Source organism: Benincasa hispida, chromosome 3 (genome assembly GCF_009727055.1).
Source record: "Benincasa hispida cultivar B227 chromosome 3, ASM972705v1, whole genome shotgun sequence".
Taxonomy (NCBI): domain Eukaryota; kingdom Viridiplantae; phylum Streptophyta; class Magnoliopsida; order Cucurbitales; family Cucurbitaceae; genus Benincasa; species Benincasa hispida.
In genome coordinates this window covers 10046019-10118107 of record NC_052351.1, presented here as the reverse complement: position 1 = coordinate 10118107, position 72089 = coordinate 10046019, and the positions used below count along the sequence as shown (strand labels likewise).

Genomic DNA, 72089 nt, shown 5'->3' with positions numbered 1-72089 from the left:
AAACCATAATTCGAAAAAGTAAATATAACCTATGATACTGAATATATAGAGGAAAAAGAATAAATCAAGGCCTCTCCTCGGCCTCCATGAAGAGTTTCAGCATTTTAAGGCCTTTTTCAATACAATTTAGCACACTTTTGACCTAACAAAAGGAAACATTTATAGAAAAATTCAGGGTAGCATAGCAACGTTATGGTCGAGCGTTGCAACGCTCACTCGCACCCGTGATTCTCCTCCGTCCGTCAAATGTCGTAACATCGCGATGCTCTAAAGGAGCGTTGCAACGCTACGCTACTGCCTTACAGCATTGGGCTTGAGCGTTGCACAACATTGTGACATTGATGCTGGGGGTATTTTGATTATTTAACGTCCCTTGAAGCTTGGATACTTCAAATCTACTCCAAGTCACTTCAAATTAGCCCCGATTAACTTCAAATCCCTAATTTTACCTCTTGGTTGCTCGTTACTTACAAAATAGAGAAATAAACATATAAAATCCATTAACGAGTTCGAATTAAGCTAGGAATAATAGCTTTTTTTTAGAGCTATCAGATGGATTTAATTATATATGATATAATTAAGTTATTTTAATTATATGTGATATAATTATTATAATTTTGATACATTATAGTTTTAATGAGAGGAAATAAATATTTAAATATGATTTAAATATTAATTATATGAGGGATGGAGTTACAAGTCCATCCCCCTCTTTTCTCTCCACCCACGTAAGTGGGTGGTTGCTGTATTTTTGGCTTTAGAAAGAGAGGAGAGAGTCTCCTTCTTTGTGAAAACACATTGTGAGAAAGACAAAGAGTTCTGTGAGTTTTGAGTTGTTGGTGAACGTTCTCAACTCTTCCTCCTCTCTGTTGAAATTGAATTCCCTTATTCCAAAATAGTTAGAGTCCACCACTCTTGGTTCTCTACCTGAAATACCAGGAAACTATCGTGGTAGTGTTCGTATTCTGTTCGAGGGATGCTTGAAGAAAGTCTTCAAATGTATGGATTTCTGAAACCCTAAGTTTTTCTTTTCTTAAAGCATGTTGTAATTTATGTAAATACATATCTTGTTCTTTATTTACTGTAAAAACTTACATTCAATGCAAAATGGGAATTTGGACGATCTTGCTTCCGCTCAAGGTTATCTTTTTTTTTAGTTCCTTCAAAAATTGACCTTGGAAAAAAAGTAAAACGGGATTTTGGTTTTTAGTTGTAATTTGAATAAAATGCAAGAAAGATAAATTTTCAAGGATAAATGAAACGGTAATTGGTTCATCTAGTTCTTGGATCAAGTAACAATTCAATGTAATTTAAATCATTGTTTTCCACCAAAGGATATGTCTTCGAATTATGCATGCATAGGTACCCAATTGATACGAATTAACTAATCTTTACAAAGACTGACAATCAATTAATTCGAAAACAATCAAGTGTCTTAATTCATAATTAAGGCTAGAAAGACAGTGCCCTAAATAACCTACATGCTCCTAGATATAATTGGGTCCTTAGCAACCATAAAGAACTTGAAACACATGCATTAAGATTTAGGATTCAACTGTGTAGATTAAGTGTTAGGAAAAGTCTTTCTCAAATAATCAATTTATTCTTTAAATCTGGATAAAACATGCAATGCAAAGATTCAAGGCCAATCTATACACCTAAGCATGTTCATTTAATCGATGCTACAAAGGTAAACTAAAAGCATGGACGATTACAAGATATGTGCGAGCTTGAATTTAACTAGCAGAGATATGCAATTATGATAGGGGCATCAATCTAACACACACAAACAAATCGAAATTAAGCAAGATTCAAAGAAAACACAATTCTAAATTAAAACACAAAGCTGGACAAAAAAACTCATTGAATTACAAAAATTGTTCAATCCAAGAACTAGATAAAGAATTACCTTATCGATTTATAGACAAACCAACGAAACACGTCCAAATACACGTTCATAATCTGAAATAAAAATGAAAAACTATCCTAATGATACTGAACACATAAAGGAAAAGGAAGAAGTTTCAGCCTCTCCTCGGCCTCCATTAAGATTCAATATAATTTTAAGCATAAATTGATCTAAAATCGAAGGAGATGATTCATAAAAAATGGGATAGCGTCCAATGCTAGAACTAGCATTGCAACGCTGAGACAACTGATCAAGAGTGTCAAGGTGAAGAAGTCCAACGCTGCCTTGACGCTTACTTGAGTGCGCGCAAGGCTTCTTATCCCTCTAAGCTCGTATCGTTGCAACACTGATGGGTAGCGTTGCAATGCTACGCATTCTATCTTACAGCGTTGGGTGAGCATCAGGCTAAGCCAAACCACGAGCGTTGTGATACTGAAGCAAGGGCATGTCAATCTTTTTTACTTCTTTGAAGCCCGGATGCTCAAATTGTAAGAGTGTATCAACATGCAGTGGAAGCAACAAGGATTAATAAGCATTCAAATTCATTAATTTTGGCAAAAACTAAAGCATGCTCATCTAATATAAGAGGGTTTATAGTCATACCTTTGTAGAACTCTTCAAGATCTTGATCAACAGCAGTTGTCTTCTTCAAAACTCACCGTGAACCACCTCAAGATCTTCCCCACTATCCTCTTGGAGCTTTAGAACAAGTTGTGGGACTCAAGAACAGCTTGAAGCAACGGAAAACAAGGGAGAAGCTCACTGCACAGTTTGTTTGAAGAACACTTTCTTCAACTCGGAATTTTCTTTAAAATTTTTTTGAATGCATGCCTCAAATTCACTCTAATCTTCTTTATTTATTGTAGGTGAACATGCAAAGAAGAACACTGCATGAGTTACAGCTTATGCTTGGAGTAATTGAAGCCAAGGTGAGTGATGTTTGTGTGAGCAAGTTGAAGATGGTAATGGAAAAAGCCATTTTTCCATTTTGTGCATTTTTTGTAGTTTTTCAATTTTTCCAAAAATCAAATGATTTCAATAAATCAAAGTTGATTTAAAAAAAGAGAACCCCATATATGGATGTTGAATGAGAAATTTTGAACCAATCACAAGTTGCCACATCATTTACTAAATTAATGATGAAATTCCAAATCATTAAATTTGGGCTCAATTAGGAGTTGACATTTGTCCTAAATTGAAGTTGAAGACAAATTTCGATGACGCCACGTGGTTTTATCATGACCGTTGAATCAGATAAGATTAATTTGGCCCAATTTGATATTATTATTTGGGTCAAAGTCTAACTAAGCCCAAAAATAGGTTGAATTTGACCCAAATGTCAAATCAGGCCTAAATCCGATTAATTGGGCCCAAAGGCTAAACCCATGGACCAACCAAGCCCAAGTCCAACTAATTGGGCCCAAAGGCCAGACCCATGGATCAACCAAGCCCAAGCCCACCTGCGAACTCTATAAATAGAAGCTCTCCTCATTTGGAGAGATCAGCATTTTCTACATTCAGAGATCTTAAAGAGAATTCATCAACAAGCAGAAGACTCCCAAGACTCCTGAAGTTGCACTCCTAGAAGACAGAAGACCCTTAAAGACACAAAGGCTCTTCCAAGACTTCTACTTTAAGAACGTTCAATGTTTTTCTTCTTCAAGTCAAGCACATTCACCCAACTGAGAGAGAATCAGAGGATCAAGTATTAGAGATCGAACCACATCGCATGAAATTAACTTCGATATCAACACCAGTTCAAGTTCAACTCCATGAAACACGTTTCTACGAAAACTCGTGCGAACAAATTGGCACTCTCGGTGGGACATCTCTATCTCTCATCTCTCTCTCAAGATCCAAACAAGGCAAATGGCACCTAAGAAGATGGCATCCAAAGCTTCCTCCACAAAGGCTCATACATGGGACCTGTCACCTGTAGCTGCTCAAGAGAAGTCACACAGGAGCAGAAGTAGAGCTCCCTCATCGCCTACAACATCTTAAGGCAAATGATGGAATCCCCAAAAGGCGAGGTTGTCATCAAGGAAAACCCCCATTTGACAACTCTACTTCCGCCTCCAGCAAGCCAAAAGGAGATTCACTGCCAGATGTGATTTCTGTCATGATGGCAGACGTGAAGGCGAAAGCGACCATGGCAGAAATGGAAAGGAAGATTAACTTTCTGATGAAAGCTGTCGAGGAGCGAGACCATGGGATTGCTGCCCTGAGAGAATAAATGTAGTCTCGAGAGGCTACTGAATCAAGCCAAGCACCCACGATCAAAGCAACGGACAAAGGGAAGACCGTACTGCAAGAAAACCAACTACAACAGTTAGCCTCAGTGGCCTCTCTGTCAGTCTAACAACTGTAAGACATGATCATGACCTCCATAAGAGCTCAATATGGAGGGTCGGCTCAAACTTCCTTCATGTATTCCAAGCCATACACCTAGAGGATTGACAATCTGAGAATGCTTGCAGGGTATCAACCCTCGAAGTTTCAGCAATTTGACAGAAAGGGCAACCCAAAGCAATACATCGCCCAATTCGTGGAAACATGCGAGAATGCGGGAATAAGGGGAGATCTACTAGTCAAGCAGTTCATTGAAAACACTCAAAGGAAATGCTTTTGACTGGTACACGGACTTAGAGCCTGAAGTGATTGACAGTTGGGAGCAGCTTGAAAGAGAATTCTTGAATCACTTCTATAGCACTAGATGCACCGTCAGCATGATGCTGACGAACACCAAACAATGGAAAAGGGAGTCGGTCACCGACTATATCAACCGATGGAGAGCTCTGAGTCTGGACTGCAAAGATCGACTCATCGAATTATCCGCTGTAGAAATGTGCATGCAAGGTATGCACTGGGAACTCCTTTATATCCTGCAGGGAATAAAGCCCTGTACCTTTGAAGAATTGGCGACTCACGCCCACGACATGGAGCTAATTATCGCCAACAAGAGAACAAGAGACTTTTTGAGCCACGAACCGAAGAAAGACAAGAAGAAGGTGAAGGGCACTGAGAAAATTGTGAAAGGTGCCACAAAGGAATCAATGGTCGTTAATACGGCTCCGTTGAAGTTCTCCTCAAAAGGGAAGGAGGTTGAAGATAGAAAAGAAAGACAAAGGAGGCGAAAGGCATCGCCTAACCCTAAAGGAGTGACAGGAAAAAGTCTACCCGTTCCCTGACTCCGACGTTGCGGATATGCTTGAGCAACTACTAGAGAACTACCTTATCCAGCTACCAGAATGTAAACGACCGGAACAGGCCGACAAAGTGGACGATCCCAACTACTGCAAGTATCATAAGGTCGTTAGCCACCCAGTCGAAAAATGTTTTGTATTGAAGGAATTGATCCTCAAATTAACCCGTGAGAGGAAAATAGAGCTGGATCTAGACGAGGTGGTCCAAACGAATCATGCTACGGCAACAGTAATAGCACCAATCATATATTATGAAGAAAGGGAGAGCTCGGTCCAGTTTAGGACCTTCAAACCTATGGTAGTGCGGTTTCAGTAAGAGGTCCAAGCCACAGATCCTCAAAACAGAGGAGAACGCACTGACGATGACAATAACGAAGGCTGGATCCTTGGGGCACGCCGTAAGAAGAAAAGACTGAACTCTATCCAAAAAGAGTTACGCCCCCATAGAAGCTACAAGAGAGGGAGCAAAACACAAAAAAGGAAGGGTAAAAAGAAGGCCTGGAGGCCCAAGACTGTTGACAAAAGAGATGAGGTTCCTCGTCCCAAACGACTGACGCTAGCAAATTTTCTCCCGAAGAACTTCTGCAATTGGGGTTCAGAGGAGATGCCATAGGCTACTACATGTCATGCTGTCAGTACCATGGAAGAAGAAGATACCATTCCAGGCCTATTAAAATCGATAGGAGAACCAAAGGATTCGTCACCATTCAACATAGATGACCTACGCTTGCTCCTGCGAGAAGTTAAGACCATCCTTATTGAGGCACTGTTAGAATCCAACACATCTGGTGCATCGACCTCCGTAGCACGTGCTTAGGCCTCGTGTTGCACATCCATAGGCTTCTCAGACGAAGATCTGTTATTGGGATCCAAATTGCATAATAGGCCTTTATACGTCTCTGGATACATTCGAGAACAGAGAGTGGGGTCGAATCCTCAATGACAATGAATCCGCCGACAATATAATGCTTAAGACGACTATGAAATAGTTGGGCATACTCATTGAAGAGCTATCAAACAGCATATTAGTAATTCAGGGTTTCAATCAAGGCAGCCAAAGGGCGATAGGCATGATACACTTGGAGCTTCTCATTGGCGATCTGAAGGCTGATGCATTGTTTCATTTGATAGACTAAAAGACCACCTACAAGCTACTACTGGGACGCCCTTGGATTCATGGGAATGGTGTGATTACATCGACACTACATTAGTGTTTCAAATTTTACCAAGATGGGATTAAGAAGGTTGAAGCAGATTCTAATCTGTTTTTCGAGGCTGAGTCTCACTTTGCAGATGCAAAGTTTTACCTAAAGTGCAAGAATTCCTGTGAGACTATGTCAGTAGAGAACTTACTGGCAAAGAAAGTAGATGGATCCCGATCGAGGTCGCCAATAGACACAGAGAAAGGGGCGGGTAGCAAGGTACAAGCCTCCAGCCTAAAAGAAAGTAGGACATCCCTCGGTGTTGGAGAAACACCCGTGGTGATGGGCGAAAAAGCCTCAAAACCTCTGAAATGCTATGTCCATTTGTCGAGACGAAAAAAGGGTGAGTCACCTTTTACGGAATGCTCAAAAGGTTTGCAGGTCGGCGACATAGAAATTCTAAAGGAGAGTTTCGTCACACCCCCCATGCCTATAACGAAGCAGAAAGTCCACAAGCCGGAGGCGGAAGTGACGGGGTTAAAACTGCCTGAGAGGCAAACTAAAGACGGATTCGATCCCAAGGCTTACAAGCTATTGGCGAAGGTGGGCTATGACTTCACAACTCATACCGAGTTCAAGAGTTTGAATATTTATAAGCAACCCCGACTCTCGCTAACCCAAAAGAAGCTTTTGCAAGAGGGACATGTTATATCCACGTCGAGGGCAGGACTCGGATATGAGCCGTCAGATCCAGTCTGCATAGTCAGAAAGGCGAAGGGGAAAGTGGCCAACAACAATCATATGACTATAGAAGAAGTCGATGATACAGGAGAAAAGGAGGGCAAAGATAAAAGAGCCTCAACCTTCAACCATATTAGATCGTCTGCCACATGCGCTTTGGTCTTCAAGAGGTTAAGCATGACAAAAGCTGAAAGGGGAAGCCCACATACTATTCTTAGAGCTACTCGACGCTTAGTCTTTCGAAGGTTAACTCTGTTGAATGAAGGAAATGAGGAAATCATCTATTAATCGCCGGTGGTGGTGCGATCTTCAGCCTTTGAGAGACTAGGTGCAGTTCCAAAAGAGAGCGAAGGAAAACCTTGCGCTCCCATTTTTTATCGCCTAAAGCACGAGAGGGTTGAAAATCCCCTCGACCAATATGTCCCTAGTAAGACAAAGGGGAAGGGAAAAGCCTATGCTGACGCCCCCGAAATGACTATAAGAAAGAGGGGGCCAATACCCCGAGTGTCCATCTGGCGACGAATAGACCTTAAAAACGCTGAAGGCTCATCAGACTAGAAGCCATCAGGAGAGGCAAGAAGTGATGGAGACATCCGTAGTAACGTCCCCTCACGCATGAAGAGGAAGACCTTTGTTACTCTAAACACAAGTGAAGGCTCGCTCAAAGTAAAAAGGCGCGACGTCATTTTCACCAATCCTTAAAATGGAAATTTAGAGTAGGAAGAAGGCAAAACTTCGTGCCACCACATCACCATCACAGAAGAATCCAAAGAAGGTATGACCGAAGAGAAAGTGGAGGACGCACCGCAAGGTCTAGAGGACAATGGTCAATCCACGGTGGACGAGCTAAAAGAGGTGAATCTGGGCACAGTAGAAGAACCGCGTTTGACTTTCATCAGTGCGTCCCTCTCGGAAGGGGAAGAGGACGAATACATGAGTTTGCTCACCGAATACAGGGATGTTTTCGCCTAGTCATACAAAGAGATATCGGGACTAGATCCAAAAGTAGCAATCCACCATCTTGTGATCAAACAGGGGTGTCGACCCGTTAAGCAGGCTCAGCGACGCTTTTGACCAGAACTTATCCCCCAGATTGAGGTTGAGGTCAATAAGCTGATTGAAGTCGGGTTCATTCGTGAAGTTAAATATCCAACATGGATAGCCAACATTGTTCCGGTTAGAAAAAAGAATGGACAGCTTCGTGTCTGCGTAGACTTTCGCGACCTAAACAGCGCATGCCTGAAAGACGATTTTCCATTGCCTATCACAGAGATCATGGTCGTTGCGACAATGGGAAATGAGGCCTTATCCTTCATGGATGGATCTTTCGGGTATAACCGATACGAACGGCCCCCGCAGAAGAGGAAATGACAGCATTTCGAACCCAAAAAGGGATATATTGCTATAAGGTAATGCCCTTCGGGTTAAAGAACGCTAGTATTACTTATCAACGTGCCATGCAGAATGTGTTTGACGATATGTTACACAAACACGTGGAGTGCTATGTGGATGACCTTGTGGTCAAGACCAAGCGACGACAGGACCATTTGAAAGATCTAAGAGCCGTGTTTGATCGCTTGCGAAAGTACCAGTTAAAGATGAACCTCCTCAATTGCGCGTTCGGCGTAATTTCAAGAAAGTTTCTGAGCTTCGTTGTGAGACATCGAAGGATAGAGATAGACCAATCCTAGATCGATGCCATCCAGAAGATGGCAAGACCAAAGAATCTAAATGAGTTAAGAAGTTTGCAAGGACGTCTGGCCTACATCTGGAGGTTTATTTCTAACCTGGCAAGGCGGTGTCAACCCTTTCAAAGACTGATGAGAAAGGGAGAAAAGTTTAAATGGGATGAGGCCTGCCAGAATGTTTTTGATAGCATAAAGAGGTACCTGATTAGCCCTCCTGTCTTAGGAGCCCCAGTAGCGGGTAAGTTGTTGATATTATACATCGCAATGTAAGAGAGATCATTGGGGGCACTGTTGGCACAAGAAGGAGAAAAGGGAAAAGAACGCACTCTCTATTACCTAAGTAAGACCCTAAACAGAGCCGAGATCAATTATTCCCCTATCGAGAAGACGTGTCTTACGCTCTTCTTCGCCATAGATAAGTTGAGGCACTACATGCAAACCTTCATAGCCCACTTAATTGTGAAAGTCGATCCCATCAAGTACGTCCTGTCCAGGCCGATCATCTCGGGACATTTAGCCAAGTGGGCAATCATGCTTCAATAGTACGACATTGTTTATGTACCACAAAGGGCAGTTAAAGGGCAGACATTGGCCGACTTCCTGGTAGATCACCCAGTTACATCGGATTGGGAGTTAAGTGAAGACTTGCCCGATGATGAAGTTCTCTTCACAGAAACCTCAAGACTGTGGGTCGTGTTCTTTGACGGTGCGGCACGGAGAAGTGGTGCAGGGGCAGGCATCGTCCTCATTTCACCAGAAAAGCAATGCTGCCTTATAACTTCGCACTTGCCGAGTTATGCTCAAACAACGTCGCTGAATACCAAGCCTTGATAATTGGTCTCCAAATGGCCTTAGAGATTGGAGTAGCTTGTATAGAGATCTTCGGTGATTCAAAGTTGATAATCAATAAACCTTATGCTAGTACGAGGTGAACCATGATGACTTGAAACCCTTCTTCACTTACGCTCACCAGTTGATGGAAAAGTTTGAAAGTATGACGTTGTAGCATATCCCGAGTATTGAGAACAAGAAAGCGAATGCCTTGGCAAACCTAGCCACTACCTTAACAGTCCTGGATAATGTGCCCTTAGAGATGGGTTATACCTTCGGTCGGGACTACATGTGGGGAAACGAATGCGATATCAATCTACCTAACCGATGAGGAAGACTGGCGGCAACCCATCATAGATTACCTTGAGCATGGAAGGCTCCCGAATGACCCTCGCCATAAAACCAAGGTTTGAAGGAGGGCCACGCATTTCATTTACTATAAAGAGGTCCTATACCGTCGATCCCTTGAAAGACTTTTCCTTCTCAGTAAAGAAGAGTCAGCAAAGGCTTTAGAGGAAGCACACTCAGGCATATGCGACGTGCATCAAGCTGGACCAAAGCTACGATTCCAACTGAAAAGAATGGGTTACTATTGGTCGGGATGATCTAGGACTCGATGGATTATGCAAAGAAGTGCAAAGCTTGTCAATATCACGCGAATTTCATTCATCAACCGCCCGAACCTCTGCATTTGACCATAGCCTCGTGGCCTTTCAAAGCATGGGGGTTTGATCTGGTCGGTCCTATAACACTTAAGTCGTCAGCAGGGCACTCCTATATCCTCGCAGCCACTGACTACTTTTCAAGATAGGCTGAGGTTTTCGCTCTAAGGGAAGCTAAGAAAGAAAATGTGGTGGATTTTATCCGCACTCATATCATTTATCGGTACGGTATTCCCCATCGGATCGTGATGGATAATGGGAGACAATTCTCTAATAATTTGATGGACAAGTTGTGTGATAAATTCAAATTCAAGAAGTACAAGTCATCCACGTATAACACCGCCGCAAACGGGTTGGCAGAGACATTTAACAAGACATTGTGCAACTTGCTGAAGAAAATTGTTTCCAAGTCGAAGAGAGATTGGCAGGAGAAGATCAGTGAAGCGTTGTGGGCTTATCGCACCACACATCGTACCCCTACAAGAGTCACCCCGTACTCTTTCGTTTATAGGGTAGTGCTTATATGATTCTCTGATACCAATTGTAAGAGTATATCAACATGCAATGGAAACAACAAGGATCAATAAGCATTCAAATTCATTAATTTTGGCAGAAACTAAAGCATACTCATCTAATATAAGAAGGTTTGTAGTCATACCTTTGTAGAACTCTTCAAGAATTTGATCAACAACGGTTGTCTTCTTTAAAACTCATTTTGAACCACCTCAAGATCTTCCCCACTATCCTCTTGGAGCTTTAGAACGAGTTTTGGGACTCAAGAACATCTTGAAGCAACAGAAAACAAGGGAGAAACTCACTGCACAGTCTGTTTGAAGAACATTTTCTTCAACCCGAAATTTTCTCTAAAATTTCTTTGAATGCATGCCTCAAATTCACTCCAATCTTCTTTATTTATTGCAGGTGAACATGCAAAGAAGAACAATGCATGAGTTGTAGCTCATACTTGGAGTAATTGAAGCCAAGGTGAGTGATGTTTGTGTGAGCAAGTTGAAGATGGTAATGCAAAAGCCATTTTTCCATTTTGTGCATTTTTTGTAGTGTTTCAATTTTTCCAAAAATCAAATGATTTCAATAAATCAAATTTGATTTCAAAACTGAAAATCTTATTAATTTCATAAATTAATTTTATAAAATTAGTAAATAATTATTTAAATAATCATTTAAATAATTCTAATTAATTTAATATCAAATACTAAATTAATTTTTACACAAATCCATCTTCATATATTTAAATCATATTTAAATATAAATTATCCTATTCCGTTTAATTCTAATTTGAATATTTCAAATTAACTTAGCAAGCTACTCTAAAGTTTATCCGTTTACGAGCTAGTATGAGGACCTCGCGGACCTACAGATCATGAGCTTCAACGATCCGAGATTAATTGGCTAAACTCATTAGACCAAATTAATCCTTATTCGCTAACTAATGGGTCACTCCACTATAGCCTATAGTTGAACTCCCCTCACTATAGATATATTATGTCCACTTAATATAATCATAATCAGTAAGTTGATCCTTCACAGATTGTTCATAATCACAGTTGGGTCAAGATAACCGTTTTATCCCTGTGAATACATCTTGTTTCTTAAGTTCCCACTGACACTTTAATGAACAATTTTGATTCATAATCCTTATGAATCAAATTCTTTCTCTATCATGAGAAGGGGGGACCCCGATTGTTCAAGACCTAGAATCAGTACTTAAGAGAACAATCTATCTGCTAACCCTAAATCGAGTAGGAGTAAATTTCATCTTGTAGGGCTATGTCCCCAGCTATTCATCTAGTCTTATCCTCAAAATGGGAGTCTTATTGAACAGTGATGTTGGACTACTCTCACCGTTTGTAGATTAAAGGATAATCTCGAACAAACAGGAGTTCATAGCTAACTCAGGATTAAGATCGAGTTAACCTAGGTTACTTAATAAATCAAATAGTCAGTTTTAACAGTAAACGGTCGTTATAAAGAAAAGTGACTATTTTCATGGTCCAGTCTATATGCAAACTTATTGCATAGGATATCCCCACTTACATGTCTCAACGTGAACGATCTGTGGATCACATCGTTTGTAGCACTTTATAACTTCTTGTAACAACTAAAGAGTGGGCCACATCCAATAGTGTTACCAAGATGAGATATCCAATTTCATCCATATACTTATTAGACCATTTAGGCTATATACTATTAACTTGATTCTGTTTATATCACTACATAAAGTTACAGTATTCAGACTATAGCCATGGATATGTTTATTGGATTTTCATAATAGAATGCAAAATCAACAATTTATTATTATTGATAAATAGAATGTTTAATACGAACTGCAAGTTCTAGGATATTCCCAACACAAATCACCTACGAATTGCTTTAAATTAACCCCGATAAACTCCAAATTTCCAATTCTACCTCTTTGTTGCTCAGTACCTACAAAATAGGGAATAAACATGTAAAATCCGATAACGAGCCCGAATTAAGCTAGGAATAATAGCTCTTTTTTAAAGCTATCATACCTCTTTATTGTTTACTCAGGAATCTAGTAATGAAAGTAAGATTAATCCTGAAAGAGTTTTTCCATCAATTAATCTTATGTCACATAACTCATAAAAGGATGGGGAACAGTCCATAAAAACAAATACTTCTCATCAATCTGGTCCCAATAGTCAAAGAGGCTATGAAGGTGGTCGAAACAGAGGGGGCGCTCCAATTAGAATGGTAGAAAAAATCCTCAAAGCCAAATTTGTACTAAATTTGGGCATACTGCAGACAGATACTTTATTCGATACCTTTCTCCAAGGGCAACCTCGTCATCATCAGGTTATTCTAATAATAATGTCCATCCGGCTTTTGTTAATAGTTTCTCTCCTATATCATTTATACTTGCCTCTCTTTTGATTTGAATGTGGATAGCAACTGGTATCCTGACTCTGGTGCTACGAATCATCAACAAACAACCTCAATAACCTATCCACTGGATCTAAGTATGGAGGCGAAAGTTAGATCTATGCAAAAAATGGATCAAGTTTGTCGGTTCTTCATTATGTTTCTGTTTCTTGTCTTTCCTCAAATTCATCCAATCGATCCTTACATTTAAATAATCTACTTCATGTTCCTTCAATTACAAAAGATTTAATTAATGTTTCTCAATCTGCGAAAGATAACAACATTTATTTTGAGTTTCATCCTACTTTTTTTTGTGAAGGATCATCTTACTGGCCAAATTATTCTCCAAGGGCTATTCTATGATGGTCTATATTGTTTTAATTTATCTCTATCTCCTTCTACCTCTCTGAAGTCTGCCTCACCATTTCTCCCTTCTCAAGTGTCAAGCGCGGTCTCCACTTTACATTCTGTTGATGTTTATTCTAATATTGTTGATATTTGGCATAGGCGGTTAGACCATCCTCATTTCTCTATTATTCAATCTATTCTTAAAAATTTCAAGCATTCAAATGGAAGTATGAATAAAATAAGCTTTTGTGATGCTTGTGCTTTAGGTAAACATCATGCTCTTCCTTTTACATCTTCTATTACTACATATATTCAACCATTGCAACTTGTTGTCTGTGATGTATAGAGCCCTGCTCATACTTTATCTCGCAATGGGTTTCAATATTATAGACATATGGATTTACTTTCTTCAGTTCAAATCTAATGCTTTTTCTGCATTCATGAAGTTTAAAATTCTAGTTGAAAATTTGTTGGGCCACTCTCTATTAAGACTTCAAACTGATGGGGGTGAGGAGTTTAAGCCTTTCATTCCTTTTTTAACACAAGATGGCATAGAACGCATTACCTGTCCTCAGACATCAACAAAATGGCATCATTGAAAGAAAACACGAAAATATAATGGACATGGGACTCCTTTTATCTCAAGCTTCTTTGCCTCTTAAGTTTTGGGATGAAGTTTTTTCTATATCTATTTATCTCATAATCACCTTCCTACGCCTGCTCTTAATCATGTTAGTCCCTTAAAAAAGCTTTGTGGTCTTAGACTATATTATCCTTCCCTTTGAAATTTTGGTTGTTAATGTTTTCCATATTTGCACCCTTATCAAACTTACAAACTATCTCTTTGCTCCATTCCTTGTACATTCATTGATTATAGTAACTTCCACAAGGATTATACATGTTTATCTCATAATGTTCGTCTTTATATTCTTCATCATGTCTTATTCGATGAATTGTCTTTTTCGTATGCATCATCATCGACTTCCCACACTTCAACCTCACATATCTCCGACATAATATATGTTTCTCCTATATCGTCTGTTTTTTATTCACGCTCACAGAACCATAATAATGATCGGTCTAACTGATGGAGTAAACAAGCATAAAGTGGAAGCTAACAGAATCATTAAGCACTCTAATTACACTTAATTTGAGTATAAAGCATGCTAATAAAAACCAATAGAAAAGGGTTTCAACAAGTATACCTTTGAAGAATTCCACTTAATCCTTGCAAGGTCCACGAAATTGACCTTCAATTTCTTGATTAGACCACCAAGAGAATCTTCTCTACTACTCTCAGTCTTGGATTTAAGTGGTGGAACTCTGAATTGAAAGGGATTGAGAGTGGATTGGAGTTGATTTTTTGAGAGAATATTTTGAAAAAAATTTCTCTTCAAAAATTCAAAATTGCATGCATCAAAATCTGATAAATCAAGTATATATTCAGATTACTCATGCAAGCACTAACTAATTCAGCAATTTGACACTTCAAATTGCACTTAGGAAGTAGGCTAGGTGTTGAATTGTGGAAAAATCTACTAAAATCTTATTTTGGGATAAATCCACTAAAAATATCAAAATTTCAAATTTAATTTAAAATTAAGTTAAATATAACTTAAATTCAATTTCAAAAATTGAATTTTCTTTTTAAATTTGAAATTAATTTGAAATTAATTAAATAATAATTTAATATCAAATATTAAATTAATAAAACAACTAATTTACACATGGATCCTTATTCATGTAATCAATATTTAAATCATTATTTAATTATTTTGAATTCTCCAATTACGTTTAATTACGACAAAATTAAATGTTTATTATTTCGAATATAATTATCCAAACCCTAAATTGAAATTTAAACATTTCAAATTCCAAACCCTAATTTTGAATTGGAACATTTCAAATTCGCTCAATATTCTAATCCAAGGTTTAATCTTTTATGAGCTAGTAGAGAGACCTTATGGACCTACAGATCATAAGCTTCAATGATTTGAGATTAATCAATTAAACTCTTTAATCCGAATTAATCAATATTCGTTAACCACCGAGACACACCACTATAGCTTGATGGTTGCACTCTTTTCACTAGATATATTTTTGTCCGTTTGATTCAACCATAATTAGTAAGTCGACTCTTCACTGGTTGTTCATAATAACGATTGGGTCTAATACTGTTTTACCTCCGAAATTATATCTTGCTCCTTAAGTCCCACTAATCCTCTAATGAACAATAGGGTGGGGCCCCTTGTTCAAGACATGGAATCAGTACTTAAAAACAACCTCTCTACTACCCAAGAGATGGGTAGGAATGAATTCCATCTTGCAGTCTATGTCCCCAGCTATCTACCCAGTCTTACCCTTGAAATGAGAGGCTTACTGAGTCGACGCTGTTGAGCCAAATCTCACCTATGTAAATATAAGGATAATCTCGAATAAACAAGAGTTCCTAGTTTCCTCAGGATTAAGGTCGAGTTACCTAGGTCATCGATTTGAAACAGTCAATCTTAAACAGTAAACAATGTTATAAAGTAAAAGTGAATTATTTCTTGGTCCTGGTCTTATACAAACTCTTTGCATAGGACCCCTCCACTCGCATGTCTCCACATGAACGATTCAGGATCACATCGTTTGTACTAGATACAAAGTGGGTTGTATCCAATAGTGTTACCAGAATAAGGTACCCAACCTTATTCATATACTATAGACCATTTTGGTTATTTACTCGAATTCGATCCATCTTTATGTCTCCACATAAAGTCCAAGTTTTCATGTAATAATCATGGATCTTAGTTTATTGGATTTTGTCATTACAAGTGCAATTTATAGATTCAACACAGATTTTATTGAATAAATATTAATAACATCTTTATTGATAATAGAATATGTTTGACATTACAAACTACGAGTTTTAAGATATACAACCCAACACTAACTCTGTTCCAATTTTTGCAAACTCTGAGAATCTAACTCCTACTAATGTGTATCCTTTAAACGTGTTCTAATGACAACTTACAGGGTGCTGCTGCTGCTAATTTTTCCCTTTCTAACAATGAGGTATCCCTTATATTTTCTACGAACGATGCACCATCTCCTTTCCATGTTGAGCATAATGTGAATTTTGTTCCTATGACTTCTGCTCCTCCTACTGCTACTACCCTTGGTATCCACGCATCCTACGATGACTAGAAGTTAATGTGGTATTTTTAAACCTAAAGTTTACCTGATTGATTATATCCAACATGTACCTTGTGATGTTAAGGAAACTCTCAAACACCCTCATTGAAAGAAAGCCATAGAGGATGAGTATAATGCTTTGTTGAAAAATAGGACTTGGATGTTAGTTCTTAAGCCTGTTGATAAAGGTATTTTCGGTTGTAAATGGGTGTTTAAAATTAAACAAAGCTTGAATGGCTCTATATCTATATACAAGGCTCGGTTGATAACCAAGGGATTTTTTCAAACTCCTAATATTGATTATACTGAGACATTTAGTCCTATTGTTAAACTTGTCACTATTCAAATTCTCTTAATCCTTAGTCTTATGAAATGATGGGTTATTCATCAGTTTGATGTTAATAACATTTTTCTTCATGGTTATCTCCAAGAGTCTATTTACATGGAACAACCTCCAGGTTTTTCAATCTCTGGTTCTCAACCATTGGTTTGTCATCAAAAGAAAGCTCTTTATGGCTTGAAATAGGCCCCTTATGCCTTGTATGAGCGATTGAGTTCATGCTTACATCGTCTTCGGTTTTGAACTTCTTATGCTTTGTGTTAATTTGACTAGTTGTTGTTATGTTTTAATTATGTTTTAATATAGGTTGATGATATTATTGTTATAAGCTGCTTCTCTCATGAGTTGGATGGTTTAGTTCATCTCTGCATTCCACTTTTGCCTTGAAAGACCTTGGCCAACTTAGCTATTTTCTTGGGATTGAGGTCTCTTATCCTACAGTTGGAGATATGTTTCTTTCTCAATATAAGTATATTTTGGACCTATTACATCGTATTCAGATGGCTAAGGCTAAATTGATCGCCACTTTTATGGTAAGCGGTCCTATACCATTTGCTCATCAAGGTGAGAAATTTGATGATCCTTATACGTATAGAAGTGTCGTTGGGCAATATGTTACTCTTGCACATCTGAAATCATTCACCAACTATTTCCCACTGGCAATTGGTTAAACATATCTTGTGTTATTTAAAGGGTGCTTTTATCTCATGGCTTATTGCTTAAAGGCACAACTCATTTAGCACTCTATGGTTTTGTTGATGCTGATTGGGCATTAGATCCTGATGATTGAAAATCAACTTCTGAGTTTTGTGTTTTCTTTGGTGGGAACTTGGTTACTTGGGTTCCAAGAAGCAGTCAATTATATCTCGTTCCAACATGGAGGCAGATTACCAGTGACTTTCCCTTGTGGCTACTCAAATGGTATGGATTCGTTCTCTTTTGATGTAATTTTGTATTGATTTATCTCACCCTCCTATTTTGTGGTGTGACAATCTCAATGCAGTGCATTTGAGTATGATCGTGTCTTACACTCTAAGAAAAAACATGTTGAACTTGATATATATCATGTTCATGATCTGGGTTTCAAGCAGAAGATTTAGTCGATGAAAACGAACTCTTGAGATTCCATGGCACAATGGTTGCTTTGTCATTAGTAGTCGCAGATGGCTCTTAGATCCTATACAATTTGGCCAACTGTGGAGTTTGCCAAATTTTAAGAAATGGGTTTAATGGTGCGTTAACTTATGCAACAAGTGGAAAATCCTTCGAATCTATTGCGATGAATGAAGAAGATGTGGGGTTAAGAAGAGCTTTATGGTGTACAGAGTGATTGCATGAGGGATGGAGGAAGATGAAGAAAAGGTTGATTCTGGATTCAATTCGCTGGGTGGGAAAATGGGTCAAAATTCAAAATTGGAAAAACTTATTGTTAGACATATTTAAATAATAATATATTTAATTAAAGTATGGGCTATGTATGTGGATAATTAATTTATCACAATTATTTTTTTAGATTGGGCCCTATTCTATGATCTAATTAATTAAGTTCCTAGATTCCTAATTGAGTATGGAGGTAATGGGTAGAAGCATATTCCTAGTATATTAGGGTTTAATGAGAACCCTAATTGAACTAGTATATAAGGAGACCTTAGGGCTATGGTTCCCAATATACCAAAACAATAAGCACTCAGTCTTTCTTGAATCCCATCATCTAGAGAGAGATTCCATTAAGGGAAATCGGAGTTTTGATTGAGGAAGACCATAGTCATCCATCATCATCTTGAAGCTATCATCAATTTTGGAATGGAATCCGGTATGTTATTCTTGACAATTTGGCATGAATGATCCTAGGGTTTATCTATTCAATATAAATATTAAGAATTTATGCTAACAAGTGGTATCAGAGCATGAATTTTATGTTGGATTGTTGGTTTAGGTTTGTTTTCCATTGGGATTTTGATTTTTGGTTCAAGAATTTAAAGATTATTTAAAAGAAAAAGAAAAAAAAAGGTTGAACACAATTTTACTGAATGTTCAGATTTTTTCATACGGATTTGTGTTCTTTTGTAATGTGATTTGTGTTCTTTAACATTTTAATGTGATCGAAAATTGGCATGAACACAATTTTTATTTCAATTTTTTTTTTTTTTGTTTTTCGCAATTTATGCAAGTTCTTGGATAGTCAATTTGTGTTCTTGTACAATTTTTTTCTTCTTTTAATCGATGAGTTCGGTAAATCCAAGTCCAAAGAACTGATTAATCAATATTGTTAATAATTAATCGATCCAATTTTTCCAATCTAACATCTATTGGGAATAAGACAATCTATTTGATTTTACCGGCAGTTTTTCTTTGATCTTGCCGATGATTATTGATTTTAATTATTGATAATTTAGTGAATTTAAAATCAAGATTTTTAATTGATAATTTTGTGAATTCAGTTTTAATTTGAATGAAAATATTGTCAATTTAAGTTAAGTTTGATTTATCATGTTGTGGATTTAATTTAAATTTGATTAATCACGTTGTGGATTCAAGATTTATTGATCATGTTGTGGACTAAATTTAAATTTGATTGATATTTTGGTGAATTTAAATTTAAATTTGATTGATGATATTTGGCGATATTCACATGTTTATGCCGCTTTAATTGTATTATGTGTATGCAATTATTAAGTGAACATTGGTTAAGGCTATTTGGTGTTCTTCCTCTTTTATTTTTATATAATAATATTATTCTATTATTATATCTTATATTTTCGATTGAATTGGTCAAAATAATATGTTATCAAAGTAGCCTCTGTTATCTAGATTAATTTAATTCTAAAATATAAGATGTGCATATTCATGAATTTATATGGATAATTATCAGTCCAAAAGAAGATAATTATTTGGCCAAATTGTGAGTATGCATATGGTAATGAGTATGTGGCAATTATAAGGATTGCTCATATAAAAAATAGTTGATCCAAAGAAAGACTATTTTTTGACAGAGTTAATTGTTAGTACTTTGATTACTACGTTGAGAGTACCATTTACAATTGTTGTTTTTGCCCAAAGGCTGGACATCAATGTTGTGTTAGGTATCTTGTTAAAGGGGCCCACCACATATGTGAAATTATTTTGTTATATTTTAGTTGTGAGCATATGTTTTGTTGTTTATTGTTTCAGTTGGTCTTACTCAAATATCTGGAAATCTAAGTTCAATCCCTAAGTTGAATGGATCAAACTTCAAGATTTGGAAGGAAAGCCTAGAGATACTTCTCAGGTATATGGATTTGGACCTTGCATTAAGGATCGATAAACCTATTTCTACTAAAGAACAGTCAAATACGGCTAATATAGAGAAGTGGAAATGGTCAAATCGCATGTGTCTAATGATCATTAGGCACTCTATTCCAGAGTTTTTTCAGGGCTCTATCACGGAAAGTGAAAATGCCAATAAGTTCCTTGCTCAAATTGAGAAATATTTTGCTAAAAATGAGAAAGGGTAGGTAAGTAGTCTTTTGACTTCTTTAACTTCTATGGGGTATAAGGGCAATGGAAACATAAGGGAGTACATTATGGAAATGTCCAATCTCGCAGGTAAATTAAAGACACTTCATATCGAGATAAATGAAAAATTACTCGTGCAGCTGGTACTTATCTTTCTTCCTGCACAATTCACTCAGTTTAAGATAAGTTATAATACTCATAAGGATAAATGGAGTATCAATGAGTTATCTCACAATGTGTGCAAGAAGAAGATAGGATTAAGAGAGAGGACAGAAAGTGCTCATTTGGCAACAGGCTCTCGTGATAAGAAGAAAAGGAAATTTGTGGATGCTACAAAAAGGACATCTCAGCAAAATAAAAACAAGAAACAAGCTACTGAAAATCCATGTTTTTTCTGCAAAAGGAAATATCACTTCAAGAAAGATTGTCCCAAATACGCCAAGTGGCGTGTAAAGAAGGGTAAACTTCTTACTTTGGTTTGTTCTGAAGTTAATTTAGCTTCTGTACCTACAGATACTTGGTGGATAGATTTTGGTGCTATTATTCACATAAGTATATCAATACAGGGTTTCCTGTGGAATCGGTCGCCAAGTGATGCTGAAAGATTCATCTATGTGGGCGATGAAAAAGCAGTTCCAGTTGAAGCTATTGGAAATTTTAGATTACTTTTAAAAACTAGATGTTATTTGGATCTGAATGAGACTTTTGTTGTACCATCATTTAGACGAAATTTAGTTTCTATTTCCAGTTTGGACAAATTTGGTTTTTCTTGTTCTTTTGAAAATAATAAAGTTATTTTTTTTCAAGATTCTAAGCTTATTGGTACCGATTCTTTAATTGATAGTCTATATATGCTTCATTTAAAAAGATCTTGTTATCTAATTCATGTGATACAAAGTGTAAATTAAATGAGAATTCTACTATGTTATGGCACAAGCGTTTAGGTCACATTTCTAAACAGAGAATTCAGAGACTTGTGTCATATGGAATTCTTGATTTCCTTGATTTAAGTAACTTCAATGTTTGTGTGGAATGTATTAAGGAAAAACAGACAAACACAAGAAAATTAAGTGCCAAAAAATACTCAGACATCTTAGAACTAATACATACAGACATTTGTGCTTCATTCCCTACGGCCTCTTGGATTGGGCAACAATATTTTATTACATTCATAGACGACTATTCAAGATATGGGTACCTGTATTTAATTCATGAGAAGTCTCAATCCTTGGATGTTTTCAAGTCTTTCAAAGCTGAAGTAGAACTTCAACTTGGAAAGAAAATTAAGGCTGTCAAATCTGATCGTGGTGGTGAATATTACGGTAGATATGATGGATCAGGTGAACAACGTCCAAGGCCCTTTGCCAAATACCTAGAGGAATGTGTAATCCTCCTACAATATACTATGTCGGGCAAACCCAGCATGAATGGTGTAACGGAAAGGCAAAATAGAACACTTAAGGATATGGTAAGAAGTATGATTAGTCATTCTCCTCTACCAGAATCCCTCTGGGGTGAGGCACTAAAGACTGCAGCATATATCCTTAATAGGGTACCTTGTAAAGCAGTAGCCAAAACCCCTTATGAGTTGTGGACAGGAAAGAAGCCTAGTATTAGGCATCTTCACATCTGTGGTTGTCCAGCTGAAGCTAGGCCTTATAGGCCCAATGAAAGAAAATTGGACTCAAGAACTATTAGTTGCTATTTTATTGGGTATTCTGAGCTCTCTCGGGGTTTCAATTTTATGATCCCACTTCTAGATCATTGTTTGAGACAGGAAATGCTAGATTCCTTGAGGATATTGAGTTTGGGGGGAAGATAACATAAGGAAAGTTGTCTTTGAAGAGAAATTGGTTTCTTTTCCTCATGTGATTATAAATGATGTTCAGGCTCCAATTCCTGACTTCATTATTGAACCAATTATAGAACAAGATAAAATTGAAGTCCCCGTTGTTGAACCTGAAGTTCAAACTCAACAACCTCAAGAAGTGCCACTTAGAAGATCTACTAGAGAGAGAAGAAGTGCAATTCTAGATGATTACATTGTGTTTCTTCAAGAACATCAGGATGATGTGGGCATAATGGAAGATGATAATCAACTTCCAACAAGCTTTACAAAGTTCTAACTCTCAAAAGTGGATAAGTGCTATAGAAGAGAAAATAAAATCCATGAAAGACAATGACGTTTGGGAACTTGTCGAACTGCCATCAAGAGTGATACTCATAGGTTGTAAATGGATATTTAAAACCAAAAGGGATTCACATGGCATTATTGAAAGATATAAGGCTTGTCTTGTTGCAAAGGGTTTTACTCAAAAGGAAGGCATTGATTACAAAGAGACTTTCTCTCTGGTTTCATCAAAAGACTCTTTTAGGGTAATCATGACACTGGTAGCTCACTTTGATTTAGAGCTACACCAGATGGATGTAAAAACTGCGTTTCTCAATGGGAATATTGATGAGACGATTTATATGGTGCAACCAGAAAAAATTGTGTCTGGTAATTCAAAGTCTATGGTATGCAAATTGAAGAAATCCATCTACGGTCTCAAGCAAGCCTCTTGTCAATGGTATCACAAATTCCATGAAGTGATAACATCCTTTGGTTTTAAGGTAAACATAGTGGAAGATTGTGTAGATCACAAGTTCAGTGGTTTTAAATCAATCTTTCTGGTGTTATATGTCGATGGCATACTCATAGCTAGTAATGATGTAGGTTTATTGCATGACACTAAGAGATTTCTCAAAAGGAATTTTGAGATGAAGAATCTTGGTGATGCTTATTTTATATTAGGAATTGAAATACTGTGAGATCGTTCTCAAGGTATTTTGAGATTGTCACAAAATAATTACATTGAAAAGATCTTGAGTAGATTTGACATGAAAGATTGTGCACTGGGAGATACCCCGATCGCTAAAGGTGATAAATTTCATTTAGGTCAATGCCCCAAGACCATACTCGAGACTAAGGAGATGTAGAAGGTTCTCTATACATCGGCCATTGGAAGTCTAATGTATGCTCAAGTATGTACGCGTCCATATATTGCGTTCATAATTGGAGTGTTAGGCAGATATTTGAGTAAGCCGAGGATGGATCATTGGAAAGTAGCCAAACGGGTTATGAGGTATTTACAAAGAACAAAAGATTATATGCTCACTTATCGAAGATCAGAAGTTTTTGGAGAACATTGGGTATTCTGATTCTGATTATGCTGGATGTCAAGACACTTTACAATCCACTTCAGACTATATCTTCATATTGGCTAGAGGAGTTGTATCCTGGAAAAGTGTTAAACAAACACTTATGGCTTCTTCTACCATGGTTGCAGAGTTTATAGCATGTTATGAGGCATCCAATCATGGAATATGATTGTGAAATTTTGTCACTGGGTTGCGGATAGTGGTTGGCATAGAAAGACCACTAAAATTATTTTGTGACAATAAGTCGGTAGTGATGTTTCCAACAACAACAGAAGCAATACGAAGTCAAAGCATGTAGATGTGAAGTTTCTGGTTGTTAAGAAAGAGTTCATAATGATCAAATTTTGATAGAACACATAGGAACAAACTCTATGGTGGCAGATTCATTGACTAAATGTTTACCACCTAAAGTTTTTCATGAGCATGTTGCTCACATGGGTGTTAGTCACTTTTATGATTTCATGGTTTAGTAGGAGTTTGTTATTGAGGATGTTCTTTGACCTTATTTTGTTTATTTTCTATATAGAATAAAGTTGATGGTTTATGTTTTATTATCTAAACTCGTTTATCATGCATGCAGTTTAGCATAAAGTTTTTGAGAATGATCTCATTAAGGAATTTAGACTAGTTGGAAACAGGCATGTTCTAGATCACTTTGCATGTAGTTTCCATGCTATCCATCTATACTTGATCTATGTCATTGAATGTATTCGAATTGGTGATCAAGGAAGGTTTAGTTACAAGGATAGTGACGAAAGCTTCCTTGATTCAGTGCTAATATAGGAGATGAACCAGGTTGAACTAAAGGGGAATTCTATTATTGAAATAACCTGTTTATGCGCGCTTAAGGTTTATGTGATTTAATTATATCAGGTATATAAACATAGCCCAAGTGGGAGATTGTTAGACATATTTAAATAATAATATATTTAATTAAAGTATGGGCTATGTATGTGGATTAATAATTTATCACATTGGGTTATTTTATTAGATTGGGCCCTATTCTGTGATCTGATTAATTAAGGCCCTAGATTCTTAATTGAGTATAGACTTAATGGGTTTAATATAGACTTAATGGGTTGAAGCAGCCTATTCCTAGTTAATTAGGATTTAATGGGAACCCTAATTGAATTAGTATATAAAGAGACCTTATGGCTATGGTCCCCAATATACCAAAACAATAAGTCAGTCTTTCTTGAATCTCATCTAGAGAGAGATCCCACTAATGACATTCAGAATCTTGGTTGAGGAAGACCATAGTCATCCATCATCATCTTGACGTCGTCATCATCTTGAAACTATCATCAACTTTGCAATGGAATCCGGTATATTATTTTTGACAATTTGGCATGAATGATCCTAGGATTTATCTATTCAATATAATATTAAGAATTTATGCTAACACTTATGTCTTCAATTCTAGAGTTGTACTTCTTTGCTTCGTGGTAACTTTCGAACGGTAATTAGAGAAAATTATTAGATGAGATTTGAAATACATTTGATAATTTTTTACGCTTAAAATACTATTTTGGTATATTATTTATATCAATATTAATTAATAAAGAATAATTTCATGCAAAATGATAAATAATGTTTACAAAATTTATAGTTAAAATGCAAAATAGATAATAACTTTCTTTTCAAACAAAAATCAATAATAAATAATAATCTAGCAAGGGACTAGATTTAATATTTATTAAAAGAGAAAAATAAAATTAATAATGACTAAAAGTTCAACATTTTTTAAAGTATATGGACTAAAATGATATCTCAAAACAATCTATTACATTGCAACAATCCCTCTAATAATCTCTTGTAGATAAGCATGAATAATTTTTTATATATTGAAGTAAAATGTAATGAAATAAAACTGAAAGAAAAGTTTGTGAATTTAAATTTAGAAATAAAAAAAGGGAGGAATAACTAATAAGTATTTAGGAAGGAAGAGGAATGAAAAAGGAACATGAAAAAAAAAAAAAAAAGAGTAATTACAATTGGTAACATTTTTAGGAATGATAACCAAGTGTATAACGTTATTGAAAAAAAATTGCAAATATAAACAAGTCTATCAGCGATACATTTATATCGTTGATAGACTTTTACCAGTTATATGGTCTATCACGGATATACCCCTGCCTATAATATAGTCTATCACTATTTAAATATGACCATATTTATAACTTTTTTTATATTATGTTATATCTGTTAATATTTTTGGTCTAATGTTATATTTGCAACTGTCCAAAAAAAAAAATAGTAAAAAGTTGGAAAGTGATGGAGGGAATAGAATGGGTGTCTTTGAAGCTCCATGCCCATTCGAATGTCTAGGCCCTTTCCACAGTTTTATTTTTTACGTCCCTAGTAACTAATGAGTGGCATGGGAGAAATTGGAGATAATCAAATCAACTCTTAACTTCTTTATTTCGTCCCTTATATGTCCACACAGTTCTGAATTGTGAGGAGTTTAAATTTAGAATTTCTGCCATTTGAAGATTAAGAACCATTTCTATACATTTTACAATCTATTTCTATATTATAATATCTGAGTTGCGTTTTAGTTTATCATTATTTTCTTCAATTTAGTTTAAACGTTTCAATTTAACTCTTTTTTTTTTTTTTGCGTTAATTTAATCCTAATCATTGGTGAAGGATAAAATTGGTTTATGGTAAATTTAAAGGTATAGGACCTCTATATATACTCAAGATCACACAAGCACATATATATGTTTAATGATATAATGCTTTAATTAATTAGTTATACTCACATTGATGACAAATTAGATTCTAATCGATCCTTGAGTATAATTCATTCAAATGTATTTTATTATGGGAGTAATAAGTATATATTGATGATGAGAATGAGTAGATAATTAGTGTATTATTTTAGTTAATATTTATTTGATTATTAATTTAAATTAATGACGGTTTAATTATTATTTTATTATTTACTAGTTAAATGTCTTATTTTTATCATTTGAATTTAGAACTTTTATTCTATATTCTCTCCACTTTAAAATAGATTTTTCCTTATTTAGCAATGAATTTGACTTAATATCTTAATCCATTGCATCATATATTTAAAGTCCAGGAAATATATATGTTAATTATCCTTCATTGGGTTCTTTCTCAAATATATATAAATCTTCATTGGGTTAATGATCAATTCTATAATTTCTATTGAAAGACCGATTAAAAATGAATTTCAAACACATCAAAAAATAATACAATATCGCTTTCTTCCCCATGTGGACCATTTGCAAAGGTGGAGGCCCATTTTCGAGGCCCATATACGTCTGTTTACAATGAAACGGCGTCAATTAAGCCGTCAACAATAGAATTGTGTCACAATGTTCTATACGGCGTCGTCGCCAGTCCTTCACCTTCCGGAATTACTTCCATCCATTGTCCATAGTCGTCGTTACGGCCTCTCGGTTCTACAATTTCCTTTTTCTGATAACACTTTTTCATCTAACTTCTAAACTCAATCAATTTCCAGTCTGAGAAATCGAACGCCCCGACTGTGAAGCAAAATTGAAGATCTTCGAAGCGGTGGCTTTAATCAGATCTTTCCTTTGAATTCATTTATTTGATATCATTCGGATTTTAATTACCTCCGGTAGCCGAGATGTTGGAGAAGATCGGATTGCCGGCTAGGCCATCTCTTCGAGGGAACAACTGGGTGGTGGATGCTTCTCATTGTCAAGGATGTTCGTCTCAGTTCACCTTCATCAATCGCAAGGTCTTATTTTACTTTTAATCTTTGATTTTCTTCATAGTGCATCTTTAAATTGTTTTCTTTTCTTTTCAAGTAGGTGTGTGTAGGTCATCATGATCGTATCGTCTAACGTCTTGATTAATTCTATTCTGCTCTGCCGTGTGGGCGATTCTTTTATTCTTTACTTAGTTGGAAATAATGAATCCAAATTTTGTTCCTCAAAGTGTACGGTTTCTTTGTATAGAAGTGTGAGGGATTGTCTTGGTTTTGATTGGACAACAGCACTAGGGTTAAAATCAAGATGACTGGTGAATCATGATTGGGGTTCTCTAATAAACAAGACTATCTTGATAAGGAATTCAAAATTTGGAGTAAAATCTAAACTACTGTGTAGACTGTTGAAGATAGCTGATAGCACTTGTTAATTATTTTGATCCGTATGCATTCTGGATTTTCAGCATCATTGTCGGAGGTGTGGGGGAATATTTTGCAACAGTTGCACGCAGCATAGAATGGTTCTGCGTGGACAAGGTGATTCTCCTGTGCGCATATGCGAACCTTGCAAGAAGCTAGAAGAAGCTGCAAGGTTTGAGCTTCGGCATGGACACAAAAGCAGAACTGGAAGAGGTATATCATGAAGCCAATTGTTCTATGAGTTTATCATTTTGCTAGTCATTTTACGTAATTCATCGACATAAATTACTTACTCTTTCTTTTGTGTATGTTAGGCACAGAGTGTACTCTCTTACCATACCCACGTATAACATCTTCCATCATTATTGATTCCATTCTATCTTAGTCTCTTTTTGTTTTGTTTTGTTTTGTTTTGTTTTGTTTTTTATGAAAAGGTTGTATCGTTGCCATTTATCATGTAGGTAGCTTGAAGTCAACAAAGCCTGAGGATGACATTTTGGCCAAGATTCTTAGTAGTGATAGAAAGGAATCATCATCATCAGTGCAAGAATCAAATGGCAACAGTTTTTCTACAATGGGAAGGACTATCACTGGTGTACAGAGTTCAAATACTCAAGAGTTCATAGACCTTGATGGGGAAGGAGAGGCATCCAGTAGTTTAACTGATCATCTAGAGAATAAAATGGAATCTAGTAGTCCGGAGCAATTGCGCCAGCAAGCTTTAGATGAAAAAAAGAAATATAAAGTTCTTAAAGGAGAAGGTAAATCTGAGGAAGCATTAAAAACTTTTAAGAGAGGAAAAGAACTCGAGAGGAAAGCTGACGCTTTGGAAATTTCCATTAGAAGAAGCCGTAGAAAAGCTCTAACTTCCAGTAATGCAGGTGAAGACCAAGATATTGGCGGTTCTAAAGAATCTGGTAGGAAAATGAAGCCTAGTCCACAAAGTAGTAATGAAAAGCATGACCTTAATGCTGAACTCAGAGAACTTGGATGGTCTGATATGGATCTCCATGCTGAGGATAAAAAATCAGCTACAATGAGTTTAGAGGGTGAACTATCTTCTCTTCTTAGGGGGGTCTCACAAAAGACCGGCAAAGCTAAGAGTGTTCATAGCATTGATAATACCCAGGTTGTTGCTCACAAAAGAAAAGCTCTAATGTTGAAACGTGAAGGCAAGCTAACAGAAGCCAAGGAAGAACTTAAGAAAGCTAAAGTTTTAGAAAAGCAGCTTGAAGAACAAGAGCTCTTGGCTGGAGCTGAGGAGGAGTCAGATGATGAGCTATCTGCATTGGTGCGGAGTTTGGATGATAATAAGCATGAAGATATTTCATATCAGTACAAGGAGAATCTTGATTTTGATCTTGATAACCTTTTAGGGGCTGCTGATTCTATTATTTCTGACATCAACTTTGAAGTGACAGATGAGGACATGGAAGATCCAGAAATTTCTGCTGCTTTAGAAACACTTGGATGGACTGAGGATTCCAATAACACTGAAAGCATTCAGCCCCAACCTTCTTCTGGTTCCAGGGAATCAATAAAGAGTGAAATAATTTCCTTGAAAAGAGAGGCTGTTAATCAAAAGCGTGCAGGTAATATTGCAGTGGCTATGGAGCAGCTTAAGAAAGCAAAGATGCTCGAGAGAGACCTTGAAAACTATGGCTCTCAAGAGGATAGTCATGTTTCAGGCGGTGGCAGTGTTGAAACAACAGAAGTCATGATTCCTAAACTTCCTTCGAAAAGTAAATTAGCTATTCAGAAAGAGCTTCTTGCTATAAAAAAGAAAGCCCTGGCCTTAAGAAGGGAAGGAAGGTTGGACGAGGCAGAAAAAGAATTGAACAAATGCAAGGTCCTTGAGAACCAACTTGAACAAGCAGCTGAAGCTTCAAGGGGGAACACAGAGTTGGGTGTTGGTGTTGGTGTTGTTGTTGGGAGTAAGGATCTCAATAGAAATTTCCTAGATGTGGAAGTAGTTGAAGATGTAACAGATCAAGAAATGCATGACCCCAAGTATCTTTCCGCTCTTAAAAATTTAGGTTGGACTGACAAAGATGATGAATTCGGCCCTTCAAAGCCCTCTAAACAAGATGATTTGCTTCCTGTGGAGCCAAATGAGTTATTTGCAAATCATGCTCCTAAACACACAGTTAGGCCACTAAGAAGTAAAGCTGAAGTCCAGAGAGAACTTTTGGGATTGAAAAGAAAGGCTCTCTCTCTTAGACGCCAAGGGGAGACTGAGGCAGCAGATGAAGTGCTGCTAAAGACAAAAGACTTAGAGGCTGAGATGGAGGAGATAGAAAGTAGGGATAGAGTTAGAACTGCATATAGTGGGAACCAAGAGAACTTTCACAAATCCCCTTCTGGAAGGTTGGTCGAACAAGGTGGTGATGATGATGTCACAGAGGAAGATATGAACGACCCAACATTGTTATCTGTTCTACAGAATTTGGGATGGAATGGTGATGATGTTGAACCGGTAAATAAACAGGTCAAGCCAGTTAAAGAGTATCCAAAACCATCTGGTAACCAATCTTCTACAATAAATGTTGTTGCACCACGAAGTAGAAGCGAAATTCAGAGAGAGGTTTTAAATTTGAAAAGAAAGGCACTTACCTTTAGAAGAAAAGGAGACATTGATGAGGCTGATGAAGTCTTGAGAAAGGCAAAGGTGTTGGAGATCCTAATGGATGAAGTGGACACTCCAAAACTAGAAGTTGTGCTTGATGCTGCTGAGGATGACAAAACTAAAGTTGTATTGGAAGGAGATGAATCGCAAGACCGTTTGAAGCATGTGGAGGAGGTAAGTAATGTATCAGTACAAGCTGCAGACAGTCTGAAAGTGAAGGACAAAGTACCATCCGTTCAAGCCTTGTTCAGTGAAGGTACTTCAAGTAGAAATAATTCTCTGGAAGGTAAGAGAGCTACTGAAGCTTTTAGTTGCAATTATCAACCTTGTGAGAATGTGAATGCATATTTGACCGTAAATAATTGGATATTTCATGTAGGTAATGGACGCCAAGGTGACATATCAATCCCTCACTCCGATGTGTCGACTAATTCTGGCCTTTCCATGGAGTATGGACTCCGGGCATTTTCTACTGTTACTAACAAAGATCATTTTAGCATCGGAAACCAAGACAATGTAGTTCACCATGAAGGAAAACAACGTTACCAAGTAGACAACTTCCAGGACTCTAATTCTCAGAGCAGCGAAAGTTCTCTGCACCAAGAAGTTTTGGCCCGCAAGAAGAAGGCAGTCGCATTAAAGAGAGAGGGAAAACTGTCAGAAGCTCGAGAAGAACTTCGACAGGCAAAGTTATTGGAGAAGTCTCTTGAGGAAAACAATGGTGAGGTTCAAAGTAATTCAAAAGGTTCATTAATTTCCCCAAGCAATGTGCAATCACCTGACCGTAAGGAATCTAGCACATCAACTGTGCAACAGAAACCATCACCTGAACGGAAGCAGTCTAGCCCATCAACTGTGGAACAGAAACCAATGTCTGCTCGTGACCGCTTCAAGTTGCAGCAGGAGTCACTCAAGCACAAACGACAAGCTTTGAAATTTCGTAGAGAGGGTAGAACACAAGAAGCCGATGCAGAGTTTGAAAAGGCCAAGGCCATTGAAACTCAGTTAGAGCAATTAACTGAGTCTACAAAATTATCTGCGAGTGGAGAAGAGCATGTAGGAGATGTAAGTGTTGAGGATTTTCTCGATCCTCAACTGCTCTCTGCTTTGAGAGCTATTGGTTTGGAAGATCCAACTCCGAGCATATCTAGAGGACAAGAAACATTAAAGCCTCCACCAAAAGTCATCACTGATAAGATGGAAAATACAGAAAGAAGTCAATTGGAGGAACGTATCAAAGCAGAAAAGGTGAAGGCAGTGAACTTGAAACGTTCGGGAAAGCAAGCCGAGGCCTTGGATGCCTTGCGACGAGCCAAACTCTATGAAAAGAAGTTGAATGCCTTGGTATCAAATTAAATTATGACCCTGATGCCTAGAAAGCAAATTGTGTGAGATATTGAATGCCTCTTTCATGTAATTTCTTCATATAGGTCCATTGTCATTTGAAAATGTACCATCATTGATCTCAATCATCATTCGGCAATTGTAATAATTATGATAAGCAAGCCAGCATGAAATTATTCTTCCATTAACTTCTTTTTCATCCATAATAAATTGAAGCTCAAGAAAAATACATTAATTAAATTTCCCAATGAAAAGGACGAAGAAGATGGTAAATTTAACAAATAGGATGATAATTGAAGTTGGAAGTCACATAGAAGTAACTATCTTTCAGTGCTCGTCTGAGGCCATTCCAATTTGAAATTTAAATAATTGTTTGAATTGCAGAGCTCAACAAAGTCCTTTGCTTCTTCAACCTTGGAAACTTCAACCAAACCATCAACCACACGCTGCACTTCTACCACATTAATAACTAATCGATTATCAATGGCCTCTTTGCATAGTTGAAGTCCAAAATCAAAATCACCCTGCTCGCAAAGGAGGGGGAGAAGTGCCCTACAAGTCGATCCATTTGGAGTAACTTCATTCTCCTTCAGTTTGTTATACCATTTTTTGGCTTCCTCCAAATCCCCATCTTCACAAAAACCTTTAATCAGAGCATTGTAACTATACACATCTGGCTTGATTTTCTTCTCCTCCATTTCAGCTAACAACTCGATCCCTTCTTGAATTCTCTTCTCCAGAACCATTCCTTGCAACCTGGCATTGTAACTTATGATATCAGGAGCAATATTCTTGTTCCCCATCATAGCCCACATGCTTTCTCCATCTAAGAACTGACCCTTTCTATAGAATGCAGTTAAGAGCGTATTGAATGTAATCAAATTTGGCTCTATTCCATCCTTCTCCGTGGCATTGAAGAACAAGATGGCTTTATCGAAAGCGTCCATCTTGCAGCATGCATTGATTACAATGTTATACGAGATCACATTAGCTTCAATGGAAACTTCCTGTGTTACCTCCCGAAAAATTGTTTCAGCCTGATCATATTCCTTGGAATTAACACAGGACGCCAAAAGGGCATTAAAAGACTTCACAGTTCGCTCGCAATTCAGTTCAGGCAATTCATCGAACAACTTGCGTGCATAAGAGAACATCCCCGCTTTCCCATAGAGCATAATGAGGCGCATCGCGAACCCTTCGTCTTTAATGTCCTCATACTTCTTTTGAGCTTCTATAATCTCCTCAATCATGGAGTATTTATTATGGGCAGCAAGACGACAAACTATAGAATGATAGAAACCGTGCCTGCGGCGGAAGCGGTGGGACTCGGACCTCTTTATGATGTTTTTCACGAGCTTTTGAAGACGTTGTTCGGTGGTGAGAGGAGTTGCGGCGGAGGCAGAATCGGTGGTGGATTTTTTGGTAGCTGAAGAAGGAGGCGAGGGGTTGGGCTTGTTGAATCTGGGTGCAGAGGAACGAGAATGGTTGAAGAGACCATGTAGGCGACGGCAGAGGGAAGAGGAAGACATTTTCTCTATTGAAGAGAAACAAAGGGAGGTTTAGGGTTTAAAGGTAAAAGCTAAGAGAAAGGTCTTTTTCAGGAATTTGAAAGCCCATAATGCAATAAGGAACGGGCTTAACAAAAAAAAAGGTTAAATAAATAAATAAATAAAATAAGGGCAAACGAGAAGACTATCAAATTTTAAATTTTCATGTAAAAATAGCAAATAAAAATTTCATTCATGAAAATAGTAAAAAAAAAATTAAAAATAAAATATTAAAGAATTTATAAAAGTCTAAATAAATAAGATTGCAAATGGCTTATTAAAAAATATTCGTAATTACATTATAATTAAAACAAACACTACAGACTATCACTTGGCCAGACTTTGCATCGACCTCTCCTCCGCCAACAATGATGCGGTCATGAATAGAATCTTCAAGCAAACTGTTAATGCCAACACTTTCTATATGCTTTCATAATGGCTCGATATGAATCATTTTGGAAAGAAAATACTTTGAGACTTGAACTCTTGATCAATGGTCGATTAGGTCGAGCTTTTCATCTATGTACCAAAGGATTTGATTGGTTAAGTCAACCCTCCAAAGTAATTTGTCGTCTATTGAGAACCAAAAATAAAATCAGTAAGAAATAGATGAAAATTAAAAAATTAGATAAAATAAAATTTGAAATTAAAGATAAAATGAAATATGATAATTTTGAAAAAAAAAATATTACATTCGATTTTTAAAAATTGAAAAGTGTAGGGAGATAATGTTTGAGAAAATCAAGATTTATGTTAAAAATTCTACAAAGGACGGAATTAATTAACTGAAAATCGAGATGATGGCATTTTAGGGTTAAAGAAAAATGGAAACACATGACAATGTATTTGCTATAAATTTGATGAAATTTCTGTTTTGCTATTCTTCTCAATGAAATTTTTAAAACAAAAATAATATGATTTGAAATAAAAAAGAACTAATTAATAAAAATGAGATTTTTTTTTATATTACATATTTAAAATAAAATTATAATAAAGATATTCATAAAAACAATTTAAAAAACGTATAATTTAATTATGATTAAGAGAAAATCTACTATAAATATGAAAAGATAGTTACGAAAACTGATATAATATAAGATTTAAACATCCAAAATTATAATATAAGATTTAAAATTTTAAAATAAGATAATCATAAAAAAAACAATTTAAAAAAAAGATAATATGATATTTTAAATTTCAAGTCAATATTTGAAAATTAGTTGTTATAGGAGACTGAAATATTCTAACTAACTATTAAATTTGATACAAAAATTCAAAACAACTATCGCGAGATTTATGGAAAATTATTCGTTTGAAATAGTGACGTTAGTTGGCATTGAAAGTCTTATGAGATATATAGTTGAGCAATTAGTTATAGTCTCATTAATATAGATGTCGAATTAATTACGACAATGATAACCATGTGTTTTGATATCATGTGTTTTGTTATTTGGTTGTTTGGTGGCCCATTTTATATTGAAGGCCCACTTATTGCTTGGGCTCTCATAAATCGAAAATGAAACTGTTCTAAGTCAATTCAGACACAATCCCATATTAGTTTAATTGTTGTTTTCTATTTTCTTTTTCTAAAATAACTTTTTGTGATCTAATTACATTTTTACTCTATAATTTTAAAATACATTTATATGGCGTATTTTCTTACACAAAAATTATTATTATTATTTAACAATTTTTTTTACAAATTAATTTTGAAGGACTAAATTAAAAATTTATATAAAGTATAATGACTAAATTGAACAATCAAAAGTATATTGACTAAAATTAAATAAACTTCAGAATATAAGGATCAAAATAATATTTTAAAGCATAGCTTAATATTGGATTGAAAATTATATTTTTATAAAACTCAGAAATCTTGTGTGTTTTGACTTTTGAGAACGTTGTCTCCATCATCCCTTTTTTCCATGTTTGCTTCGAATCGGGTCCGTGCTAAATGGGCTGAGAAGAAAAAGTTGTAGCCCAAAGAAAAACCTACAAAACTGTATCCAAATAAAACACGGGCCTCAATATCAGCCCAAAATCAAAGAGATGGATTTGGTCATGTTTATATTTCATAAATGCGGGATATATTTATGGGGCTTCTATTAAAAAAGGCCTTAAAATGAGGCCCATATTACATTAATGTTTCCAACCTTGTATTTTTTACCAAAAAAAAAATCCTATTTACCCAATATTTTACATAAATGCGCGCACACGCACGCACAAGCATACACGCGCGCACACACGCATACGCATATGTAGGCACACGTACACACATACACACGCACACCCACGCCCCCACACACGCACACACATACACACACAAACACGCACAAGTATCCGCTTATAAAAATGGAATGAAAAAAAGAAACCTATTAAATTTAAGAAAAAATGAAATAAAGAAATAAAGACCATCAAAAATGGAATTGAAAGCACTAAAAAATGGAAAAAAATTATAAAAACGTGAAAAGGCGAAGATAAAGACGAGGGGAGTAGGAGAACTAATGCATGAAGATAACGGAAAAAAAAATGCATGAAAAAATCGAGTGATGGAGAAAAAACACGCACTTCTATTGCCAAAAGAGAGAGATGGAGAAGAACAAGAACAAGAATCATTAAAAAGGATTTTTTAGACAAAAAAATAATTTAAAATATGAAAAATCATTCTTGGACACATTAACCAATATACAAACTGCAATAAAAGGTGACTCAAATAATAATTACACACAATTCAATAATAAAAAACAAAAAAAAAAAGAGATAAATAATTATACACAAAACAATTATGAACGAAAAAAATGGTAAATTTGTCCAAAAAAAATATAAAAAAACCTTCATTAGAAAATTACAAAAGAAAAGATATTTTTAAAAAATATGATCTAGAGATGATTATTTAGGTAAAAAAAAAAAATCTATATTTATTAATACACATTCATGTTTATATTTCATAAATATAGAGTATACTTAATAATATGAACAAATATTTTATATATATGTGATTAATATATATTAATGCTTTATGTATGTTCGATTACAAAATATGTACAAAAAGGAAAAGGCTATGAGAAAATTTTGTTCAAAGTTAAATTTTCTACACATATAATACAAAAGTTGTAGAAATTATACGAGAGAGCAAAATTATATTGTAAAAGAATTAAGTGTCATACTTAAATTTAAAAGACGGGTGTTTGACAACTATGGAGAGTTGGGTTGAGTTAGTATTTTTTAGGAAAGTTAGAAAAATATGTGTATAGTGCAAATTAAAATCAACAATAGCAAAAAAAATAAAAAAAAAATAAAAAAAAAGATAAAATCAATTTTATTTACAAAAATAGCACCAGATACCTCAACTCAACTCTGCATTCAAATACATAAAAATAATTACCAACTCAACTCAACTTTACACACCAAACACAGACAATATAACTCTCCAGATAATAATTACCAATTCAACTCAACTCAATTTTCTATTTGTATCGCGCATCAAACGTCCTCTAAAGTTCTTTGAATTCTTTAAATAATCCATATATGTACTAACATTTTTATGTCTCTATCCTATAAACAAATCAGTTTTGTTTATCTGATTTGTGGCATGTGTGAGTGTAGTAGAAGAGTGAGGTATTATCATAATTAAATACATGGTCGTCAATGAATTATTACATTTATTTCCAATACATATATAGGGTCAGGGCTGTGACATATGAAAAATACCCGTGAATATATATAATATGCGATTTTTTTGGTAAAATAGGATAGAAGATTAAATCACAGATCGTCACTACCACATCCATACATCAATTGAATTGTTTGTTTTAACTACAATAATAAAATTTCCATTGAAATCTCGAAATTTCTACAATTTTTTATTTATAAGAGAGCGGGTATTTGACATTATCAATATCCCCTAACAACTCTGATGACATAATTAACATAACAAAAACGCAAAGTTTCAAATATAAATTAAAGTAGGGAAAATTTAATTACTTTAATAATAAATAAAAAGAAGGAATGTCTCGGAATTATAGAATAATTACATGAGCAGCTTCTGTTTTAGAATATATTATTAGTGGTTGAACAAATCCTTATATTTTAGAGTAATTTGCAGATAAGACGGAATAAGAAGCACTACAAAAGGCCAATGTGTATAATACAATCTTTTAGAAGGACACAAAAGGAGAGAGAATTGATTATAATTTGAGCATATAGAGTTAATTAAGTTAAATGATCTCCAACAAGGATTTCTTTTGATTTTTTTAAAAGGAAATTGAGTATTGATTCCAGAGACTTTTGTTTTACCTAACTAATAGAAAATTTCTCTTCCCTAATCATTAGTTTAATGCCTGGTTTTGGAATTTAGTTTTTGGGTAGAAGCAAGGGGTTGACTCTAAGCAAGATTAAAAAGATATAATAAGCTTAAGAAATGAAAATTGACTTTGATTAAAACGGGTCAATTAAGATTGGTAACGTCAGAAAAGAAGACTATTTGTATGAGTCAATTATGATAATATATGATCTAGACTTTGGTGTTACCTATATACATATAATAAATTATAAAGCAAGTAACTTAAACCTTCTAACCTCTACACTATATATGAAATGATTGAAATCCTAAAGAAAGAGAAAAGCTAGCTAAAATGAATGGAATGGTTACTACATATTTATTTCTCTCTACTCAATTTCTTACCTTCCCCTTCATCTAATACTTTCTTATTTTATTATTTTTATAGAGTAAAACTTGAGAACCAAGTGATATATGAGAGAGAGAAGTAGAAAGGGTGTTTTAGTTTCTTGCTTCTAATGATGATGATAAGAATTAATAGAGGAAAAAGGAGCAAACTTGGAGTAGGTCCAACCCATCTTTCAACTCCATTTTATCCATGGGGTTTTTTGATATATTCAAAAACTCAAAAATGACCTAAAACTTTTGTTATTATTTATAATTTTTTAGGTCCGAAGGGTAGGGTTTTCAAATACCATTTAGTTATCATTTAACATGAAAAAATTTTCCCCTTTTTTTGAAGGGTGGGGAGGAAGGGAAAAAAAATTGCTTTCAAGAATAAGTTTCCATGGATGCTTGAAAAATATGCATCATGAAGCTATAGGGAAACCCCATTATTGTGCAAGAGATGAAGATCATATNTTTTTTTTTTTTTTTTTTTAATGAATTATGGTTGAATTGGAGGGGGTCCTAATAAATTTAGCTAAGTAATTAAAATTAGGTAGTAAAGGAAAGTCGTCCATAATTAATTATGTTTAGTGAAACCCCACCAAGGGTTTAAAGGATTTGAGTTTACTTGACTATTCTATTCGAACAAATTATGTTAAAGGTTTCACTAAGAGATAAAAAAATTAATTTAATTTTGAAATTTCTTACACAGTTCGGGATATAAATTTTATTTCACCAACTTTTTCTTTATAATTTGAAGATTTAAATAAATCAATCCTTGGGTTTGCAAATTGCATTATAGGGGAAAAAATGCTTTAGTCTGAGAATTCATTTCTTACTTGGGATGTCAAATCAAACGGGATCCGGACCTTTCTATTAATTATATTTGAAAAAAATTTGGGTGGAACTATCTTCTGTGTAATCGAAGCTACATCTAACAAAAAATGACACGTAATTATTTTCTTCTTTTTAAATAATTTTTTTGCTTTTTTTCGTATATGATTGAAAGAAAGGAAGCATAAAAATTAGATATAGCCTAATGATTCCGCTTTATATTTTAGTTACACTATATGGGTTTACAATTCGTTTGTTTTTTCATTTTATTTTTTTTGGATAAGTAAGAAAATGGGAACCAATTTCCGACAAGGATTAGATTAACCCATCAACTCACAGAATTCCATATGTTTTTTCCAAGAAAAAAATGAAATATTAATTATGGTAGTTTGTATCAAGTTTACATTTAAATATTCAATTTTTTTTTCTGCGAGTGTTTCCATCTTTAACCTTTAACATGAAATATTGTTGAAATAAAATAAAATAAAATAATTACATTCAATGAATTATAAAATATATGTATGATATGAAATTAGAAAAAAAAAAAAAAAACAAAAAAGTTAGTGTTGCAAAAAAGAAACAACATAAATTTGTGAAAATGGTATTTGAGCTCTTCTTTTAATTCAAATTTATGGTTTATGGAAAAAGTTATTCCAGGAATAATTTGTGAATTTATCTCTATTATTTTTACGAAAAATTTTATTTTATGGAAATTAATGAATTTACACATATTTTAATATTGATTTCTATTAAAATTAGTAGTAAATTTATGAAAGTTGAACTAAATGTAAAAATTATAACGTTTTATTTAGAGTTGAGTTAAAACGCTATTTTGATTTCTATACTTTAAAGTTTATTCAATTTAATATTTATATTTTTAATTAACCTTAAATATAATTCATATACTTGATTATTGTTAATTTTTTCAAAAAGAAATTATTATCTGTTAGTATTTTTATTTTAAAATTTGCAAAAACATATTTGTATGAAAACTATTATTATTATTTAGTTTTGAGGGACAAAATTTAAGATTTTTTAAAAGTAAATACGGGGATGAAAATAATATTTTAATATTTTCCTCCCTTATTTGATTTGATTTTTTGAATTTGATTTTATTTATTATCACTATTTTGTTTATTTATTTATTTGTCTTTTCTCATTTGATCGAGTGATTGATGACAGATCGCAATTAAGAAGCATTTAGAAGGATACCATGCTCGAGTCCTTTTTCTCGTCATTTTTTTAATTTTCCCCCTTTTTCTCATCTAGTAAACGTATATATGAAAAGTGAGGCTTAAAAAAAAAAAAAAAAAACTAATTAATAACGTTTTATGAATTATGAATAATAAAAAGAATTCATTACGACCAATAAACACGAATGAAATTTTATTACAAATCCTTATATTATTAAATACTCATATTATGCTTTGCATTAATTTTGGACCATTCATTTTTTTTATTTCAAATGTAAATGCCTGGGATATAATGAGATTAAGTAAGTATTCTTTTAATTCTAAAATGAACATTTTTTTTAAAAGGAAATTTTTAAAGATAGAAAAAATATCAAACTATTTATAAAAATAGCAAAAAAAAAGAAAGCTATCAATTTCTATAACTGATAGTCACTGATAGACAAATCTGTCTCTATAAAAAAAATTAAAATTTTATTATTTTAGATAAATATATATATATTTGAAAATTCTTTTTTTTTATAAATATTTTAGAGAATTCCTTAATTTGGCTAAGGAATAGGATAAGTTACAGAAACTTTGGCACAAACCATTTCAAAATAGTATTTCTTTAAATAACACAAAACAAAATCTTGAAACTTGGCTGGTGGAAGAGATTGGACAGTTCTACATAAATTAAACTCCGTTAAAAAAATTGTTTGGTTGAGGAAACTCCTAATATGAAACCAACATTTTTGTCATTATTTATTTAGGCTAAGCATATTTTTATTTGTTTGTCAAAATGTATCTTTGTCATTGCCATTTTGTGGCATTCTGTAAGGCATCTTCTACATTACTTTCCTATCAGTCAAAACAACAAACAACATTACTAAATATCAGAAATTAAAAAAAAAAAAAAATACTTGTAATTATGAAAACAATGAATGAATATTCTAATTATAACCCATTGAATAAGAAGTTTTCATTCATTATATAAGCTTGTTTGTTAAATTATTACAACGTAAAATTCGTATGGAAAATTTTTAACAATCACTATAGTTGATTTCTATAAGAAGTTCATTTTCTACTTCTTGATAAGTGTATTTTAATTATCCACTAAATCATGTTTGTATTGAATTAGTTGAATAATTTAAAGAAAGGCTTATGCTATTTATTTATTAAATTGCCTATAATATTGAGTATGAAGTTGGAAGAGTTAAAATATTTGTCTTTTTACTTTTATTTAATCCGATAATTTAAGCTCCGTTTTATAACTATTTTGTTTTTATTTTTAAAAATTAAATATAGAAACACTATTTCTACTTCTAAATTTCAACATTAATTATCTTTTTTTATCAATGGTTTAAAAAACTAAGTCAGATTTTGAAAACTAAAAAACTAGCTTTTAAGAAATTGATTTTGTTTTTGGAGTTTGATTTAAAATTTAACCATGATATTTATGAAAGATGCAATTCATGGTAAAAAAAAATAGAAAGGAAATAAACTTAAATTTAAAAAATACGTTATTATTTAAATTCTTGTCGAAGTTCAACTGAATTTCTTTTATGTATAGATTAATAAACTGTCCAACCATTCACCTTCATGCAATTTCCCAAAATGAAGACTAAATCATGCAGATTTGAAATTATTACACGAATTGTTGTTACATTCAAGAACTAAATCGTGGTAAAGTTAATGAAAGCGCAGCAGCACAGGACAGGAAGCTTTTATTAGTGAAAAAACAAAAAAATCCAAAATGGAACTATAATTTATAAATATGAAAGATGGAGAAGGAAGAATAAATAAATGTAAATAAAATTAATTTTTGTGGGCTTGCGCTGTGCACGTGTCCGTTAGTGGCATAATGACACGTGATCCACGGCACTTTCCCACCATTCTTACGGGACCGACCATGTCTGACTCATGTTTTCTTATTTTGTCGTTTTGTACACCTCATGATTACGTCACTTTGACGTCGCCTCTTAAGACCTTAATTTCACACCTCATTTTCTTCACTTAATTTTTATTTAATAATAATTATTATCTCCACTCATAGGTTCTTGCGGTGGAGAAACAAAGATTGACGTGTCGTAAAATGAGTTAATAACTAACAAGATTAACCAAGTTAAAAATAACATTTTAACAATTTAACATAATAAACTCGTTTAATCATCAAAACTTAAGGTAGTTTTTACCTATCGGAATGACTCACACTTACCGAAGACTATGGTCCATAGTAAGTTCACATTTGAAAGAGAATTCATTATCTTGCATTGGTGGTTTAAAATTTTGAGGATGAGATTAGAGATCGTGTATTGAGTCATTTAGATTATCAATTTGACTTCAAAAAAAATATTACAGTCTAAATCATATACATCCGTATTGAGTGATTGTAAAAATGAGGAGTGTGGGAGACAAATTAGAAAGAGAGAATTGATGAGAGGGATGGATGCTTTAAAGCTCTAAATGGAAAAAGGACAAAGAAGAAAATCCAAAGAAAGGGAGTGGACGGATTTGACCTAATTCCCACAAATCCCAATCAAAGGCTGTAAAAGAAAGGTAGGCCTTACAATGGCGTATCATCTTTCTTTCTTACTCTTCATTCTTCAAACCCTCTACCTTAATCATCACACCACACGCTTCCCAAATTTCAATTTTGTTTTTGACGTTTAATGGTGGCGGGTCAAAAGCTCTAATACTATATTTTATCAATTTGTCAATTTGATTCATAAACATTAAAAAATAAAATATTACATAAATATAGATAATTATTTTAAATGATAAATCTGTTAAAAATATTTTTAAATATAATGATAGATTGTGAGAGAAGTCTATCGAAATCCATCGTACAGTAACATTTTGCTATATTTTTAAATAAGTTGACTTCTCTTCCTTTATTTGAAAACAATCCGACAAATATTCTATGAATTTTTAAGTTTATGTCTAATAAATTCATGAACTTCAAAATTGTCTAATAGATCATTTCATGAGATTTCAATTTTGTAGCTCGATAGATTTTTTTTATATATATTCAAGTAAATTTATAAATTTTCTAAAAATATTGAATGAGTTAATATAGCCACAAAATAAATAAATAAATAAACCTTCTATGGTAATCATTTATTTTTGGCTTTTGGTTTTTGAAAGTAAACATATTTTCTCTAAATTTCTTAAAATGTTTTATATTTTTCTTAAGTAAAATAATTGAATTCCTAGTCAAATTTCAAAAATAAAAACTACTTTTTTAGATTAGAAAATTGGCTTGGTTTTTAAAAAACATCAATAAAAATAGACAACAAAACAAGAATTCTAGTGGTGATAATGGTATTTATAGCTTAATTTTCAAAACAAAAAACTACGAACCAAATAGTTATCAAATAGGACATTAAAGATTTATATTGAACACAAAATTAAAAGTTTAAAGACGCATTAAACACTTAAAAAAGTTCAAATACAAGCACATATTGGTAGTAAAATATGAAATTTCATCTCGAAATCAATTGGGATGTGTTAGATATTATATTAAATTTACCTTTACCCATTAATTTAAATTTTTTGGTCAATTGATGATTTAAGATAGTAGTAGAGCAGGCCGCTTCGGGATGTTTTGGATTTAAGTTCCTACAATGTTGTTTCTTCCGAATTTAATATTGACTTCTACTTATTGAATTTTAAATTTTTAAATCAATCGATGATTTAAGAAAATCATAATAGGGTAGGGTCTCTTTGATATTAAAGATATAATTTAACGTTGAAGTAAGAAGTTTGAAAGTGAGAAAAAATGGGAAAGGAGGTGAAAAGAAGAAGCGCAGTCGGAGGCGGAGGTCAAGGTTGTTCGTGTAAGCTACGCGAAATTATATGAAATTTTAGAAACTTAGGACTCTCTCTGACTCTGGAGTCTTTCTCCCTTTGACTTTTGGGCTAAACAATAAACCGGACCCTACATGTCTCGCACGCTCCATTACCGTGTGGGTCCTCTTTTTTTTTCTTTTCTTTCTTTCTTTTTTTTTTTTTTAATTATTNTTTCTTTTTTTTTTTTTTAATTATTATTAAAGAAAAAAAAATCGTTTCCCCTTTCTTTTACTTCTTTCCTCTCCCATTTTTTAAATCCATTTTTATATTCTAAAATCATAAATTCTATTTCCTCAATTTTTTTTTAAAAAAAAATTATCACTGTCTTTGACTATTCCATGTTTTCTTTTAATTCCACCTCCCTTTCATTTCTGTTTCCCCCCCTTTCAAAGTCCACTATATAGTTTTTTGGTTTAGATTTATTTTGACTTATTTATGATTTTGTCAAATTTCATAGATTGCTTTTTTTGTAATTATCATATTGAAAATTTGGACTCCATTTACTTTTTAACCCCAATAAATTATACTTGACAATTTAGATGACAATCCAAGTTTATGTTTTACTTGACAATTTTCAATCCATTTACTTTTTTTTTTTTTTTTTTTTTTACATGACAATAATTTTGTGTTTTCTTTTTGGATTGATTTGTTTATTAATCATACTTGAATATAAGGAGAAGATGAGTGGATATTTAAATGGAAAAAGATATAATATAAAATTTATTTATACTTATGGATGGATCAAATTTCTGGAATTAAATTAAAATTTCTGAGATTCAATTTAAATTTAAACTTATAAAAATGAGTAAGAACAAATTAAAATTAAAAACTGACAACAGAGACCATGTTAATAATATAACCTAATGTAATTCATAAATAATATTTAGTTTTAGCTATGTTAACTAAAATCTATTCAATGGATTAAGTTATACGTGTCTTTAATCAATAGGTTAGAAATTTGAATTTCTAATGTTATTTGGAGTGTGGATTTAGTCAAGATTAGGAGGCAGACAAAATGGGAAGAGAGAAAAAGGAGTTGCTATTGGGTAAGTGGAGTGTAATGGAAATGAAAATATATGATTGATTCATTTAACCAAATTTTTCTACACGTGAGTTTGAATTCTTTATTAAATATTTGATGACTCTGCCTAGGCCTACTTTCACCCTTGGATTTGGGTCAAACATCCAACCGACCTAACTTCTCCAAAAAAAAAATTTCGTTTACTTCCAAATATTTAGACCACAAAAGTCAACCCTTCTTAATCTATTTTCTTTTATTTTTCCTATTAAGTTGATAATATATTAGAAAATTCGAGGGTTTTTTTATAAAAAAAAAAAATTAAAATATGGGATTCAATAAAAATAAAGTTATATTTTATGTTTTTAGGAATATTGTTGATTGCAAGTTGAAGAATTAGATTTTAATTTTAAATGTATTTGATAAAGATAAAATTAATCGTAATTATCCATTCAAGTATAAATTATTATTAATTTATTTATAAATATGTTTTAGTTAATGTTTTTGCATAATTATTTTTGTAATATTATATAATCTATAATAAATTAAATAGTACATAAATTAAAAAAACGAATTGAGTTTATAACATGAATATTGCGTTTTTAAATGTATTTTTTAAAATATAAATCTACATTTTAAAATTCAAAATTTAAAATCTGGATGCATTGGAAATATAAAAATGTTTTTTTTAGAATTTGCATTGTTCGGATAACAAAATTCAGGAATGATTTTTTTGGTTCTCAAAATTTGACTTGATTTTTTAAACCATTAGTGAAAAATAGAGAACAAAGAAATAAACTAGGAGGTAGAAGTAGTATCCATAAGCTTAATTTTTAAAAATTAAAACAAAAACAAAATAGATATCGATCGAAACATTTGTAATTTAGTTACAATTTCAATAATTGTTTAGAAATTAAATAACATAACTAGTTTTTATTACCTTTAATTCTTTTTTCTTTGTCATACAAAAAATCTTTTTCTTGAATATGAAACTGGAAACCAAATAATTATTAAATAAAATTTCTTCATCCCACTCCGCAATCGGTTAATTCGTCACTTAAAACTCCATCACTAAGATAAACTTTTCTCTACTTTTTGGTCAGTCAATATAATCAAATTAACTTAATTAGTATACAATTAAGCATTAAAAGAAAGAGTAGAATTTTAAAAAACTGTGAGTGGTTAATGGTTTAATTAATACTTTAGACTAAAATCAAAAGTAATACTACAACTTTGAGCATTTTCGAAAGTCACAATCTTCGAAAAAAATATTTAATAGACTTTCGACACATCTGTTTTCAAAGATTATCTCAACCTTTAAAAAATGTCGAAGTAGATCATGTAGAAAAGCTTTTTTCAAAGGTTTACTAACTTTCGAAAATTATTATGTTTCAAAGATTTATTAACCTTCGAAAATAATTATTTTTCAAAGGTTACGTGCCTTGGATAATTGCCAAATTATTCACCGATGATTATTTATTGTCAAATATTCTTTTTCAAAGGTTATTATTATATTTGAAGGCTTATAATACTAATTTTTATCAACCATGGTAAATCCTTCGAAAAACTTCACCAAATCATAATTAAATCATAATATAGAATTGCAGTAAGCCAAATGAACAAACAACAATAATCTCAAAATACCCTATAAATCTCAAACTGTTTTGTAATTCAATTTTCTCATTTCTAAGACATAATAGACTAAATTGTATCTCATGAATGAAAAAGAAAATTAAAATAGGTCAAGTGATGCAAATTATTTGTTCAACCTAGTTAACTTTTTCTCCTTTCCCAAAAAATGTAGGATGAGCCCTGGTGTAAGTCATCCTCCTATTTTTGGACTCCCATGTTTTGATACCAGAACCGGTTGATAAAAAGGGAAACTTTAACAACAAAATGCTGGGAAATTACATTCTTTTCTTCGTCCCTATTATGCAATCCACATACTTATCTCTAAAAAAATTTCAAATTGTTATAGTACATGCATTTTATTTGGGTTTCTCTGACACCAGAAACAGACATATAATGCAATCAATAGAGATTAGTGGTTTCATAGTTTGTTAAGGTTCGAAATTGATGGCAAAATACAAAAACACTTTCCTTTTGTTTTTGTTTGTTTTTTTGTTTGTTTTTTTTTTTTTGTTTTTTTGCTTTCCCCACAAAGATTCAATACTACAATGTGTTAAGTTTTGCATTATTCTTCTCAATATTTTGGTTCATATTTTGTTCCCTCCTTTCCTCCAAAGCATGAAAAATTCCATTGTTGAAGTTGGATGTCTAAATAGAGCACTTCAATTCATGTCTATTCCTAATTCATAGAAAAATCAAAGCTACACAAATTAAATATTTCACTTTCAACAATGGAATATGAAAGTTAACGGAAAGAAGTTAATATTGAGAATCCCACATTGGAAAAAAACCAAGGGCACTTACACTCTTTATAAGATAGATGGGTTACTCCTCTCATTGTCAATTGGTTTTGAGATGAAACCCCATACTTTCAAACAATTAAACAAGCTTTAAAATTCTAGTACCTTATTATTGCTCAAGAACCTCTTCCTCCCTTGATCTCTTCCCAAAATTATAGTACCTTAGTACCTTAGTAAGCAAGCTAAAATTGAGATTGGTTGATCTGAAGGAGTCATGTTTCTATCTATCTTCCAACTTATGTATGAAATTACATCAAGTATAACACACATATCAGTTGATATTCATTAATAACAAATGAATTTTGAAAATGCCATAAACCAAAGATAATTAAATAAGTTGGTGCAAAAAACAACCATACATATATTTAGAATCTATATTAGGTTTTGTTTTGTTTTTTGTTTTTGTTTTTGTTTTTTTTGTTTTTGTTTTTTACATACTGATGGATCTTGAAGTGGCAATAGCTCCTAGTACCCAGTATTAATGAAGTCTTATACTAGAGAATCAGATTTTACATAATGGAGAAGTGATGAAAGTCATTTCACTGACCTTAATTATCGAAGGTGCATAGATGAGAAAAATGTCGAAGGAAAAATGATTGAACAATGATTTCGAAGGAATTGACGGTGCCAACGAGGTAGACGCCAAACTTGATAATTCGTAGTAAGTCCAGATAGGGGAGTTCGACCATGTGCACATTATACAGAAAACTCTTGAACTCCTCCATCAATTTCTTCCTTATATCCGACAAAATGTTCTGCTGCAATAATTCATTTAAACATGATTCATAAATAAAAAATTGCAAAATCTCTCAATTAAATTCCAGATATCGAAAAGTTTATACCAAAGAAAGGAACATGAGGATGGAGATAATGTTTCCTGTTCCACTTCAACAGAAAAGCTCAATTAGATTATTCATCAATGGTGTGTAAAGAACGAGAGAGAGAGATAAGAGAGGAAAAGAAGGTTGCCCCATTACACCGGCGAAGAAGCTGAGAGTTCCATCATTGTTGGTCTGGTAGTGAACGATGCACGACCTGAGGAGCAACGAAGTTGCGTCAATCGATGGAGGTGTGTGGCGCTGAGATTGAGAGAGAAAGCGAGCGACGGTGCGATTGCTGATGAAGGATGGAGAGAGCGGCAGAGAAGGATTCGTAGGATTTTTTTTTCTTGGACGAGAGTGAGTTGTGCGTCCAAAATACTGAGCGTACAAAATATATATAAACTCTTTCTTATACGTATGTACAAAATATATATGTTTTTAACTTAACATTTTTTTTATCCTTTTGGTTTTAAAATTTAATTAATATATCTCACTTTTTTCAAAAGGCTTTTAATAATCTTCGATAAAAGTATTATTTTCAAAGGTAGAAACAAGGTTAATAATTACTAAAAAAAAGACAAAAAAGTCAATATATTTTTATGCATATTATCTCTTTATAGATTTTTAATAATTTTTATAGTAGTATTTTTTTTCAATTGTTTTTTAAAAATCTTCGATAAAGGATAAGGATATTGTTTTTCAAAGAAGTTTAATAACCTTTGAAAAAAAGTAATATTTCTCATAAAAGATAATATATTTTTCAAAGGCTTTTAAAATATTTGGTAAATGTATATTTGCTTCAAAGGTGTTTAATAACCTTTGATAAAAAATAGATACTTCTTAACCTTCGATTAAGGATAATATACTTTTTAAAGATTTTAAAAATCCTTCAATAAATATATATCCCTTTCAAATGTTTCTAATATCCTTCGATAAAAGTATATATTTTTTAAAGGTTTTTTAAAACCCTTCGATAAATGATAATATATTTTTCAAAGAATTTTAATATCCTTTGATATGTGTATATCTTTTTCAAATGTAATATATATTTTTTCAAATGTTTTCATTAACCTTCGATAAAAAGTAGATATTTCTCAAAGGTTTTTTCAATACATTCGATAAATGTACATCTTTTTCAAAGGTTTTCTATAACCTCCTATTAAAGATTGACTGTGTATTTTTTTCACCAAATCTCTTTCGTAGATATGATTTATACATATGGGTTGATCGTGTGCTTGGTATTCTTGTTTTCAAACACAGTAACAAGTTCTCTTGATCAATTAAAAATATTTGAAAAATATTTCATGACTTTTGTAAATATCTTCAAATATTTTTACATATAAAAAAATGCAAATGTCTAAGAGATTCGAGAAAATTCTTAAAATAAGTTTTAATATCTTTTAAAATTAGTGTTTTGGTCAATGAAAATTAATTAATACTTCTTTCATAATCACACCGAATTGTTCCTAAAGCTTTGAAATGTATACACGGTTTGATATGACACAAAAATTTTGATAGTTCTTAATAAGTCAAAAACACTTGTAAGATGTTAAAAGAATATCTAAAATATATTATTAGACAATAAGCACTTTTATGTCAAAAATAAAATCATAACAATAATCAAATTGAAGCAAGAGAATAATTTAAAATTTCAATCATTTGATATTATCATGTACACCGTAGCATGCAATTCAATCTTAGTCAATAATCATTGAAAGTGTGTTTAATAGGGTATAGTACAATAATAACAAAACACTAGCAGGTGATTTTTGTTATGTATGGAAATTTGAAAATAATTGCTGTATATATACTTTTAAAAAACTTATTCTATAGGATATTTTTATAGGATGCTTCATTTTAAAAAATAGATAAACATGTTCCCACCTTTATCTTTAAATTTGTTTACTTGGAGCGCTCTAATTCATTCATAAAAATATTGATTAAAAAAAGGGTTAAACTAATTATTATCCATTATTATAGGAGTTTCTTTTCAATAAAGGCTGAATAATTTCTTTTAGCGAGCATTAAATGATACTCTACCTAAAGTATAAATAGTATAAGATCACTATAAGATTAGAACTCATTGTCTAGTTTGGCCTTATAAGAATGGCCGAATTTAACTTTAATCTACATATTATATTATCATATGTTAATATCTATTAAAGTCTTAGACCATCTACATCTTATAATATATATTTTTGGCTAAATATTCTATATCTTTAATAGGTATGTCGATTTCTTTTTTTCAAATAAAAATATTCTCAATTAGACCATTCAAATCTCTTAAAATATTTATTGAAAATTAATGTTCAATTAAATTATTATTTCATTGACATATTTAGACATGTGAACATGACACACTTATTAGATAGTATCTTCACGCCATGTCTACGTATTCAAATATACTAATAAAAAGGAATCAAACCATGAAATGAAATGATTATGTAATTAAGAAATTTCAATATATTAAGCTTTCGTTTTAATGTGAAGGATAATCGGAATTTATGGTTGATCATATACATACAATATACAGAACACAATAGTATTTAAAAAATAGTAATTAACTAAATCATGTGAGATTGAAATAATTTAAGAATCCAAAAGATTTGAGATTTTTTTTTAAAAAAAAAATTATTTTTAACTCTTTCTTTTTTCTATAAAAACTATTTAAAATATACTTCAAAATCTATTCCGAATGTTATTAAACAATCTAATTTTTTTTTAATATGACTTCTTTGTGAAATTAAATTTTTGAAAATATACTCAAACACATCTTAAATCATATCCATAGCTTTGGTGCTCTTAATATGAAAAGAAAAAAGAAAAAATATAAATATAAATATAAATATAGGCCGTTGGATGGAAAAGAAAGAGCACATGATTTGGTCTAAAAGGATGATGTGACCGTCAGATTAAGCACCGAAGGCTTCTTAACCATCATTGTCAACCCTACACCCTTTATTCTCAAGGAACAAAATACAAAATTTGTACCAAATTATTAAAATATTAAAATAAATAAAAGAAAAAGTGGGAGAAGAAGAAAGGGAAAGTAGGAAGAAAGAAAATGAAATAATTATTTTTTTAAAATAAAAATTTTATTTTTGTTCCTCTCGTCCTATCCATCAATCTATCCTCGAAACGTCAACCCGATTCCGATTTTAAGTTTGTTTAAAGTTTAAAACTTTAAACACAAAAAATATTTTAATTTTTAACTGCCCGCTCTCTCTTTCATATTTAAAGGCAACCGATTGTAAAGAGAGTGCTTGATTTTACAATATGGCTGAGGATTTTCAGACTCCAATTTGCGGTGATAATTGGTGGAGCTCTTCCCGTAGTATGTTGGTCGCCGTCGGTGGATTATCCCCTTGTTCCGTCGGAATCGCCGACTTATCTTGGCCACCGTCCGATGACTTTCTCGACATCAAACCCAAATCCGCCGCCACTGATTCCGACAACAACAACAACTCCTCCATGCTTTTTCAAGATTATTCCACTTTTCAAATGATGGGTTTTGCTCTTTCTTCTTCTACCACCTCCGATCATTGGAACCAATCTGATAATTTGCTGTAAGTTAAAAAAAGATTCGATTTTTATTAATTTTTATTTTTAGTTCTAATTTGTAATTAATCTTTGTTTTTGTTTTTGTCTTTTTGAAGTAATTCGAATGGAATTCCGACGAATTTCTGTAGTGAAAATGGAATGAAGGAAGGAAATGATGGTGAGGGTTATTTAAACTGCTCATCCACTAATACAACAAATTGCCAAGCCGGTTTATTTCCTGTTGAGTCAACTTTATATGGATACTCTTCTCCTTCAACTAATTTATACGATGATGATCGTGATCCTCATCCTCTTTTCAATTCTACCCCTACAGTTACCAGTAATTCCACTACCTTCCCGCCCACAAATAATCCTAATCACTTATCTTTATCTTCAACCCCTAATTTTCCTTGTAATTACCTTGTTAAACCCTCACTTTCAAACCCTTCCCCACACTTGCACTTCACAAACAACACACCCTTTTGGAATGCTTCTTCTTCAAATACCATTCCACAGGGAATTGCTTCCTTACTTGAAGACAACAACCCTAAATCCCAAAATACTACCCTTGCTTTCAAGGTAATTTATTTATTTTTTTAAAATTAATTTTGATTATTATTATTATTATTATTTTCTTTTACCTTATTAGGTTGTTTTTCTTCAGTGTATGAATAGAGGCAATTCTGAAGATGGTCAAGATCAAGTAAAGAAAGGTGATAAAAATAGTGCAATAACGACCGAACCAGCCGTGTTTAAAAGGCCTCGAATTGAAACTCCTTCACCATTGCCAACATTTAAGGTGTGAAAATATTTTAAATCTTGTTCTTTGTATTGGGAATGTGAATTATTGTTGTTATTATTTGTGAGCCCTTCATTTCAGAATAGCTAGGGTTTTTTGTTTTTTGTTTTTTAATTAATGGAAAAAGAATGTTAGAAGAATCTTGAATTATAAAAAGGACAAAAACTAATGGTTTTCCAATCAGGTGCGGAAAGAGAAGCTAGGGGACCGGGTCACTGCCCTTCAACAACTGGTTTCACCGTTTGGAAAGGTGAATTTTTGGTTTTCATTCTTTCATCTTCTTTTTGGATATACATATATATACAAAAATTAAAAAAAAAAAGAGTTAAATTGTAAATTTGTTTTATATAATTGGGAGAGAGTTATAGTTTACTCCCTATGATGTTAAAAGTTAGAATTTGGTCATTATGATTTGATAAAAAATCTCATAAATAATTCTTATGATTCGATAAAAATCTAATTCCTATCGTATGGACTATTTATGAAGATTAAATTACGTATATTTCACTAAATTGTCCAATCTTAATTTTATCAAATATTTTAATTATTTGTGTGTGAAGATAATGAGATACATAAGGAGGGGTATATCTTGAAATGCATCAAAATATTGTTCAAATTTTAATTATAAACAGGACTAAATTTTAACTTTGGTGACTAAATTTACAATTTAGCTCAAGAAAAAAAAAAAACAAAAACTTTACTTTTCATTAATAATAATGTTTATTAATTATGATCTGTTTTTACCCAGACCGATACAGCCTCAGTTCTACATGAAGCAATTGAGTACATAAAATTCCTCCACGATCAAGTCAGTGTATGTTCCATTATATTATTTAATTTAATATCAACGTTAATTTCCTCACAAAACCCAAATAAATTAATCAATTCATTAAGACATTCAATTTGGTTATAATTTTCAGGTCTTAAGCACACCATATATGAAGAGCAACAATGGAATAACACCCGTCCAACACCAACAACAGGTAAAAACTATTAATTTTCTTCAAATTCCCCCCAAAAAGGAAGAAGAAAGTAAAAAAGTATGCAGCTTTAACATTTAGTTGAATTTCAGGTATCTGAAAAAGCAAACCGAGATAGCCCAAAACAAGATCTGAAAAGCCGAGGGCTTTGTTTGGTGCCAATTTCAAGCACATTCCCAGTAACAAATGCAACGACGGCGGATTTCTGGACACCGACGTTCGGCGGAACATTCCGATGAAGAGAACTGAATGAGAATGCAAGGAATAGGGAGGAGTTTTATAGAGAGAAATATATTAATCATATAAGATTGAAATTGGTGTAATAATAATAAAAAAAAAAAAAATTAGTGATGAGTAGTAATTGTGGTAGTAGCAGTAGTATTGGGAAGAACAGGAACAAGTGCTAAATTCAGGTAAAGTACTCAACCACATAGATCCAAGTGGTTGATGATAGCTGGATTTAGCAGATGGGGGTTTGAATTATAATATAAAGTTGGCCCTTTTGTTCCTGTTCCTTTTCTTTTTCTTTTTAATTTTTAATTTCTAATATGTAATCTATGAACTTCATCAAAGTCTATATTATCAAATTTTATTTTTTTTGTTAAATTGATTTGAATCATAATATGTATACTACCTAGGGAAGCGAGAAGCGCAAGTAGTGGAGTTTGTGTTTGTTTTGTTTGGATGGAATAAAAATAAATTTTTTATGTTTTTTTTAAAAATAATAATAATAATAATAATTTGGGAATTGGAATGTGATGGATGGGTAGTGGGAAGCTCAGAGAAGGGCGGCCCACTTTGTTTTGTGCTTTTGATTTCTAGGGTTTGTGAGGGGCATGCGCGCGTGCTGGGATCAACCCTACAAGGGGCCATATACGAGTTTCCGACCAAACCATCAATGTTTCAAATGATACTTGGTATCGTATTTTCTGAGTTTTCTTTTTCTTTTTCTTTTTTTCTTAATGTATTTAGTTTCGTTCAATTTTATAATGATACCTTCTAAAATTGATATTGATAAATAATAATTTTGAGGAGTTATAATTGATAATTGTCTCAAACTCCTTTTCTTTGTCTTAATAAAGCATTCTATGGTTAATGGATATACTAAAAGTTTTTGTTGTGATATTACATTGATGTAGATGAGGAGAGGTATATTGTTAGTAACTTAAGTACTAGTAGTGTTTTAATTTTTAAATGGGAATTAGATGCTATTACTATATATATTTTTTTAACATGATCAGAAAGAGAATAGGGGTATGTTCAATAAAAAAATAAAAAATAAAAAAAGGAATATATTTCTTGTGTGTTGATGTGTTTTGTTCTTTTAATTACTTCCGTATAGATTATAACTTTATTTGGATTTGTGATTGATAATTCATATATCACAAATCAATGTAGTGATTATCCGTTTGATTATAACAATTTTTAGATAAAATATTTATAATAATGTATTTTTTATAAAAGAAATTAGATTATATAACACAGAATTATAACTTTTAAAAATGATATAAACTGATTTATTATACATAACTAGAACATAATCATATTTCGAATATTTCCTGCTCCTGTTATACTAGAAAGAAAACCAAATCTAAAACAAATATTTATATAATTAATAAAGACGATGCATGTATGATTTCTAAAAATGGTTTAACTTTCTACTCTTCTTCCAAACACAAAGTGCAATGGTTCGTCTAGGACAATTCTTCTTGTGAGGATTTTATTTCGTTGTCCTTTTGGCTTTTAAAAAGATTCCAATTTTATTCATTTAAGTTTCACAAAAACAAAAATTTGTTAAACTAACTTAAAAGTATTAGAAGATGTTTGGGAAATTGTCAGAAATAGTATGTTTAAGTTTTTCACCTTACAAAATTATCACGTTTTTTGAGAACTTGTAAAGATAGTTTTTCTCATCCATCTTGAATGAAATCAATCACGGAAAATTAGTTAAAAAAATAAAAAAATTTCTAACTTATCGATCGTTTTGGACCTTCTCAAGATTACACACCGAGATTTGCTGATATTTTATGTAATCTTCTCAAATCTTATACCAAATCTTATATTATTTTCAAATATTATCCAAATTCAATTATGTTTACTAAATATTTATCAAATTATTATGTTGGAAAAAGTTTCAAATAATCCATAAATTGGATTTTTTTTTTTAACTAAATTCTCGTAATCGATCTCGCCTGAGATGGATAAAGAAAAAAAATATTTTTACGAGTTTTCAACAAAGATACTAATTTTGTAAAGTAAAAACTTAAATGTGTTATTTCTGACAATTTTCATTACATATATATTCTTCTCTATAAAAGCCTTGTTTTTATAACATTTTGAGTCCTCGGGTAAACTTTAAATACAGAAACAAAATTTTAAAATTAATCTTTGATTTTTAAAACTATGTAGTAAATTACTTTTGATCTTGATAGCATATACCCATTTCAAAATTATTCTCAATCTCAATATAAAATTTAAACTCAACTTAAACTTGAACATAATTGTATATTTACTACCCCCCTCTCAATATTTTGTGTATTTAAAATAACCTGAATTATCTCCCATAGAGGATGATGCGCCAATATGCTTGAACTCTAAATACTCCATTAATGCCTCCTCATTAGTGTGACCTACCATTGTTCCTGTGCAAACAAAAATATATACGTTATACAATAATACGTTAGTTGTGAAATGAAAAAGAAGATACATATTTACATAATTATTCCGTTTCATAAAGATGTTCATCGAGACTCAAACTCCTATCAGAAGATGATTGTACATCCTCTTCCCTCGTCATTTATGAAGTCATCATCAACTTGCTAAATTATCTATTATTCTACGACTATAGAAACAACATCAACTCTACATAAATTAATATCGTTCATTGATTCATCGATTATACAAGGAATACTATTCACAACTTCTAATAACTCAGGTTAGTCATTCTCACGTTCTTCTACTTCTGGCATGTCCAACACACGCTTGTTTTGGACTACTTGCACCACTTTCTAATTATTACCATATTTGGGACCGTCGATATAAAACACTGTTTAGCTTGACTGACAAATACAAAAGGCTCGTTAACAAACCAATGACGAGCTGTATTAATTTATATATACCCTAAATCCATGTGTACTTTATTGGTCTTTTTAGGGTTTTTGTCGAACCATGTACAATGAAACATAATTACATGTCTTCTCTTGGCATACTAGAAATCCAAGACTTCATTGATAACACCATAGAAATTATGGAGATCACCTCCACCTTCACTTTCTGAAGGCACCATGATCCTACTATTTTGTGTACTTCGACAATTATCACGTTCAATACCATGATAGCGTACTCCATTAACAATACATCCACTGTACAAGCACACTTCTGAAGCCGGTCTTATCGCTAGTGAATATATATCATCAGACATATCTCCATTTTCACGCAATGAAAGAACCTATTAATTTAGTACAAAACACTATATCTTAAAAAATAATATCACTCACATTAATTCAATGGAATTATTACTTGTCTTTTAATACCATACTTATATGAGATTTGAACCAATCAGGAAAACTCATTGGTGCCTTCTGTATAAAATCATCATGACTTTGAACTTCATGTTGAATTAGTCTCAAATATTGCTTATAAAAAAGAGACATATCTCAATTTTCTATATCACACTTTGTATCGAAATCATCAATTACAATAGACTGTTCAAAACCTACTTTCGATTAGATTTTATTTCTATGCAATTGTTCAAGGATGTACCAATGTGCATTGCATTTATCTTCTCTCGATAATGTCCTTACTCTTGGTGCTCCTAATGGTTGCACATTGTATCTAAGCATTGAAAATTCACCATGTATCTCATTCTCTAGAAGTCTATCATAATTTCTTTCATCTCTATTGAACCTATTTCAATTCCAGTTATGTACAAAGAACAAAATACCAACGATTGATTCATTATATACGTTTTTACTATAGAACCCTCAGGATGTGCTTTGTTTCTTACATATTGTTTTAATGTCTGTAAACTTATTTCGATAGGGTACATCCAACTATAAATAATTGGACCTGCAACTTTTGTTTCATAGGGCAAATGGATTGCTAGGTGCACTATTACATCGAAAAATGTTGGTGGAAATATTTTTTCTAACTTACAAAGTATGATTATAATTTCTCCTTTTAATCGATCCAAATCCCCTATAGATATTGTTTTTGCACATAGATCATAGAAAAAATTGCATAACTCAACGATAATGGTGGACACATCTTTTTTTTTTTTTTTTTTAAGTATGCTCGAACACCAATTAGAAGAAGCCTATGAAGCAGAACATGCTAGTTGTGAGTTTTTAGCCCCCATAGCTTTCCATCTTTCTCACTCACATATCTTGATATATTTGATAAAAACCAATCAGGAAATTTGATTTCTTTCATCCACTTACAGAATGCAACCTTATCATTGCTAGTCAATGTGTATGCAGCGTGTGGCTTTACAACTTTATCCCCTACCTTCTGCAGGTGTAGTTCCTTTTGTATATTTAGATCTTCTAAATCCAGACGAGCATTAGTTATATCCTTATTCTTTCCCTCAATATTTAATAATGTACCTACCAAATTATCACAAATATTATTTTTGATATGTATAACATCCAATTTATGTCTCAATAAAAGTTTCGACCAATATGGAAGTTGGAAAAATATACTTTTTTCTATTCCAATTTAAACTTCATTTCCGTTTTTTTTATCACGCTTCTCTGGATGTTTGCTAAGCACAAAAAAGTTTAACAAGTTCACCTCTCATAAGATATCTTTTCCAACCATGAAAACTGGATGAGGTCTACGTTCCATTTTTCCATCATATTTTTTGCTCTTGCACCAACTATGATTATTTGGAAGATAACGTCGATGCCCCATAAAATATGCTTCCCTCTTAGCATTAATGATGATGTATCATTTTTACAAATAGGGCATGCTTGGTAACCTTTAGTACTCCATCCAAATAGGTCACCATACACAGGAAAGTCGTTAATAGTCCACAATAAGCTCGCACGTAGTTGAAGGTATTCACTGCTAACACGATCATAAGTGTGCACACCATCATTCCATATCTCCTTTAACTCTTCAATCAATAGCTGTAAGTAAATATCAATTTCTTTTTCATGAGATTTCGGCTCGGGTATAAGAAGGAAGACAATGAAATTTGTCTCTTTCATGCATTTTCAATGTGGTAAATTGTAAGGAATGAGCACCACTGGCCACATACTATACGAAGTACTCATATTCCCGAATGGATTAAAACCATCTGAAGCTAGTCCTAAACGAACATTTCTTGGGTCTGAAGGAAACTGAGGAAACTCACGATAAAAATGCTTCCACCATGTAGCATCAGCTAGATGTCGCAACACTCCATTAATTTCAACACCTCATTTTATGCCACATCATTTCAGGTGCAATATGTTTAGATACAAGTAATCGCTTCAATCTTGGTATTAAAGGAAAATGTCGTAAAATTTTATGTGGAATCTTTTTACTTTTTCCATCTTCAACTTTGTATCGAGACTCACCACATACTGGACATTGTTGCAAATCGACAAATTCTTTCCAATATAGGATGCAATCATATTTGCAAGCATGAATAGACTCATAACCTAGTCTTAAGTCACGTAATTTTCTTTTAGCTTCATAAAATGAACTAGGTATAGATGCTCCAACAGGAAATGCTTCTTTTAACAATTCAAGTAACAAATCAAACGACGTGTTAGTCCAATCGTTAAGAACCTTAATATGCATCAACTTCACCAAGAACAACAATGAAGAGAATTTTGTACAACTAGGGTACAACTGGTTACATACTTCATTTATTAAGTCTTTAAATAAGCTTGAATTGTTATCTCTTTCTTGGGCATTGGTGTGCATCTCATTCTCGTTATCTTCTTCATTCACATAAGTAATTAGACACTGTAGATCATTTATAATATTCAAAATTTCATTTTCTTCATCTATAACATTCATCTCTGTTGTACTTAATCCATTATCATGTGTCGATTGAGATGTCTGACTCTCGTATCCTCTAGACAAGTCAACTGGGTCTCCATGATATACCCATTAATGATACGATAGAGAAATTCTATTAATGAATAAATGTTGTTCAACTCCTTCTATTGGCTCCCACATTGCATTCATATATTTTCTGCATGGACATCTTGTTTTTCCCGAGTTATGTATGAAGTTTTGCAACTTCAAGGAATCTACTCCTTCTGCATACCGAATTGATAACTTGTTTCTAATCGTAATCCACTCTTTATCCATTCTTATTATATATATGATAAGTTGAACCTATATGATTTAAACAATTAGTTAATTTTTAAGTATTAATTTCTAACTTATATGATCCCTATGAAGGGCAAGATGTAAATAGCAGGAAAGAACTACAAACTCACAACCAAAAAAGTCTCACCAGTGCCTCAATTTTTATTTTACCTTAAACTACCTCATCTCTGTTTATTATTTTTAAATTTTCTTTATAATTTTTTTTTACAATTCTCAATTTTTAAAATGGGAGAATTATATATATATATATATAACTACAATGTAAGATTCTATCCTCATAAAATTTTCTAACATAGATTAATTTATTTTATTTAAAATTGATAAATTATCATATAGCTTCTTTAATTTGAAGACATCATAATGTCTTTCACTTCAATCAAATTTTCAAATTAGGCTAGTCTTCTCGATTAAATTCGAGCATCAACCACAACAATAATTTTTCAAAACAAAAATGTCATCCTTTGTAAAGGCTTTTATAATTCCACTCGTTATATTCAAATGCATAAATGTTCACTACAAGAAAAACCATATTTCTTGACGTTTTCAACTTTAAATACTTGACGATGTTATGAAAAAAAATGTCAGAAATAGGTGATTTTAAAGAAAAAACATCAAGAATTGATTTTAAAAAGCGGGGGCTGTGCATTTTTTCTGGAAAATACAGTACTTGACATTTTAAAAATGTCAAGTTCAATTAATAGATTCTTGACGTTTTAAAAACGTTAAGAATTGTAAAATATATAGGATAGCGTTGCAATGCTACGTATTTTGATGGAAAAATGAAAAAAGCCCACGCTTCATACACGCAACGTTGCAACACTACGGGTTTTGATGGGAAAATTGCGCGCCTCTTGAACAGCATTGCAACGCTCTTTTAGTTGCGTCACGACGCTATCAGACAGATCTAAAAGAAGTTCCAGCAGTCGATTTGCAGTCTATTCTTTGCAATACTTTTAGTTGATTTTTTGTGTAATACACTCGAAATCTTCTTGGTTTTTCACTTCCCTTTATTGTATCTTTGTTATTCCATCAATCTTGAATATTCTTCATTGAGGGAAGTAGATTTGAGTCATGAACTTTCAAAATTAGGGCTTAATCTTGATTTTCTTATTTAGATTAGGTTTAAGTCTTGATTTTCTTGGTATGATTAGGCTTAATCTTAATTTTCTTGTTTATATTAGGCTTAATCTTGTTTAGATTAGTTTTAATTCTTGATTTTCTTGACTTAAAGGCATGAAGTTTCAAATTAGGGCTTGATTTTCTTGGTTTGAGGCATAAACTTTCAAAGTTAGGACTTGATTTTTTTGGTTTGAGGCTTGAACTTTCAAAGTTAGGGCTTAATCTCCCATGTATATTCTTGAATCTCATAATAAATTCTTCTTTCATATTGTTCTTAGTTTGAGGCATGAACTTTTAAAGCTAGGGCTTGAATTTATTCCATCAATATTGAAGAGATTCTTCATTGAGGTAAGTAGATTTAGTTTAGATTAGGTTTAATTCTTGATTTTCTTTGTTTGAGGCACGAACTTTCAAAGTTAGGACTTGATTTTTTTGGTTTGAGGCTTGAACTTTCAAAGTTAGGCTTAATCTCTCATGTATATTCTTGAATCTCATAATAAATTCTTCTTTCATATTGCTCTTGGTTTGAGGCATGAACTTTTAAAGTTAGGGCTTGATTTTATTCCATCAATCTTGAAGAGATTCTTCATTAAGGTAAGTAAATTTAGTTTAAATTAGGTTTAATTCTTGATTTTCTTGGTTTAAGCCATGAACTTTCAAAGTTAGAGCTTGATTTTTTTGGTTTGAAGCTTGAACTTTCAAAGTTAGGGCTTAATCCCTAATGTATATTCTTGAATCTCATAATAAATTCTTCTTCCATATTGTTCTTATAGTTTGAGGCATGAACTTTCAAAATTAGGGCTTGATTTTATTCCATAAATCTTGAAGAGATTCTTCATTGAGGTAAGTAGATTTAGTTTAGATTAGGTTTAATTCTTGTTTTAGATTTAGTTTAGATTAGGTTTAATTCTTGATTTTCTTGGTTTGAGGCATGAACTTTCAAAGTTAAGGCTTGATTTTCTTGGTTTGAGGCTTGTGCTTTCAAAGTTAGGGCTTAATTTCTCATGTATATTCTTGATTTACATGTGATATTATAACTTTCAAAGTGATTGAAAATGCTATTGGTATGTTGCATACATTTTGTCTAGAAAGTCACACATTTAAATATGGCTTGATTACCATTTCAAAAGTTGATTTACCCCCTTGGTTTAAATGCAACTTTGGTTTAAATGCATATTTCTTGCTTGAAGTCATTTGCACTTTCCCTTTTATATGATATTTTACATGGATCTTGATGTGTTGAGCAAATTTGGGGATATTTGTTTGAAACTTTGTGTTTGTATTATTTATAGGATATTTTATACGAAGTGGTTCTTTATTGACAAGGTGTTGCTATAATAAAAGTTCTAGCTTCGTAAAATGTAATTTGTGGACATTTGAGTTGTTGGCCTTTATTTTATTATGTCTAGTTGCTTTTCCTTCAAGAAGTATGATCTAAAATTAGGTATCATAATACAATGTCAAAGGTAGTTTTGGATTGGTACATGTGATAGTTGTTAGGTAGGTAGATGAATAGTTTTGATAGAATGTTTGGAAATGTATATTTTGAAACTATTCATATTTGGTTGGCTATAAGAATTATATTCCTTATATTGTTTTAGAAGTGCCTATATGGGTCTGTCCATATTCTTCTAATTAACTTACAAAATCCTTCATGAAGTTGTAAAGTTTCAATCTATGTGTTGTAGTTGTTGGCCTTTATTTGATTACCAATAATTTATTATATTTTTTTGAGTGAACGTGGTGTTAATTCAAATCTATTTCCCAAAAAAATAAGTAGAGAACTAAGAATGGAAGACTAAGATTCAAAAACCGTTCAAACAAAATTGTCAGATAGATATGCATGAATGACAATGCTGAGGAGATGTAAGTATACTTGTGTTCAAAGTTGAGAATTGTTTGCAAGTTGTTCTTCATTTTTTTTAATATATACTTTTAGAACAAAAAGAATAGTCTAATAAGTCTAAGTAATTGTACAAAATCGACTGTTCATCAATCAATATTACAAAATAACTTTTTTTTTTTTTTTTTATTTTGTAGAAGATTTGGCCCAAAAACAAAATAAAATTGAATTTCATAACACTATATCAAAGAAAGAACTATATATGTAGAAATATTTTGAACATTACTCTACCTTCTTAGATAACATTAAAATGCATAACATGTATAAAAATTCAAGCTTTCCAACTTCGAAGTCAAACATAATAGGGTAGGAGTATCTAAATTTAATGTAATGACTCTATACATTGTAATATAATTAAGATATATTGATTGAGTTATCAAATGTTGAATTTCCAAGTAACTATTGAGAAGAGACTAATTCATGAGATGCTCAAAGAGAAACAACAAGAATTTTACCATTGATCGACGGTGAAAGAAAAGAAAGATACCTGTGGTGACGGTGGCAAATAGTGAACCCATTGCATAAACAACGGTGAACGGCAACAATCGAGGGTGTGGGGGAGAGGAGAAAATGAGAGAAAGAGGGAAAGTGACGGGTAAATCTTTTTTTTTTTTTTTTTTTTACAATTGAACCTCCCTTGAAGGTCCCTAGTCCTGTCGAGCAAAGTAGGAACGCTCGATGGTCATTTGGACAACCGTCAGAATAACTTTAATAAAAAAAACCCTCGAATCTTTTTACAATCGAACCTAGCCCGACGGTAGAAGACCGTCGGAATTAGTAGGCACGCCCGACGGTTGTCCAAAACACCATTGGAAGAGCTGACTTATCCCGACCCTGGTCAGATGCTTGTTGGGAGATGATTTTATCTCGACGCCGTAGTAATTTCGTCAAAAAAAGTAGGAAAGTCCGACGTTTTTTTCTCCATTGAAAAAAGATTCGTCGAAAAAACCAAAATTCTTGTATTTTTTTTTTTGAATTGTTATATATATATATATATAATGGAACTATTTAGTAAATTGAGTTCAAAAAGTTTATTTTTTAAAACGTGAAACTAAAACAAAATAGTTCTTAGACGGAAATTAAAAAATGTATATATAAACAATCTTAATTATAAAATCTAAATTTTTATTATGATGGCCTAAAAACTTTACCACCCAGGATCTCCCATTATATGTAGCATGGCGCATCAAATTTACTTTTCTTCTTTTAGCATTTTATAGGTCTCAAAATTTCACGATGCACCTATTTTTTTTCAACCTACTTTCATCATATACATTTTTTTTTAAAAATAATCTTATTTTGATCTCTAAATTTTGAACAATATTTTATTTTGGTTTCTATATTTTAAAAAATATTTGTTTTAGTCTCTAAACTTTGTATATTATTTATTTTGGTCCCTAAATTTTTAAAATTATTCGTTAATCACCAAACATTTAAAAAGTGTTTATTTTGATTCATATTATATTAAGATTTTGTTAACTCTTAAACAAAATAACGGTGATTTATATTTTTGGATGATTAGGCTACCAAATAAGTTAGATACACTAAAAAATCTAGAGTTCTAATTTTAAATTAGATGACAAAGCGGGAGAATTTAACAGATTTTTTTTGTTTAAAATTTTGATCCTAAAGTATTTTGGTGTGTTGGTTGTTGACGTTTTACTTCACCTTCATCTTACTCAATACATTTAGAGCATACTCATCCATAAATACAAGCTCCTTCAAATTTCTATTGAATAGTTAACATAACTTTAATAGTATGGACTAAGAGTAGACACTTTTAAAAAGTTTTGGGATTAAAACGAATGTTTTTTAAAGTTTAGGACCAAAATATCATCAGCTTCAAAGTTTAGAGACTAAAATAGGACTTAAACAAAAAATATATATTAAAATATTTCAAAACAAAATAATGAAAAATTTATCATGTGATAAATTATGATTTCACATACATAGATATCATCCGAGATGCACTTAAATATTTTCTTAGAAATTTTTTTGTTTTTTGAGAAGCCGAATAAATAAATCTTACTCGTTCAAAAACGTAAAAAACACAACAATTGAAAACCAATCAATGATTCAAACATGTCCAAGTTTATAATAATTTAATGTGTTAATTCGAAGAAATTAGGCAAAATAGAAGAATAAGGTTATGTTGACAGCTAGCAAATTAATCTGTTTTTCCTAATAATGACCTCTCTAATTAAAAATTTCTCATTATAAAAAGGAAAGGGGCGCAAAAAAAAAAAAGAGAAAAGAAAAGAAAAGAAAAAGAAAAAGAAAAAAAGAAAAAAACAACGAAGCTTGTTTGTGATGTTAAAATGAATAAGCTTCTTTCTTTAACAGAACCAATGATAAAAAAAAGGTGGGTTCTTTTGTTGCTTTTTGGACATGCAAGCAAAATTAAAACATAACATTTGTAAGAAGCTTAACGTGGAAGAACCATTTTGACAAGTGACCAATCATGTGGGAAAGTGCTTTTTGTGGCTAAAATATATTTTATATCAATTAAAAATACATTAAAATATAATAAAAATGATAATTTTTATTTTTTGGGTGACTTGGATTTGATGGGTTGATGGGTATTATATTTTATACCATCCCCTTAACGGAATCCGGATCAGTACTTTGCCTTTGCTTCTCTATCAGATGAAGAATTTCCACTCTTTTTTTTTTTTTTTTTTTTTTTAAATTTTTAATTTTTCTTATGGTTTATGAGAATTAATAATAATAAAAAGGAATACTTAAAAAGGAAAAGGCAGCTTTGAGAGGCATCTGGCTATGAATGATGTTTAATAAAATCAAAAGCACATATCCGCTATCAACTCCAGCTTTTGCTTTTCTTTTTTTTTTTTTTTTCTGCCCCAACTTTTCAAATTTCAAATTTCTTTTTCATATTTTTCTTGTTTTGGGATGGGTTAAAAAGAGAAAAAGAACAATGAATTTCTTCAAGTTTTTAAATATCTGAAAATGAATTGGTTTTTCATTTTTTATTTTTATTTTTTTTGGAGGGGGGAGGTTGAAAAAGTGTAATTTCTTTTCGTAACTTTGAATCCGATCTTGTATGGCTTTCAGGAATCAAAATACAGAGTTTGGCCAAATCCTCTCTTTTTAGAAAGTTTGATATATAGCCGCTTTTTTATGCCCTCATCCATTCCATCATATTTTTCTCCTCTTTTTCCTCCCATTAAGACTTTGTGTCTTTCTTAATACATTATAATAAGACTTTGGTAGGCTTTTATTTTAATCTCTATATTTTCAATCGATCTAATTTTAGGTTTTTTTTTTATATTTGAGTCAATTTTTTGGTAACTCATATTTTAAGAATATTATCACATATGATATTTTACATATTAGAAATAACCAATAAATTAAGTTTAGGACAAAATCTATAAATCGTATACTAAGGAGCAAAAGGAAGAATCTCCGGAGAAATTCGCGTCTCATTAGACAATAGCTTACCAAGACGAAGAAAAGGAGTTGGTTCGAGAGATGATTAACTATACTAGAACTAACCTAGACTCCTATGAGAGGCAATAATGGAAAATTTTCTGCATTGTGTGAAACCCTTCCATTTTAATTTTAACCAAAATTTGTTAAATAATCATAATAATTTTCATATAAGAAATATAAAATATGTCAATATGTTTCCAAAAATTTATAGTAAAAATACTATTAAATAGTAATAATTCTTTTTTAATAAAAATTAGGATAAATATCAATTTATTATCTTAAACTTTGGGGTTGTATCAATTTAAACTTTAAACTAATAGTTGTATCATTTTAAACCCAAAATTTTGGGGTTGTGTCAATTTAAAACCCAAACTAATAATTGTATCAATTAAAATTTTAAGCTTTTATAAGTATATCTATTTAAACCTTAAACTTTTATAATTATATCTATTTAAACCATGAACTTTCATAAGTATATCTAAATAAAATATAATGGAGGGTTTAAATTGATATTTTATGAAAGTTTAGAGTTTGAATTGATATATTTATGAAAATTCAGAGTTTAAATCGATATAATTACTAATTTGAGATTTAAATTGACACACGTATGAAAGTTTAAGGTTTAAATTGATACTACTCCCAAAGTTGAGAAGTATAAACTGATATTTGCTCTAAAAATTTAAAAAAGAATAAACTAGTAATAGACATTAATTAAAATTTATTAAAAGTAAATGAACTAAAATTGAATAAATCTCAGGATAAAGAGATTAAAATGACATTTTAATCTTCTTTTATCTGACTTTCTTTATTAAAAACCAAAACTAATAAGAGTAGTACGACGGTCTGTGGTGTTGAAGCAACAACCTTAACAGATTGGCCTTTTGATTGAAGTTAAACCCATTTGGATGGGCCACTTTGAAGATATGATGATATACATAGATATTCCATGCCACTTGCTAACAAACTATATCCAACAGCAACTTCATATTGGATAAATTTGTATTGTATCTGTTTTGTTGGCCCATATGTTTTCATCCTCTTTAATCATGCAATTTCATTCATTATTGCCCCCAACTTTCTTGTCCTAATTATAACTTCTTGTGGTGTCGATTTCACTCAAAAAGCCCCGTACCAATATATTAGCTTATATGAGACTTTGGTCACACTTCCGACGAATATTGAGTTACATATTATGCTAAAAGTACACAAAAATAACTTTGATAGATAATAATGTTTGGTAGCAGTGTAAGCTTCAATAGATACACAAATCAAAGACAATAAAAGACAGCAAATTCTTCAACAGAGAACAGCTATATATAGAGAGAGAGAGAGAGAGTGAGACAGGGTGAACAAATAATAAGTATAGCCATGGTGGGAACAATTATATGACTAATATTATGGAAACAGTCAGTTTCCCTTGAGCTTCTTTGCAATGCCAGCAAAATACTTTCCCTGGTGGAAAGCTTGCTGCAGTTCCAGTTCAGAAGGCTGTCTAGAGCCATCACCAGCCAAAGTTCCGGCACCGTAAGGGCTCCCGCCCTTGATGTTCTCCATCTCGAACATACCAGCTCCAAATGAATATCCAATCGGAACAAACAGCATTCCATGATGAACCAGCTGAGTTATGGCTGTTAAGCTGCAATAGTACAAAATTTTAAGATCAAAATGAGGAATTTGTTGGGTTTTTAACTCTAAAATGAGGAATTTGAAAAGAGGCTCACGGAGTAGTCTCCTGTCCACCTCCTTGAGAAGCAGTGCTATAGAAAATGCCTGCAGGCTTGCCTGCAAGTGATTGTGTTCTCCATAAACTGCCTGTTGCATCCATGAATGCTTTGAATTGAGCACACATCATTCCGAATCTTGTAGGGAATCCGAAGAGCAAACCGTCAGCTTCAGCGAGTTCGTTTGGTGTAATGATCGGTGCTTCACCCTTTGGTGGTGCTTGCATCTTTTCAAGAACCTCGCTTGGTAATGTTTCTGGGACCTGTTTAAATATGATATATATACTCATTCAGGGGACTCAAGTACCAAAACCAGTTCCCCGATTATATGAAGCTTTTTCTATACAGTTAGAGAATGTATGCAGAATTTTCAATGATGGGAAACCGATGGATCTGAAACGAGCACATTCAAGTAAAGATTTTCTTGGCTATTTGTACTTAATTTGAACAATGCATCTCAACAAAAAATGAAGAAAGAAACTCCTAAGCAGCGAAACAAAGACATTCATTATCAAATTCAATGTGAATAGATTTAAGATCTTAGTCCAACACCTAAAGAAAGAATGGCTATGACCGAAATAAGACACGCACCTGCCATAATTTGACTTCAACTCCCTCCACAGAAGCAGCTCCTTTCTGAATTTCCTCTGCTAGCCTCAAGACATGTCCATACGTGGAATAGTAACTATACAGCATAACATACTCATCAAGTTCAAAATAACTTTTCTACAGCCATTGATTAACGACGGAAATTTTTCTCATACATATATGACACGACGACCAACCGTATCACCAACAACTACAGTTGGCCATAATTTCTCATAGTAGTAGCTGTCCCTCCATTGGATACAACATGTATGATGTTTTTTTTGAATAAGTGATGTCAAAAGAAAGAAAAGAAACTTTTGCACAAAAAAACTGAATTCTCAACAAGGGAATAATATGCAAAAAAAACCAAAAGGGGGAGTTGGAGCCCTTTTTCTAGAAGGTTAATGTAGAAATATGACAGCTAAAAGAATTGGTTAAAATAGAGACAAGACAATTTATCTCATCAGTGAGGGTAAAACAACAGTATATACATTTGACATCACACAAGCTAAGCAGTTGAACTTAGTGGGAAGTTTCAATAGTTGTGGATCAAAAAACAAGCAGTAGGAATGAGAAATGAAAGTCCTAAAGCAGGGACCACAAAATTAGCCAAAAGTTCTTCCATGATTTCCACAGATTAGGTTAGGTTTCTCAGACACTTCAGTTTTCATGACAGTCTAGTCCACATATATGACAGCTAAATGCCCCCATTATTTTGTCAAATAAAGATCCCATTTCCATAAGTAATATAAGAATGCGTGAACAAAACATAAAACTTTCACATGGTAATTAAAAACCACTTTGACTCTGAGCTCTTGGGACAAAATTTTGAGGGCGACCTTAAAAAATTACTGACGTGTTTGGAGGAGCAAACAAACATTGAAAAAGATATCTATTTAATGTCCTAAAATCATTCTCAGTCATTGAAACTATTCGTCTCGTTGTTCATGCAGATGTTTAAGGAACTGTAACACAATAATACATACACTAAAAAGTTCATAACATAAAAAATAAAAAAAAAAAAAAAAGAAAAAAAAAAAGAACAAATGAAAAGAAGCTAGCAAGTTGAGACATGTTAAAGATTCATCTTTACACTCTCCTAAAAGAGATTGGTTGACTTTTAATCAAAAAAATCAAACCCCATAAGAACAAATCAGGGTAATCCTCAACAGAATCATACTAAAACAGAGACTATAAGTTCCAAGAGTCCAGGATGTCTTTTGATCAATAAAAACAGAACCTTTGATAACTGGGGTTATTAATTAGTCGTTCATAACAACGTTTATCGTTGCAAACGAAGAGAAAACTTCAAAATTGAAGAAAAAATGATCGAAAAAAATCTGGGTTTACAATCTTCATATAACAGTTGACTACCAAACAGAGTACTATAATCGCTGGAAAATTTGATAAATTGGAATTGAATGTCTTAAGAGAAAGATAAGGAAGGGATCGAGAGAGGCTTACACAATGTAAACTTTGGTGGCCATTGATAGATTCTCCGAGTTTCGGTCTGTCTGTCTTCTTCTTCTTCTTGTTCTCTCTAATGTGAGTGGGTGAACGAAATGTTTGACAGTAGAGACATTGAGGGGGACCCCAATTTATAGTGCTCTATAAGCTGTGTTCTACAAAATTTTATTTTAGATTTTTTTAATAGCATAATTAATGGGGTCTAACCCCAATTTTGGTGGGGTTTCGTTAGTAATAATGTTGAATTATGGGACGGTTGATGTCCACTCCACTCCTTCCATCATCATTGTTTTCATTGATTAAACTCCAGTCTTCTTCCTATTGGAAGTTCTCCCTTCTTCATCAGGTGAAATATTCAATCTGATTCACCGTTAAGTAATGCAAAATTCATCCATTCGATGAATGAAATCACTTTCTAAAGAGTGATAAAAGAACCACCTTTCTTCATATTCTTTTCCCACAGTCTTACACCTAATAGATTTCTTTCTGTTCAGAGTACCTGACTTGAAATTCAAGGCATCATAGGAAAGGGGAAAAAGAAAATAATTAGTAAAATAAGATTGGTATTTGGGTTTGGTTAAGTTGATAAGCTTTATGATAAAGGTTTTAGGTAAGTGATTAAGGGGGTCCCATGACATCAATTATTTGGTGAAATTAAGTTTAATGGAAAATGCTTGTAAATTGTAATGGCAGAAGGTTTAAGAGAGAATTGATAGCCTTTGTCTTGAAGCGTGCGACTCTTGTCTTTTGTTAATTCATTCGGACCCTTCATTTTCATCCAATTTACGCTTTGATAATAACATGATTACCAAGTACAAATTGCCTGCCTTTCTTTCTTGGCTCCTGAACTTGGGTCACTAATTGCTTCTAAACAAGCTTGTTATAATTTTGTCTAATTTGATGTGAAATTAGTGTAATGTTTGAGCTTCATTTCCATTTATTTCTTTTGGTGAAGACGGAACTAGAAAGTAAGACAGAAAGAAAGAAAGAAAGAGATAGGGTTTGTGGTGGGGTCTACCAATGTGCAATGTTGAATTGCTTGTCAATTGGGGAAGACCATACCACTTCTAAGATCTTTCTTCTACCTTTTTTTGTAGAGGGGAGAATGGATGAAGTCAAGAAGAAGTTGAATGGATTTTGAATCTGTTTCTGCTATAATTCTTGAACTGACAAAAACTAACTTTTTTTTTTTTTTTTTTTGCCTCTAATGAAAGATGGAAAGGAAAAACCAGAAGGGCTATATAGTATGTATGATGAGAGTAAGCATATTTTTGCCTCAAAACTTTAGTAGCTTCATTGCTTTGGTCAAAATGGATCATTTCTGGGTCCATTCACTCACCTTCTCTACATCTTTTTTTTCATATTTCATCCAAAAGAAAAGGGCCAAACTTGTTTCCCTTCAATTTCTCTATGTTATGACTAATGACAATATTATAATTCTCACACCCTTTGTAATTTTGTTCCTTTTCATCTTCCAATTATTTTTTATAATCATAAGTTTCTTTTCTTCGGTTTTTCTTTTCTTTAAGCTAAAATCCAAACTTTTAAACTTGTCATTTCGTTGAGAGAAATATGTAGCCATTTAAAAGAAGTTTTTTTCCAAAATTAAATATGAGTTGAGAATGCACTTTTTCTTTAGTTCAATGGGAACCTTTGACCTCTCTTTTTAGATTGAGGATATATGTCTTAACGAATTGAACTAAGCTTGATTTGACCTTTGACAATATAAAATGTGCATGATTAATTTTGTATCTTTTCACATTTCTTAAACACATACAAATTGTTAACCACATAAACTCCAAAACGAAAAAACAAAATTTTAGAAACTACTTCTAGTTTTTAAAAAGAAGAAAATGATATTTATAAACAAATAGTAATGAAAACATATCAAGGTTTTGTTTCTTAAATGTTGGGTCTTATTATGGGCTCAAACGAGGATTCATGTCGAATAAACTCCTTGAAAGCCCAAATAGAATAAACAAATCCCGTAAAGCACTCTGTGGCTCTACTTTCAAGCATCGACCCACCGACAGGGACTATTTATTTATTTTTACGGTAAGTATATACATAATACATATTTGTAAATATCAAAAGTTGTGTAACAGAGAATTTCTAAAGA

The 72089-nt window shown here is 32.6% G+C and overlaps 4 protein-coding genes across 5 annotated transcripts; 2 read left to right on the top strand and 2 right to left on the bottom strand.

The window, feature by feature from the left end:
- The first annotated feature begins 26998 nt into the window (after positions 1-26998).
- On the top strand, positions 26999-31924 carry LOC120072677. The gene is made up of 4 exons (XM_039025118.1): positions 26999-27380; positions 27815-27983; positions 28232-30682; positions 30776-31924. Exons 1-4 carry the CDS (start codon positions 27267-27269, stop codon positions 31750-31752), a joined length of 3711 nt encoding a protein of 1236 aa, XP_038881046.1. The 5' UTR covers positions 26999-27266; the 3' UTR covers positions 31753-31924.
- A 136-nt stretch (positions 31925-32060) lies between these two features.
- On the bottom strand, positions 32061-33269 carry LOC120073438 (pentatricopeptide repeat-containing protein At1g55890, mitochondrial-like). Its single transcript, XM_039026288.1, has one exon. It carries the CDS (start codon positions 33267-33269, stop codon positions 32061-32063), a length of 1209 nt encoding a protein of 402 aa, XP_038882216.1.
- A 17909-nt stretch (positions 33270-51178) lies between these two features.
- LOC120072732 (transcription factor bHLH112-like) lies at positions 51179-54001 on the top strand. 2 transcript variants are annotated; one of them, XM_039025203.1, is made up of 7 exons: positions 51179-51642; positions 51733-52195; positions 52281-52415; positions 52600-52665; positions 53164-53223; positions 53336-53398; positions 53488-54001. In XM_039025203.1, exons 1-7 carry the CDS (start codon positions 51353-51355, stop codon positions 53632-53634), a joined length of 1224 nt encoding a protein of 407 aa, XP_038881131.1. In that variant the 5' UTR covers positions 51179-51352; the 3' UTR covers positions 53635-54001. The 2 variants fall into 2 exon arrangements, with proteins under 2 accessions (XP_038881131.1, XP_038881130.1); XM_039025202.1 differs by having other exon boundaries at positions 51182-51642; positions 53164-53229.
- Positions 54002-67360: 13359 nt separating this feature from the next.
- On the bottom strand, positions 67361-70125 carry LOC120072688 (NAD(P)H dehydrogenase (quinone) FQR1-like). Its single transcript, XM_039025137.1, has 4 exons — positions 69968-70125; positions 68507-68600; positions 67916-68178; positions 67361-67830 (listed from the first exon to the last, which is right to left on the bottom strand). The coding sequence occupies exons 1-4, from the start codon at positions 69988-69990 to the stop codon at positions 67602-67604; spliced, it is 609 nt and encodes a 202-aa protein (XP_038881065.1). The 5' UTR covers positions 69991-70125; the 3' UTR covers positions 67361-67601.
- Between the last annotated feature and the right edge of the window lie 1964 nt (positions 70126-72089).

Excerpts from the sequence above, each read along its gene's own strand:
- LOC120072677 (XM_039025118.1), top strand. The coding sequence starts at position 27,267 with ATGTTGGAGAAGATCGGATTGCCGGCTAGGCCATCTCTTCGAGGGAAC. Across the intron at positions 27,381-27,814 it reads TCACCTTCATCAATCGCAAG|CATCATTGTCGGAGGTGTGG; the intron begins GTCTTATTTTAC and ends CTGGATTTTCAG. Across the intron at positions 27,984-28,231 it reads CAAAAGCAGAACTGGAAGAG|GTAGCTTGAAGTCAACAAAG; the intron begins GTATATCATGAA and ends TTTATCATGTAG.
- LOC120072732 (XM_039025202.1), top strand. The coding sequence starts at position 51,353 with ATGGCTGAGGATTTTCAGACTCCAATTTGCGGTGATAATTGGTGGAGC. Across the intron at positions 51,643-51,732 it reads AACCAATCTGATAATTTGCT|TAATTCGAATGGAATTCCGA; the intron begins GTAAGTTAAAAA and ends GTCTTTTTGAAG. Across the intron at positions 52,196-52,280 it reads ATACTACCCTTGCTTTCAAG|TGTATGAATAGAGGCAATTC; the intron begins GTAATTTATTTA and ends GTTTTTCTTCAG.
- LOC120072688 (XM_039025137.1), bottom strand. The coding sequence starts at position 69,990 with ATGGCCACCAAAGTTTACATTGT. Across the intron at positions 68,601-69,967 it reads GCCACCAAAGTTTACATTGT|TTACTATTCCACGTATGGAC; the intron begins GTAAGCCTCTCT and ends TATGCTGTATAG. Across the intron at positions 67,831-67,915 it reads GGTGGACAGGAGACTACTCC|CTTAACAGCCATAACTCAGC; the intron begins GTGAGCCTCTTT and ends GTACTATTGCAG.
- LOC120073438 (XM_039026288.1), bottom strand. The coding sequence starts at position 33,269 with ATGTCTTCCTCTTCCCTCTGCCGTCGCCTACATGGTCTCTTCAACCAT.